Here is a 72,089-nt window from a genome sequence, read left to right as displayed (position 1 = left end):
TCTCAAAGAGTTGGACAGGACTGAAGGGACTTAGCAAGCATGCACACATGTCAGCTAATTGGGTATATTTTCCTTTTGTTACTTCAGCCTCCAATACATGATTTCCCTTGGGGACACCAGGCTGGACACAATGCAGTTATTTTTCTGTTGATTCTCTGTTGCTATGTGATTGCATTATAAGTGGGTGATTCAGTTTTTATCATTCCTTTCCCTTTAATTCTCCTGCTTTCAAAGCACTAAGGCTCCAGAACCCCATCACATCCCTGAGATCTAATTCTTTTTTAAACTATAACACTGAGGATTTGTCTTGATGAGGTCCCTACAGTCTCCAAAGCTTTGATTTGTGGTAGAGTTTAAAAAAAAAAAAAAAAAACCTACTAAAAATTTTAAAACTACTATTTCCCTCTTCAGAATTGGGGATAACCTTGCTCCTTCAGTATAAAAGTGTGGGTATTATACTCCCTGGATTCATACTAGTTTTTCCAAGCCAATTACAAGTTTCTCAGTTATATCAGAAGTCAACAGCTGCCCTTTAGTCTCTCATTATAAAATGTTTATAACTATAAGAAAAATATTTATATGTTGATATGATAAATGAAAATCACTCAGTCGTGTCGGACTCTTTGCCCCACATGGACTATACAGTCCATGAAATTCTGCAGGCAAGAATCCTGGAGTGGGTAGCCATTCCCTTCTCCAGGGCATCTTCCCACCCCAGGGATCAAACACAGCTCTCCCGCATTGCAGGCAGATTATTTACTGGCTGAGACACAAGGGAAGCCCAGAAATACTGGAGTGGGTAACCTATCCCTTATCCAACGGATCTTCCTGACACAGGAATTGAACCAGGGCCTCCTGTGTTGCAGGCAGATTCTTTACTAACTGAGTTATCAGAGAAGCCTGATATGATATTAATATGACCATAAACCAGGTTTCCCAGGTAGCTCAGTGGTAAAGACTATGACTGCTAGTGCAGGAGATGTGAGAGACGCAGGTTTGGTCCCTGGGTCAGGAAGATTCCCTGGAGGAGGAAATAGCAACACACTCCAGTATTCCTCCCTGAAGTATCCCATGGATGGAAGAGCATGGCAAGCCACAGTTCATGGGGTCACAAGCAGTTGGACACAACTGAGTGACTAACAATGACCATCAAATTCTCTTAGCATCTTATAGTGATTGTCAAATGTAATTTTTTAAATAGTGCGTTTTTTGAGGTAGCACTTTTATGGACTCCATTCTCTGTTGTCAGATTGGAACTCAGAAGGATTTAATGTTCTACATAAAAGTACAAACCAAGTAAGGGCTGGAGTCTGGATTGAGGTCTCTTAGTTCTGGAACTCTGTCCCAGTGATTCTCAACCAGACATGATTTTGACACTGGAGATACTTGGCAATATCTGAAGGGATGCTACTAATCTCCTATAAACCACAGAACAGCACCCAATACAAATAATTCTCCTGCCCAAGGCAGCGTAAGAATGTGAGAAATCCTATTCCAGACAAGAATATCTATAAATTCACTGTTCATACAAATCACCAAGGTCTGTGGTTCAAATGCTGATTCAGATTCCTCAGGTCTCTAGTGGTCCAGGGACTGTGTTTCTGATCATTTGAGCCAGAATATCAGATTCCAGTTTAAATTCTTTACACCCTGAAAAGAAGGGAACTTCTTTAACACTAGCACTGATGGTACTTTGATACTGGCTACTGCAAATAATCTTTTCAGAGCCCTGTGTATGTCTTCATATCTTAGACTATAGGTGAAGGGGCTCAGCATGGGTGTGATCACAGTGTACATCACCGAGGTGATTGCACTTGACTCTGAGCAGAAGGGCATGAGTAGCCACAGGGCTGAGGTACACTCAAAGCCCATCCAATGAAACAAGGATACAAGTGAGAGGTGAGATGCACAGGTGGAAAGCACTTGGTACTTCCCCCAAGCTGATGGTATTCCAGATAGAGAGGAAACTCTTAGAGTAAAGGATCCCAGGGAAGACATTTGCTGTTCAGTCACTCAGTTGTATCTGACTCTTTGTGACCCCATGGACTGCAGCATGCCAGGCTTCCCTGTCCCTCACCATATCCTGGAGCTTGCTCAAATTCATGTCCATTGAGTTGGTGGTGCCATCCAACCATCTCATCCTCTGTTGTCCCTTTCTCCTCCTGCCTTCAATCTTTCCCAGCATCAGGGTCTTTTTTAACAAGTCAGCTCTTCACATCAGGTGGTCAAAATATTGGAGCTCGAACTTCAACATCAGTACTTCCTGTGAATATTCAGGATTGGTTTCCTTTAAGATTGACTCGTTTGATCTTGCAGTCCAAGGGACCCTCAAGCATCTTCTCCATCACCACAGTTCAGAAGTATCAATTCTTTGATGCACAGACTTCTTGATGTTCCAACTCTCATATCCATACATGACTACTGGAAAAACCATAGCTTTGACTAGATGGACTTTCTTCAGCAAAGTCCCTGCTTTTTAATACACTATCGAGGTTTGTCAAAGCTTTTCTTCCAAAAAGCAAGTGTCTTTTAATTTCATGATTGCAGTCACCATCTGCAATTATTTTGGAGCCTAAGAAAATAAAGTCTCTCACTGTTTCTGTTGTTTCCCCATCTCTTTCCCTTAAAGTGATGGGATCAGATGCCATGATCTTAGTTTTTTGAATGTTGAGTTTTAAGAATGCTTTTTTTAAAATATAAATTTATTTCTTTTATAATATAAATTTATTTATTTTAATTGGAGGTTAATTAGTTTACAATATTGTATTGGTTTTGCCATTTGACTCTCCTCTTTCACTTTCATCAAGAGGCTCTTTAGTTCCTCTTCACTTTCTCCCATAAGGGTGGTATCATCTACATATCTGAGGTTATTGCTATTTCTCCTGGCAATCTTGATTCCATCTTGTACTTCATGCAACCCAGCATTTTTCATGATGTACTCTGCATATATAAGTTAAAAAAGAAGAATGACAATATGCAGCCTTGGCCTACTCCTTTCCAAATTTGGAACCAGTCCATTACCAACCTGGAATATAACAGTTTCAAATTACATCATCATGTCATTAAGAAAGGTGTCACAATTGACTAGTTGGACTTCTTATTTGCTTTTACAGGAAAAGTACAGAATTCCAAGAAGGTACAGAAGGACAGTTACAACACTGTTAATCTTTGTAACAAAGATTGTAGGGCACTCATGTACCAAACACCAGAACCAGCAATCCACAAAGTGTGTGTGTATGGGGTGGGGGGCGGTGTTCATGGTGACAGGATAGTGCAGAGTTTGACAGATGGCCATGAAGTGGTCATAAGTCTTTGTGGTCAGTACAGTGCTGCCCAAATCTACAAAGAGCAGGTAAAATTATATTCATAGGTTATGGCTTTGCCTGCTTTGGGATGGTGGTGAATGTGAAACATATCTTAAAGGAACAGGTTGGAAAAGAAGAATTACGTGGGTGTGTGGAGTCAGAGATGGTGGCTAGGATAATAAACAGGTTTCTAAGCACAGTGATCTGGTACAAGGAGAGAAAATGTGAAAATATAAGGTGCTGCAGTTCTGTTTTCTCTGATAATTGCAGAAGAAGAAATTTTGAAATTCGTGTATCATTTCCTTGTCTCATGTGGCCCTCATCAACTTGTTGATTTTTTTCTCTTTGATAATAGCCATTCTTACTGTGGAATGTGTACCTCACTGTGATTTTGGCTTCTGTTTCTTTGAAGATTGATGACGTTAAGCCTATTTTCATGTGTCTGTTGGCCATTTGTATATCTTCCTTGGGAGAAAATTTCTAGTGAGGGTCCTCTACTCGTTTTTAATATGGTTGTTTATTTTTTTTAATAGAGTTGACTTAGTCTGATATATATTTTGAGTTTTCTGTTTCTGCCTATCAACTTGATTTTTTGAGTACTTTTGCCTTCTCGTTTGAAGTAGAAGAGAACACTTCAACTTTGCTTATATGACAGTTCTGGGTGCTGAACCCCTCAGGTTTTCTTTATCTGGGAGAGCCTTTATTTCTTCTTCATATCTGAAGGATACCTTTGCTGGATGGAGGATTCTTGGCTAGCAGTTTTTATATCACTATAGTTTCAGGATAATATTCCATTCTCTCTTGGACTGTGGAGTCTGTGCTAAGAAATTTGTTGATAACCCAATGCAGGTATCTTTGCAGGGTGCTCACTTTTTTTCTGGATACTTTTAATGTTCTTTCTCTTTAATAACTTTTTTTGAAATGTAATTGATTTACAATGTCATATTAGTTCCAGGTATACAGCAAAATTATATATATATTAGATTCTTTTTCCAGTATAGAATATTATAAGATATTGAGTTTATTTCCCTGTATTTAATTCCCTAGGTCCTTGTTGATTGCTTAGTATATAAAAACAGCATGCTTTCACTGACATTTGAAAAAATGTTCCTTCATTTATTTGCTGTATTTCTGACTGCACCGAGTCTTCCTCGCTTTGTGGGGGCTTTCTCTGGTTGCTGAGGTGGGGGGCGCTACTCTTCACTTCAGTGACCTCTCTTGCTGCAGAGCACAGGGTCTACAGTATAGGCTCAGTAGTTGTGGTGCCTGGGCTTAGTGACTCTGTGGCGTGTGGAATCTTTCCAGACCAGGCATCACCCCCAGTGCCTGTTTCCACCTTGGCAGGCAGATTCTTGCTTACTGCACCACCAGGGAAGTCTTTTCATTCATTGACTTTTGATAGTTTTAATATGTGTGTGTTGGAGAAGGTCTTTTGCATTGAAACACTTATGTGTCCTATTATACCTCTGTAGATGTGTGCATTCGGTTTCTTCCCCAGACTTGGAAAATTCTCAGCTATTATTTCTGTACATATTTTCTCTGTTCCTTTCTCCCTCTCTTCTGCTTTTGAGACACCCAGTATCCTTCTTACCTATTCTAGTAGAGTCAGAAGTTTCTCAGAGAATATCTTCATTAAAAAAAAAAAAAAAAAGAAAGAAATCTTAGTTCTGTCCTCACATCTACCTGAATCATTCTACCTTTGAACTCACTATCTCTCTACAGCATGTGGTCTCCACTTCCAGTGCTTTGCAATTCATCCTTCGTCTCACTTACTGAGTTCTTCAGCACCAGAATTTCTGCTCAAGAGCTTTCATTATTTTAGAAACTGTTCCTTATGTTCATTATATTTATTCCTCAGCTAACTGAAGTGTCTTTGGGAGTTTTCTTCTAGCTTGTTGAGCTTCTTCATGACACTATCTTGAATTCTCCACTTGCTTGATCACAATCTTACATGACGTTAAATTAGTTCATGGATAACTGTTGTTTTCTTTTTGTGATTTCATGTTACTGTGGTTTTTCATGGTGCTCAATGGGTTGCTCCTCGGTCCATGCATTTGAAGGAGCAAACAGTGTTCTTAAGTAGGTAAAGCCTTGTATACTTTGATTCTAACAATTCAACAGATTGCTAACAGAGGTCCTTCTGCATTTTTCAATTAACTGACTTTGTGGCACAAGTTTTTGGTTTTTTCACAGGAGCCGCTCCTGCCATATTTGAGTAACTACATTTTTTGCATTTCATGGCCTCTTCCAGAGGCATTGTCATTGTCCTTGCCATCAGTGTTTGTGCCTCCAGCATCACTGGTGACCTGGTGTTGTCAGCATCTCTGATGTGGCTGGCATCTTTGCTGGGGAGAGGTCCTAGAGTGGTAGATGCTCTTGCCACATGCACGGTGACCTTGCGTGAGGGCCCCCCACTGATGCCTGGTTCCCTGAGGCTGCAGGTGCTGCTGCACAGGTGCTCTGGGGCTGCAGCCTCAGCTGCCTCAGCCATGGGCTGGGATCAGCATCACCACCTCTGCTGTTTCCCTGGGTCCATCTCCTCCCAGTGAAAAATCTGCTCCCCTTCAGATGTACAGCTGTGTGTATCTCTGGTGTCCTGATGTGTTGAATAGAAAAAATAAAAACAACCAACTTTATTTATGCATGATGTTATCTACAAGTTGTAGATTGAGGGGAGAAAAAAGAGAGTGTCTTCTGCCACCATAATACTGACATCACCAATGATAGACTTTTTCCCACAAGCTATAAGATTAAAACGGGGCTCCCCAGGTGCTGCTGCTGCTGCTTCTAAGTTGATTCAGTTGTGTCCAACTCTGTGCGACACCATAGACGGCAGCCCACCAGGCTCCCATGTCCCTGGGATTCTCCAGGCAAGAACACTGGAGTGGGTTGCCATTTCCTTCTCCAATGCATGAAAGTGAAAAGTGAAACTGAAGTTGCTCAGTCATGTCTGACTCTTAGTGACCCCATGGATGGCAGCCTACAAGGCTCCTCGTTCATGGGATTTTCCAGGCCAGAGTACTGTATTGGGGAGCCATTACGTTCTGCTTTCCCAAGTGGCTCAGGTGACTTTGCGGTTAAGAATCCACCTGCCAATGCAGGAGATGCAGGAGATGCAGGTTTGATCCCAGGGTCAAGAAAATCCCCAGAAGGAAAATGGCAACCCACTCCAGTATTCTTGCCTGGAGAATCCCATGGATAGAGGAGCCTGGTGAGCTACACTCCATGGGGTCACAAAGATCAGACACCACTGAGGACACATGCATAAGCATACGATTAAAATACACAAATAAATGGAGTAGACTATCATATATTAGTGAACAAAGAATTGCTTCATGGCTCCATACAACCTCATGGATGAGCTTTAGAGTTCCAACATATAGAATTACTGAGAAACACAAACTCATGAGAAATCCAGCAGAGATCAGAACAACTCCTAAATATTAAATCTCATTTGATAATAAAGACATCACATTAGAGGAGTTACTGTTAGGATGACTGGTTATGCAGCAACAAGTAAATGAATAAAATAAAAAATGGTATAGGACTGAGATCAACTCCAATAATGTCAATCTATGCATTTACTCTGATCTTTAAAGATAGCATTCACTATTCTGTTTTTTAATTGTATTACAGATAATGATATTAAAATGTTTATTCCCTTGCAGTTTCCTTCCAGGTAAGCAGGATATTGGCAAACATGTTTGCACAAATTGTGACCTGAACCACATGACTGGATAGGTGGTCAAGCTCTCTAGTGAGTCATCTTTGATCATGAGGTGTATACACCAGTGTTCTTGCCTGGAGAATCCCAGGGATGGGGAGCCTGGTAGGCTGCCGTCTATGGGGTCGCACAGAGTCAGACATGACTGAAGCAACTTAGCAGCAGCATACATAAAGAGAAATTTGACCTTTGAGTAATGTAGAGTTTGGAAGCAATGGCACTTGGTGCAATTGAAAATCTGCCTGTAACATTGCAATCAACCCTCCTTATCCGTAGCTCCACACCCTCTGATTCAGTCAATCCTTTTATAAAATTATATAAATTGTCCTGGGTTTCACTTGTACACTTTTTCATATGAGTAATATATCGCATGAAATGTTTATTTCCCTGAAAGCAAGGCAGAAATTACTCGGGATGACATTTGTCATTTAAGAAAGTATTATTCCTCATGTCACTCCACAAAAAATAGGAATGTCCAAATATCTCATATCTAAAGTTTGGAAAATTTTGAAGTAGAAAAAATCACAACTTAAATAAAAAAACACCTAAATAATAGTATGAAAAGAAATTTTAATAAAGTGAGTAACTGAGATTGTATAGAAAAGTTGAAGTTTTATAAAAATGGATATCCAAGGAAATAAGTAGAAGGAGGAAATTTTATTCCACACTGAGGAAAGTGTCACAGTTTCTGATTCTCAGGCTTGAGCAATGCAGTCAAGGGCACTTCATCTGCCCCAGGACAATTGGCCTTTTTATAGCTATTATTCCGTAGACTCTCTTCACAGCCCTCTTTATGTCTTTGTTCCTCAGACTGTAGATGAATGGGTTCAGCATGGGTGTGACCACAGTGTACATTACGGAGGCTGTTGCACTTGAGCGTGAGCTGTGTGTAGTAGCAGAACTAAGGTACACTCCCAGGCTCGTACAATAAAATAATAAGACAACTGAGAGATGAGATGCACAAGTGGAAAATGCTTTAAGCTTTCCCTGAGTTGATGAGATTCTTCGTATGGCAGAGACTATCTTAGAGTAAGAGTAAAGGATACCAGCAAACGGCCCACCAGCTAGTAGCAGTGATGCCACATACATCACCATGTCATTAAGAAAGGTTTTAGAACAGGCAAGTTGGACCATCTGACTGAGTTCACAAAAAAAGTGGGGAATTTCCACCTCTGTACAGAAGGTCAGCTGCAAAGCCAGTAAACTTTGTAACAAGGAATGCATAGCACTCATCATCCAGGACATCAATACCAGCAGTCCACAGAGCCGAGGGTTCATGATGACTGTGTAGTGCAGGGGGTGGCAAATGGCCACAAAGCGGTCATAGGCCATCACTGTCAGGAGGAAGTCATCTATTCCGGCAAAGAATATATAAAAATATACCTGAACGATGCAGCCTTCATAGGTTATGAGTTTGCTCTGGTTCTCGATATTCTGGAGCATCTTTGGGATGGTGGTGGAGGTGAAGCAGATGTCTACAAAGGACAAGTTGGAGAGGAAGAAGTACATGGGGATGTGAAGGTGGGAGTCAGAGATGGTGGCCAGGATGATGAGCAGGTTTCCAAACAAAACAATCAGGTACATGGAGAGGAAAAGTCCAAAGATGAGGGGCTGCAATTCTGGATCTTCTGAGAATCCCAGAAGAAAAAATTCAGAAAATTGTGTATTGTTACCTGGTTCCATGTGGTGGAGGTGACTACCAGGAAAAATGAAAATAACATGAATAATTTTCACACAAATTGGCATAACTCATGTAGTGCAATTTCTATTTTTCTCTCAATAAATTAATTTTAATATCTTGTGTTTAGAAAAGTTATATTTCATGTCTACCTTGGCATTTTTGGCCATTCTCAGCATATTCTCAAAGGAATCATGCATTCTACAGTTGTAATGAGAAATGTAACTTCCCTGGTGGTTCAGAGGGTAAAGCATCTGCCTACAATGCGGGAGACTGGGGTTCAACCCCTGGGTCAGGGAGATCCCCTGGAGAAGGGAATGGCAACCCACTCCAGTATTCTTGCTGCCCCCCAGGCCACCCCACCAAAATAATAATGATAACTGTGGCTGTGTGGGCGCAGGAGGGCCGAGAGGAGCTACTCCACGTTCAAGGTCAGGAGGGGTGGTAGTGAGGAGATATCCCTCGTCCAAGGTGTGGAGCAGCATCTGCACTTTGCTGGAGCCGCTGTGAAGAGATAGCCCACTTCCAAGTTAAGAGAAACCCAAGTAAGAAGGTAGGTGTTGTGAGAGGGCATCAGGGGGCAGACACACTGAAACCATAATCACAGAAAACTAGTCAATCTAATCACATGGACCACAGCCTTGTCTAACTCAATGAAACTAAGCCATGCCATGTGGGGCCACCCAAGATGGGTGGGTCATGGTGGAGAGGTCTGACAGAATGTGGTCCACTGGAGAAGGGAATGGCAAACCACTTCAGTATTCTTGCCTTGAGAACCCCGTGAACAGTATTAAAAGGCAAAATGATAGGATACTGAAAGAGGAACTCCCGAGGTCGGTAGGTGCCCAATATGCTACTGGAGATCAGTGGAGAAATAACTCCAGAAAGAATGAAGGGATGGAGCCAAAGCAAAAACAATACCCAGCTGTGGATGTGACTGGTGATGGAAGCAAGGTCCGATGCTGTAAAGGGCAATATTGCATAGGAACCTGGAATGTTAGGTCCATGAATCAAGGCAAATTGGAAGTGGTCAAACAGGAGATGGCAAGAGTGAACACCGACATTCTAGGAATCAGCAAACTAAGATGGACTGGAATGGATGAATTTAACTCAGATGACCATTATATCTACTACTGCGGGCAGGAATCCCTCCGAAGAAATGGAGTAGCCATTATGGTCAACAAAAGAGTCCGAAATGCAGGACTTGGATGCAATCTCAAAAACGACAGAATGATCTCTGTTTCTCTCCAAGGCAAACCATTCACTATCACAGTAATCCAAGTATATGCCCCAACCAGTAATGCTGAAGAAGCTGAAGTTGAATGGTTCTATGAAGACCTACAAGACCTTTTAGAACTAATACCCCCAAAATATGTCCTTTTCATTATAGGGGGCTGGAATGCAAAAGTAGGAAGTCAAGAAACACCTGGAGTAACAGGAAAAATTGGCCTTGGAGTACAGAATGAAGCAGGGCAAAGGCTAATAGAGTCTTGCCAACAGAATGCACTGGTCATAGCAAACATCCTCTTCCAACAACACAAGAGAAGACTACACATGGACATCACCAGATAGTCAATACTGAAATCAGATTGATTATATTCTTTGCAGCCAAAGATGGAGAAGATCTATACAGTCAGCAAAAACAAGACCAGGAGCTGACTGTGGCTCAGATCATGAACTCCTTATTGCCAAATTCAGACTTAAATTGAAGAAATTAGGGAAAACCACTAGACCATACAGGTATGACCTATATCAAATCCCTTATGATTATACAGTGGAAGTGAGAAATAGATTTAAGGGACTAGACCTGATAGACAGAGTGCCTGATGAACTATGGATAGAGATTCGTGACATTGTACAGGAGACAGAGATCAAGACCATCCCCTTGGAAAAGAAATGCAAAAAATAAAATGGCTGTCTGGGGAGGCCTTACAAATAGCTGTGAAAAGCAGAGAGGCAAAAAGCAAAGGAGAAAAGGAAAGATATAAACATCTGAATGCAGATTTTCAAAGAATAGCAAGGAGAGATAAGAAAGCCTTCCTCAGCAATCAATGCAAAGAAATAGAGGAAAACAACAGAATGGGAAAGACTAGAGATCTCTTCAAGAAAAGTAGAGATACCAAGGGAACATTTCATGCAAAGATGGGCTCGATAAAGGAGAGAAATGGTCTGGACCTAACAGAAGCAGAAGATATTAAGAAGAGGTGGCAGGAATACATGGAAGAACTGTACAAAAAAGATTTTCACGACCAAGATAAATACGATGGTATGATCACTCACCTAGAGCCAGACGTCCTGGAATGTGAAGTCAAGTGGGCCTTAGAAAGCATCACTACAAACAAAGCTAGTGGAGGTGATGGAATTCCAGTTGAGCTATTTCAAATCCTGAAAGATGGCGCTGTGAAAGTACTGCACTCAATATGCCAGCAGCAAATTTGGAAAACTCAGCAGTGGCCACAGGACTAGAAAAGGTTAGTTTTCATTCCAATCCCAAAGAAAGGCAATGCCAAAGAATGCTTAAACTACTGCACAATTGCACTCATTTCACATGCTAGTGAAGTAATGCTCAAAATTCTCCAAGCCAGGCTTAGCAATATGTGAACCATGAACTTACAGATGTTCAAGCTGGTTTTAGAAAAGGCAGAGGAACCAGAGATCAAATTGTCAACATCTGCTCAGTTCAGTTCATTTCAGTTGCTCAGTCGTTTCCGACTCTTTGTGACTCCATGAACTGTAGCACGCCAGGCCTCCCTCTCCAACACCAACTCCCAGAGTTCACTCACAGTCACCTCAATAGAGTGATGATGCCATCCAACCATCTCAATCTGCTAGATCATCGAAAATGCTAGAGTTCCAGAAAAATATCTATTTCTGCTTTATTGACTATGGCAAAGCCTTTGACTGTGTGGATCACAATAAACTCTGGAAAATTCTGAAAGAGATGGGAATACCAGACCACCTGACCTGCCTCTTGAGAAACCTATGTGCAGGTCAGGAAGCATCAGTTAGAACTGGACATGGAACAACAGACTGGTTCCAAATAAAAAAAGGAGTATGTCAAGGCTGTATATTGTCACCCTGCTTATTTAACTTCTATGCAGAGTACATCATGAGAAACTCTGGACTGGAAGAATCACAAGCTGGAATCAAGATTACTGGGAGAAATATCAATAACCTCAGATATGCAGATGACACCACCCTCATGGCAGAAAGTGAAGAGGAACTAAAAAGCCTCTTGAAGAAAGTGAAAGAGGAGAGTGAAAAAGTTGGCTTAAAGCTCGACATTCAGAAAATGAAGATCGTGGCATCTGGTCCCATCACTTCATGGGAAATAGATGGGGAAACAGTAGAAACAGTGTCAGACTTTATTTTTTTAGGCTCCAATATCACTGCAGATGATGATTGCGGCCATGAAATTAAAAGATGCTTACTCCTTGGAAGAAAAGTTATGATCAACCTAGATAGCATATTGAAAATCAGAGACATTAATTTGCCAACAAAGGTCCATCTAGTCAAGGCTATGGTTTTTCCAGTGGCCATGTATGGATGTGAGAGTTGGACTGTGAAGAAAGCTGAACACCGAAGAATTGATGCTTTTGAACTGTGGTGTTGGAGAAGACTCTTGAAAGTCCCATGGACTGAAAGGAGATCCAACCAGTCCATTCTGAAGGAGATCAGTCCTGGGTGTTCTTTGGAAGGAATGATGCTAAGGCTAAAACTCCAGCACTTTGGCCACCTCATGCAAAGAGTTGAGTCATTGGAAAAGACTCTAATACTGGGAGGGATAGGGGGCAGGAGGAGAAGGGGACGACAGAGGGTGAGATGGCTGGATGGCATCACCGACTCAATGGATGTGAGTTTGAGTGAACTCTGGGAGTTTGTGATGGACATGGAGGCCTGGCATGCTGCAATTCATAGGTCGCAAAGAGTCAGACATGACCAAACGACTGAACAGAAATATATTCATACATTTGAAGAATATATATTGAGTGTCAACCATGTTCAAAACACATATTGTTTAGTCGTTAAGCTGGATCTGGCACTTTTGAGACCCCTGGACTCTGTGTAGCCTGCCAGTCTCCTCTGTCCATGGGATTTCCCAGGCAACAATACTGGAATGGGTTGCCATTTCCTTCTCCAGGTGATTGATCTTCTCAACCCAGGGATTGAACCCTCCTCTCCTGCATTGCCAGATAGGTTCTCTACCACTGAGCCACCTGGCAAGTCCCTCCAAACAAATACAGGTAACATATATATGGTGCTGAAAAACAGAAGTTTTCACAATCCAGTGATATTGAAAGATGATGTGCAAATATAATATAATATGTCAAGTCATAAGAGTTTCTATGAAGAAAACAAAACTAGATATCAAAGAGAGTAGTAGGAGGTACGGAGAAGGCAATGGCACCCCACTTCAGTACTGTTGCCTGGAAAATCCCATGGATGGAGGAGCCTGGAAGGCTGCAGTCCATGGGCTCACTGAGGGTCGGACACGACTGAGGGACTTCACTTTCACTCTTCACTTTCATACATTAGAGAAGGAAATGGCAACCCACTCTAGTGTTCTTGCCTGGAGAATTCCAGGGACGGGGGAGCCTGGTGGGCTGCCGTCTATGGGGTTGCACAGAGTCGGACACGACCAAAATGACTTAGCAGCAGCAGCAGTAAGAGGTATTTTCATGTATTGAGTGTTCAGGTAAGGTCAGCAATCAAGGTGATAATTGAACAGATAACTCAAGAAAGGGAGAGAAGGATCTAGTATGATATCAAGAGAAATATGTGCCTGGCAAGGGGCCACTACGAAGGACCTAAGGAAAATGCTTGTTCCTTGCACTTTATGAATTTAGTTGCAAAAGCATCCTGTGAATTAAAACGTCTCCCATCCTTAGTACCTTCTGCTGACTGAGGTCTGGGCTCTGTGATAAGGCACCTTAATAGATGAGTCCAAGTGCCTCTGCTTTAAGGACTGCTCTCAAGGCACAAGCACACACTCATGGACACACACACACATGGTCACACCACGTCCTCCTGGGCTATGTTCCTACTACGCATTTCTCACCCAGAACCACCCTGCTCACACCATATACCATTATAACTCAAGCTGATCACATCAGATCATCTTTCTCCTACAGAATGTATAAATGGTACCCAGAAATTCCAGATCATAGCCTGCCCAGAGACCAATAAAATTGGGGTTCATTTTTATGATCACTTTCAGCCTTATATTTGAAGAAATATAAAAAGTATGTGTGTGTGTGAAAGAGAGGCAGGGGAGACAGAGAAGAGAGGGAAATGAAATAAACATTCGAGGGTAAAAGATTTAATAAGCTCTAATGGTCCAGTATTTTGGCCACCTCATGTGAAGCGTTGACTCATTGGAAAAGACTCTGATGCTGGGAGGGATTGGGGCAGGAGGATAAAGGGACGACAGATGAGATGGCTGGATGGCATCACTGACTCGATGGATGTGAGTCTGAGTGAACTCTGGGAGTTGGTGATGGACAGGGAGGCATGGCATACTGTAGTTCATGGGGTCACAAAGAGTCACACATGACTGAGCAACTGAAATGAACTGAACTGAATAGTCCCAGAGACTATGTGATGAATTAAAGCTTCCTTTGTTTCACATTCCAATTCCAGTTATCTGTACTTGATGCCCAGGAAAAATAATTTTCAAGAAGAAAAATACATGTTTTCCTTGACTGAAACAGTTATACTTTTATAATGAAAGAAACCTGAAATATTTGACTACCCCAAAAGAAAAATGGGCAAAGTAAATAAACCAACAAAAAATGAATATCCAAAGGAAAACAACAAAAGCTAAACATATTTTATATAAAGCAATAGAAGACATTTTCCTCAAATCTTTTCCATTTCTTTGACCAATTTTTTACTGTTCTATAGGGAATGAGGCAAGCTCTTTCCCAGTTTCCTTATGGGGCATCATGTGTTTGTTATTCTTGGAGTTTAAGCACTATCATATATTTAAAATAAATTTGATGAGCATACCCCAATGCTATTCTGGTCTTTGTTCAACATGCAAAAGGCTTTCCAAACTATGCTTTGTAAATTATGCAGACACTATGTCAATCCATCCTTTTGTCCTGAATAAATTTTTTCATACGATTCATGCCTGAAGATGATATATTATAATAGATGTTCATTGTACTATTACTTCACCATGACAATGCAAAATCCTAATCATCAGAGACTTCAACTGCTATGGTCACTATTGTACTTTCAGAAAGATATGTGAATATATGTGCACTTATATAGAAACAGGGGCTTTCCAGGTGGCGCTAGTGGTAAAGAACCTGCCTGCCAATTCAGGAGGCAAAAGAGAGACAGGTTCAATTCCTGGGTCAGGAAGGCCCCCTGGAGGAGGGAATGAAAGCCACTCCAGTATTCTTGCCTGGAGAATCCCAAGGACAGAGGAGCCTGGGGCTACAGTGCATATGGTCGCAAAGATATACAATGGAAGCTGCTTAGCACGCACACAGGCAAACAGAAACGCGTTTAAATGTATGTGAAGTTACAAAATAAAGAGAATTGCAGGAAAATTAATTGAATAAATTAGTTCCAAAGCAATTGTATTTTTAAAAAATTGAATAGAGTTTCACATACTAATTCAAACAATATTTAAAAAGTAATGATTAACTGATATCCGATTAGGAAATGTGTAAACATGAACATAATATACATAATATATAATATAACAGATTTTGTTAAATACATATAAGATTGTACTTCAATTTGGGAAGATTAGATTGTAGAATAAATCAGGATTATCTATCCAGTATAAAAACCAGTCCTTTTCGGTGAATACCTAGAAAACTACACACTAAAATCCACAAATGTGCTGAACTGCCTTAAAACAAGAAATCCAGCATAAGATGATGTATTTAACTAAGTAAAATGAAAAAGGATTTTTATGGCAAAACAGTCCCCAAAAGGTCAACTGAGAAACAACAATTCTTAAAAATCTTTTCAAAAGCTGGTAATGGTAGAATAAGAGTTTTATATTATGTGGGCATATAATAATAAAATCGACACATCAAAATCACAATTCAAGGTATTAATTTTTTATCAATCTCAATAACAGTTAAGGAAAGAACACTTTTCCACAACCATCCATCTGGGGAAATACTTGCAGAGTTGTCACACAGATTACAGTGGTACTTTGAAACAGGGAGCAAAGGTGTGCTATCTGTATTTGCAGACAGAAATTTAAGATGTTACACTGTTGGAAAAGCCATCCGAACAATGGCACAGATATTAAAAGTACAGACGTTCTCTACCTGGAGCCTTCTCAATCTCAATACTGCTGACATTCTCAGACAGGTTGTTCTCTGTGGTGGGGTCTGTCCTGTGTCTTGCAGGATGCCTAGAGCATCCCTGACCTCCACCCACTGTTCCAAGAGTAACAGACAGAAATTTCTACAAGCATTGTTCAGTGTTCCCAGGGAAACAGAGTTCCTCTAGAAACACAGTTTAAATTTAACAATCTCAAATATTTTTGTAGGAATGATATAATAACAACCTGAAGAGGAAGATTAGGAAAGACAGTCTGCAGTGTGAGTAGCACAGCCCCTTATGAAATACTAAACAGCTATTGAAATAATGAACACGTATTGCATTGAATATTAGTTGATTGGAAGAAAATCCCTGGGGCATTATTGACCAGTAAAGGAAAAGGTAGGAAAAAAAAAAAGTGCACTGAATCAAGAGTTTCTGTGATGTGCATAGGATTCTATTCATACATTTGTAGAAAATTGTATGAATAGGTGTTTGTATTAATATAGAAAGAAAAATTTAAAAGAAACCAAGCATATGTGGGACAATGTTACTGAGAATAAAGCTAGGTTGAGTGGTAGTGGTTTTAAAATAACTGAATGTAACAAGATTGAATGAATATCTATAAGTTTCATAAAGACCTGAACAGTAATAATTTAATGATACCAACATTGGCCACTAATTAAATGTTAAATTACCAAAGAATTGGAAGTAAAATAAGAGAAGATATTTTAAATGCAAACAGGAAGCAGTATTCAAGTTCATTTTTTTTCTTAAATAAAGATAGATGGATTCAAATATGTTCATGAAAGGCAAAGGTGACATTTAATCAAATGGTTCAAAAAGTGATTTCTATAAGATGTCCAAAGGAAATACAACTTTTATAAATACATTTAACCTCAAAAGATTAAAAGGAAGAATAAGGAAGAAGAGAGTAAAAGTTAGAAATATGTTTAATAGGTGGTTGTGTGTGTGTGTGTGTGTGTGTGTGTGTGTGTTAAGTTGCTACAGTCATGTCCAACTCTTTGCAACCCTGTGGACCACAGCCCATCAGGCTCCTCTGTCCATGGGAGTCTCCAGGCATGAATATTCGAATGGGTTGCCATGCCCTCCTCCAGGGGATCTTCCAGACCCAGGGATCCAGCTATTTCTCTTACATCTCCTGCATTGACAGGTGTGTTCTTTACCACTAGCATCATCTGGGAACCTCATAATAAGTGATTAATTAGCACTAAAATATATGCAGGAAAACAATCACTGTCATGTTTTTAAAGCAAGTATCGTCAAGTGAAGAATATTACAGTGACGGCTCAATTCTTTCCATAAAAAAATGTAAAAAGCAATGGAGAGAACACCATATGACCAACTGACCACATAAATTTTATAAATTACCAAACATTCTCACAAATATATCTATATATACACAAAATAACTAAATGGCAAGCATTTTTTGGAAAGAAAATAAAGCTTCCAATTCATTTTGAATAATATGAGCAAAGACAGGAATAAAAACACTCCAATTGCAGCATACAAAGGGTTCTCACAGACAGTTTTTGATCAACAGAGTAAATGTGTAACACAGAGATAAATATACGTTTGTGTGTGTGTTTGTGTGTGCTCAGTCATTTCCAACTCTTTCTATGAGAATGCATATAAAAACTTTTCAGCAAAGGTCTTTCCCGATTGCCCAGTGAGTAAAGAATCTGCCTGCAATGCAGGAGACACAGGAAATGTGGATTTGATCCCTGTATGGGAAAATCCCCTGGAGGAGGAAATGGGAACCCACTCCAGTATTCTTGCCTGGAGAATCCCATGGACAGAGGAGATGGTAGGCTAGAGTCCATGGGGTTACAGAGTCAGACACAACTGAGTGACTGAACATTACAACAAAGAGAAGGTACTATCTGTCAAGAATTTTTAAAAATTTATTTATTTTTTATTTTATTTTATTTTACTTTACAATACTGTATTGGTTTTGCCATACATCAACATGAATCTGCCACTGGTGTACACGTTCCCAATCCTGAACCCCCCTCCCACCTCCCTCTCCATACCATCTCTCTGGGTCACCCCAGTGCACCAGCCCCAAGCATCCTGTATCCTGCATCAAACCTAGACTGGCAATTCATTTTTTATATGATATTATACGTGTTTCGATGTCATTCTCCCTAATCATCCCACCCTCGCCCTCTCCCACAGAGACAGTAAATTTATTTATTTTTAATTGAAGGTGAAACTTTACAATATTCTATTGGTTTCTGCCATACGTCAACATGAATCAGTCATCACATGCATGTTTGCAGGGATATATTTTCATGAAGCCCTTGATTCAGATCTTACTCATTAATATGGAAACAGTCAAATATGACCCATCTTTAAAAAAAAAAAAAACAACCCAACTTCACTGTACATCTGTCCACATCTAACAATTTATTTCTCCACTCTTATTACTTTGTATTGTCATTAGGCTTATGTTCAAATTTTATTGGAAACACTTTATGCCTCCCATTCTCTCTTCTACTTGGACTTCCATTTTTATCATTTAATTGGCAACACTGAGCCTTACCTTACTGAGGTCAATCTTTGCTTCTCTTTTGCGTGCCTGCTCAGTTGCTCAGTTGTGTCCAACTCTTTGCAAGCCTGTGGACTGTAGCCCACCAGACTCCTCTGTCCATGGGATTCTCCAGGCAAGAATCCTGAAGTGGGTTGCCATGCCCTCCTCCAGGGGATCTTCCTAACCCAGGGATCAAATCCATCTATCTTATGTCTCTTGCATTGCCAAGCAGGCTCTTTGCCACTAGCACCATCTGCGAAGCCCTTGTTCCTATTTTAGTCCTAAGTAAATGCATTTATTTATGAATTAGGGTTTCCTGAGTGTTGCTAGTGATAAAGAATCCACTCCCAATGCAGAAGATGCAAGGGTTTAATCTCTGGTTTGGGAAGATCCCCTGAAGGAGGAAATGACAACCCACTCCAGTATTCTTGCCTGAAAAAGTCCATGGACAGAGGAGCCTAGCAGGCTACAGTCCATGGGGTTGCAAAGAGTCAAACATGACTGAGTGAATGAGCCTGCACACACAATAATCAGGGTAGCAAACTACCACACTGATCTCTGGTATCTGAGTTAGGCTGGACTCAATCACAGGTGACCTCAGATAAATGTTCAAGGTTGGCATTGTATTTCTCTCCCACAGTGTCTACTGGGCTCTCAGACTCACCTAGATGGGAACTGAAAGAAAGGTCTTTGTGTGGAAGTTCAAATGTCTCCTGGAGGGTTGATAATAGAGACTGAAGCTCTGTGCCCACAAGACAGCTGGAGGGAGTAAAGGACTGGTTTCCCAGCCAGACTCAGGTTTTCAAAGGAAACATGTCCTGTAGTATCTAAGATTTCTCAGGCTGAGGGGACCACAGCAGAGAGATTTTATAGCTCACCTGGCTTCTCAGTAGGCACCTTTCTGCTGTAACAGCCATACTCTGTACCTGGTTTCCCTGGGGGACAGGGGTCTGGACAGAAAGGAAAATTTTCCAGTTCATTCTTTGTTCCTAAGAGACCAGTTTACAAGGCAGGTGAATTCTGTTTTTATTACTTCTTCTCATTAATTGTCCTGTGTCCAGAGGTCTAAACCATCCCAGCATCTTATCCCAGTCTGAGCTAAAGTTCCCTCAAAGTCTAAGGTTAAGAATTCTTACTTAATTTAGTCCCTCAGATCTTTAAAGTTTTCACTAGTGGTGAACACATAACTCCTGATATTTCTAAAAAATATTTTATGAGTGTGACAACTTTGTCCTTTCATATAAATCCTTAGGCATTACACTCCTTGTCTCCCTGACATTATTGCCAGCTCAGTTAGGATTTTTATGCTTATATCAGAAGTTAAGAGCTGTCCTTTAGTACTTCATTATGTTTTTAATTATGAGACAAATATAGATATTTTATACACCATAATCTAACAGCACATTATATGGACTGTCTGCTTTAATTTTTATGGAAGTTCATGCTGTGATATAGTCTTCTTGAATATTATGACTTCATTCTGCATTATAGAAATGAGAAACAGAGCGGTTTAATGTTCTGCCCCAAGGTATGACCATGAAAGGGATGGAGTCTGGATTGGGTGTCTTGATTGTCAGAATGCTTTTAGCTCATAAATTCTATGGAAGTGATTTGCAATCAGAGATGACTTTGCTGCAGGTGATATTTTTCAGAGTCTAAAGGGATCCTACACATGTCATGCATAGGACAGTATCCAATACTTTTAACTGTACTGCCTCAAATACCATCAGTGAAAATATATAAAACTTATTCTAATCCAGCATTTTTCAAAATTGACTGTTCTTAAAAATTACCAAGAACTACAGTTGAAGTGAAAACTATGATTCAGCAGGTCTGATTCAAGGTAGCAGCGACTCTGCATTTCTAACAAGATCCTTCATGTTCTTAATTCTGCATATCCTTGTCTAGGTAGCAAGAAAATTTTTCTGTTATTAAATTCTGCAAATTTAGATATTTCTATACATGCAGTGGCTCAGACAGTAAAGAATCTGCCTTCAATGTGTGAGACCTGGGTTTGATCCCTCGCTTTTGAAGATCCCTGGAAGAGGGCATGGCAACCCACTCCAGTATACACTTGCCTGGAGAATAACCATGGACAGAGGAGCCTGAAAGACTACAGTCCATGGGGTCACAAAGAGTCAGACGTGACTGAGCAACTAAGCACAATACCGCACATACACTATAACCTAACTTAGCACATTGCTAAGTCCACTTTAATTTTTCTACAAGTTCATTCTGTGATGTAGTCTTATGTACTTCCTTTTCCATTACAGACATGAGACACAGGGGGGTTTAATGTTCTGCTCTAAAGTATAAACCAAGAAAGTCTTGACTGGGAGTCTTCATTATTAGAACACTGTTAGCTCACAAGTTCTGTGGCAGTGATTCTCAATCAGAGATGACTTTGCAGCTGGTCATATTTTTCAGTGTCTAAAGGGGTCCTACACATGTAACGCATAGGACAGTATCCAATACAAATGATTATACTGTCTCAAATACAATCAGTGAAAATGAATAAAACTTATTCTAGTCTAGCACTTTCCTAAGTTGACTATTGTTAAAAAGTACCAAGGACTATATTCAAATGCAGATTATGATTCAGCAGGTCTGATTCAAGGTACCAGGGACTCTGTATTTCTGACTGTGTCCTACATGTTCTTGACGCTGCAGGTCCTTCTCTGGGTAGCAAGAAAATGATTCTGTTAGATTCAGATATAAACAGTTTTAGATCTTCACCAAGAATCTTCCATGTATGTAATTTTGAACATCTCACTCACTTTGTAAGCAGTGGTAAATTCTGTTTGATTTTTTTTAGTGGGAGAAGTCAAGGGTGGGATGGTTTGAGAGAATAACACTGAAATATGTACATTACCATAGGTGAAACAGATGACTGGTCTGTTTTACAGATCTTGCACTGACTAGTGCAAGATCAATTCATGAAGCATGGCAACCAAAGCCAGGGCTCTGAGACAGCCCAGAGGGATAGAGCAGGGAGGGAGGTGGGAGGGGGGTTCAGGATGGGGAGGACACATGTATACCTATGGTGGATTCATGTTGATATATGGCAAAAAAAAAAAAAAATCAACAATGCCATATGGTAATTATCCTCCAGTTAAAGTAATCTTTTTAAAAAGAACTTTTGAGTGACATCAAATGATATATATCTGAGAAAAGACACTTTAGTAGGCAGAATAAGATACTCAAAAGATAACCACACCCCATTCTCAAGACCTTTTGAATATCCTATCTAGGTAGCAAGGAAGACACTCGAGTGGGTAGCCTATCCGTTCTTCAGGGGATCTTCCCAACCCAAGAATTAACCAGGATCTCCTGCATTGCAGGCAGATTCTTTACCAGCTGAGATACCAGAGAAGCCTGAGATTATATTAGCAAATGGAATAAAGTGGATAATCATTGATCTTGATATCAAATTAGCATGGATATTCAGCTTGGAATAATGTAATCACGGTGATCCTCTAAATGTGGAAGAGAAAGGAAGAAGAATTAGAGTCAGATAGATTTTTTATTATTTTAATATAAATTTATTTATTATAATTGAGGTTAATTACTTTACAATATTGTATTGGTTTTGCATTACATCAACATGAATCCGCCATAGGTATACACATAGATATTTTTAAATGCTCTGCACCTGGGTTTGAAGATGGAGGAAAGACCATGAACCAAAGAATGCTGGTGGCCACTAAAAGTAAAACAGCAAAGGAAATGCATTGTCTTCTGGAGTGTTCAGGAGGATCCCAGTCCTGCAGACATCATAATTTTAGCTCAGTGAGACTTCAGACTTTTGAAGAGTTTTAAGATACAGATATGTTTTAACCCATTAGCATGGTAATTTGTTATAGAACTTTAAGACAGGTATTTGTTTTAAGCCACTAGTGTGGTAATTTGTTACAAGAGCATACATGCATGCTAAGTCACTTCAGTGGTGTCTGACTCTTTGTGACCCCAAGTACTGTAGCCCTCCAGGTTCCTCTGTCCATGATGATTCTCGAGGCAAGAATACTGGAGTAAGTTGCCATGCCCTCCTCCAAGGAGTCTTCCTAAACCAGGGATGGAACCTGTGTCTCTTGTGGGGGCAATAGGAATCTAATACAGATATATGTCCAATCAGATATTGTTCTTGGAGCTGAGTTTAAACCTTTCGATTCAATCGGTGAGCTTCCCTTATCTACAGGTATTTTGTGGTGAAATCCTACCTTAAACAGAAGGAGACGATTGAGTCCTTTTTGAGGTATTCTGACTTATTAGCTGCTAGAGAGAATTTCTCATTGCCCAAAAGTAAATATGGTTCTAACTGTGAGCTCTTTGAGGATTTAAGATGAGAAATGTAAATCATTATTAATATTACAGGCACACATTCTGCTTAAAAGCTTTCTGTCAAAATTTCTAAATTCTTTCTATTATCTGTTATTTCAAGCATCTGTTCTTTTCACTTCCTTCCCTCTAACTTCCTCTCAAGTTTATTTTCAACTTGGGATGGGATTACAAGTGAGACTGTAGGCATGTGCATACAAGTGTGAGTGTATTTATTTCAGAGAAAGGTGTATACAGATGCAGGCACATATATACATACATATGCATCTAACCTTGAATTTAGGCTGGAAAAGCCAATGACTTTTCTAACAGAAATGACTTTTCTAAAAGAAAGGACTCAGGAAAGTGTTTCTATACATTTCATTCATTCTTCACAGCATCCATGTGAAGTTTGGATTTGTCATCTCAACTTTTCTTCTGAAGTAAGTAAACCTGAGATTCAGGTCAATTACATTATTAACAGTAACTTCTCAAATAAATTAAAACTTGTTGTGCATTTTTGAACTATTAAAAAAATGAACCAAGTAGTATGTACAGCCAATTTTTGAAATTCAGCAAATAGGATACTTTAAAAACTGTCAGTTTATTGTATATAATTACTCTCCAAGGCACAAGAGTTTAAAACTTCTGGTTTTGCATGGTTCAGGGTTAAGGAAAATCCATGTGCTTGAGTCACACATAAAACTGGGAGACATCTCTTTAAACAAGGAAGAAAGCAATGTGTTATATATGGATATAGGAATAGTGAAATTTAAAAAAAGAAATTAACGTTTGATACCATTTGATACTGAAATATCATTTCAGTTTTTTTCTTGTAAACTAAAGACTAACCTATGTATACAAAAAGAAGAAATTGGCATAAAATGGCTCAAAACAGAAGAGCACTATAACTGCACACACCATCATGGAGGAGATTTTAAAACACAGAAATAGAGCCAGACGACTGACAGTAGACACATGAAGAAGAGGCTATCAGAACTCAAATCAAACCCCCATAGTGTATTCCTATTGGACAGTAAAGACATTAAGTTAAACCATTTGCTTTTAGGACAACTTGTTATGCAGCAACAAACTGATAAAATAATCCAAGTGAATAGAACTGAGTGAAATTATAATAATGTATGGCTTCTCATTTAGGCATTTGTTCTGACATTTGAATACCATTAATAACTACTCGCGAAGAACTGACTCATTGGAAAAGACTCTGACGCTGGGAGGGATTAGGGGCAGGAAGAGAAGGGGGCAACAGAGGATGAGATGGCTGGATGGCATCACCGACTCGATAGACATGAGGTTAAGTGAACTCTGGGAGCTGGTGATGGACAGGGAGGCCTGGCTTGCTGCAATTCATGGGGTCGCAAAGAGTCAGACATGACTGAGCAACTGAACTGAACTGAACTGAATAATTACTCAGTTCTTCAAGTCTATTTCATATAACTGAACTAAAAAGTGATTCCATTGAGGTTGTTTTTTTATATAAATTTATTTATTTTAATTGGAGGCTAATTACTTTACAATATTGTAGTGGTTTTGCCATACATTGACATGAGTCCACCGTTGATGTACATGTGTTGCAGGTAACCATACCAGGTTAAAAAGATATGTCTGTTTGTTCAAAAATCTGTGACTGTGAATCACAGGATCGGAAGGAATTTAAGCTCCCTAGTGAGCTGGACTTTGGAAATAAACATATATATACATGATATTTATATTGCTTATTCAACATCTTTCAGTGGTTATGATAAAATTTAGCATTGGGAAGATATTTCACTTAAAAAATGGAAGGAATCATATTAGTAGCTAACAAGGTAAATTTTCAAGTAGAAGAAGAAAGATAATTCAATATAAAATATAATTACACTAAACAATCCTTCACACCAATGGTAAACCCCTTTATATATGGACATTGATCTTACATACACAAGAAAAAATGATTTGCATAGTTAAAATCTGGTATAAACATGTGCTTCATTTTAGTTAGGGTCATCTTAGAGTCTAGACATTACTACATCAAACTTTTTATTGAAATTGGTGTTTCATCTAGACTACCATTGGAGACATGCATTGATGATCAGTTTTTCCAGTGACCCTGATAATGATGGCTCAGCAGGTAAAGAATCTCTCTGCAATGCAGGAGATGCAGAAAATGCGTGTTGGGTCCCTAGGTCGAGAAGATCCCTTGGAGTAGAAAATGGTAACCCCCTCAAGTATTGTTGCCTGAAAAATCCCACAGACAGAGGAGTCTGGTGGGCTACAGTCCATGGGATGGCAAAGAGTCAGACTCTAGTGAGCAACTGAGCATGCACCGGTAACCAATATGCACACTGAGCTGAATAAAGAAGGAGATCCTATAGGGAATAAAATGGAATGCCTTGCTATGAAACACACTATATGTTAAAGTCTACATTTGGGGGAAGATAAATTATGGTAGTGTTGTACAAAAGGAATAATGAACAAAAAGTGTTAAACTGAGATTTCAAAATCATTACCTGAAAACATCTATCTGAAGGCCTGTTTTCTGGGGTTTTCCCAGAGCACAGAGTGCCTTATTTTCTGTCTCCACCCTGAACTCCTTTCAAGGGGATGTTAAAGGTCAGCATCTTGTAGTGGTCATGATTTAATCTTTGTAGAGGCAGCTGGCAAGGGCCTACTTCCAGTCAGCAGATCCCCTTCACAGGCACATATTTGACCATGTTTTGGGGGCATGTCATGGCCATTATGTCCCGCAGTGCTGGGAAGGCTCATTCGCAGGTCTACTGAAGATCCCATCGACAGGCCACTCAGTGTGCTATTACTAGACCAGGCCTTGCAAGCAGAAAAAGTCTCTGGACCATACCTGTCTTATTAGCCTCTTGGTCCAGGAAAATATTTTCTCTTGATGCTTCGTCCCATATCTAGAGTTACATTATTACAATTACTGATCTCATATGGAACTGCATATCAGCATTTCATCATAGGCTTAGTCACATATTTGGTAACATAAGAAATTATCTTCTGAAGCAAGATACATAGAAATAATATAGCTAGCAGTTATTAGTAAGGTCACAAGCAAGAATTTAAGTCAAGGACTTTCCCATAGCCCTGGCTCTTTGATTTTCAGCTGTTGTTTATTGAGTTTTAATCTCCCGATTTAGGAGCAGACTAAAACTATTGCCATGTTTTAAGGACATCAAGATAGCAAATGTCTGACTGTGAGGAGTTATTTTTTGTAGAAGCAGAATGAGCTCTGTCTACATGTACTGTAATCTTAAATAATGTTTATTAACTTTACTAAAGTAACAAAAAGATTGAAAAAAAAACAAATATAAATCACTCAAAGGCAAAGAAATTCATAATTGGTTATCAAAAGCTGCATTCTAAGAAAACTTTGTTCTCTAAACAGATAGAAGACCAAATTCCAGTCTAATACCAGCTTACTATTAATAACAAAATTTGTTTATCTCCTTAACCTTAGAAAGTCTTTTCCATAGATCTTGAAAAACTAGCAGTATTCTTCTAAAGGCATGAGAATAAAACCATAGAAGGCATGCTTAAAAACTGATTCTATTGCAACTGACAAAGAAACCTGGTCACAATACTTCAATATGATAACTAGAATTATAATTGACCATATTTTATCAGGCATATCATATCTATATGCATTTCACATAATTTTAGTATATCTATATTAGTAACATCAACCATACAGTATAACCTGAAAAGACTTATCACCCTTTCAACAATACTTCTCATGTAATTTAACATGTCCAGTGAACCCAGGTAGCTTAATAGCTCTTTGAGATGTCTCAGAGGCCCTCTGAAGCATCCCAAAGTTAGCTAGAAGTCAAGTTATTTAGGAAGTTTTGTCAATAAATCTCAAAAGGGTTTATAACAGTCAGGTAGGATTATATGTCACTTTGAAATAATATTTATTTAGCCAAAGGTAACAAAAGATTTCAAAGGTAAATATAGAACAGATCAATTAAGAGGTAAAGAAACTTAAATCTATTATTAAAAGCAGTTCAATATCTGAAGAAAGTATATGCTCTTAACAGAGAAAAAGGCTGAATTCAAGTTTTGCACCAGCTTACTTTAAACTCATCTAGGTAAACTTCATTTAATTTATTTAAAACTTAGTCAGTCCTAACAATGCATAAAACTGTTTTTCAGGGTCCACTTCCCAAAAGGTTTTTAATTGCTTTCTGTAACAGATACTTGTAAGTCATACCTACTTTCTTTTCCCTTTATAAAATGTAATTTTACTTTTATATCTTTTTTAAAAATGGGGGGAGGGGCGGTACTAAGATGGCAAAGGAATAGGACGGGGAGATCACTTTCTCCCCCACAAATTCATCAAAAGTTCATTTGAAAGCTGAACAAATTCCACATAGCAACTTCTGAACATTGGTGGAGGACAGCAGGCACACAGAAAGGGAACCCATTCTCCTTAAAAGGAGGTAGGACAAAATATAAAAGATAAACAGAGAGACAAAAGAGTTAGGGATGGAGACCCATACCAGAGAGGGAGTCATGAAGGAGAAGTTTCCAAACACCAGAAAACCCTCTCACCAGTGGGTCTGTGGGGAGTTTTGGAATCTCAGAGGGCAACATAACCATGAGGAGCAAACACACACACACACACACACACACACACACACACACACACACACACACACAGATTATGCAAGTAACTGCAATTCCCAGAGGAGAAGTAGCCCAGACGCTCACTTCCACCAGCAGTAAGCAGGGGTCTGAACAGGGAGGCGTGGGGTGCATGCTTAGGGTAAGGACTGGGCCTGAATGCCTTGAAGACAAGCTGAGGGAGCTAACTTGAGATAGCAGCCTAAACTGTGGGATAGCCTGAGAGGTAAAAAGTAAAAAAGAAAAAAAAAAAAAGAGAGAGAGAGAGCTTTTCCCGGGAAAAGCTCTAAGGCACAACTTGGTCCGCTCAAAGAACAAAGCACTGAGTGAATACCAGAGGAGAGCTAGGGAGCTGTGGACCAGCCCCTCCCCCTGCTGGTGGCAAAGAGGCAGGCAGGAGAGAGCCAGAGCTGGAAGGTGAGGGGCAATCTCGGCCCCAGAGACAGCATCCTCCACCAAACTGTGAGCAGGCTCCCAGTTGCTAACCAAGTCTTCCTGGGATCCTGGGCGGTTGACATCCACCAGGAGGGTCACAGTCAGAGATCAGCTCCCCCAAAGAGACACATGGTACACCTGAGAAGTGCACCTGGGAAACTGAGCGGCTGGGACAGGGAAGTGATAAGACACTCTGCCCACCTGGGGAGAGTGCCTTAGCTAAGCATCTGATCTCTTGAGCTGCTCAGACCTGAGAAGGGCACAAAACGCAGCCCCAACCGAATCTATGCCTTTGTAGACTACCTGGGAACTTGAACCTGAGCAGCTAAGAACTGGGAAGTGCACGCAACCCAGGGCTAACTTTAGACAGTTCCCCTGAAGAACCTGGAGCCCGAGCAGTGTAGACTGGGAAAGCACACACACTGTGAGTGGGGGCAAACCCAGTGTAGCCCAGATACTGTGAGCACTCCCCACACACACCAGTGATATTTGTTTACAGTGTTCCTCCCTCTGCACAGCACAATTGAACAAGTGAGCCTAAATAAATGGCCACCTTCACGCCCTTGTGGCAGGGTGGAAATTAGACACTGAAGAGACTTGCAAACAGAGGAAGCCAAAATAAACAAAGAAGAGGGAACTGCTTTGGAAGTGACAGGTGCAACAGATTAAAACTCTGTAGTTAGCACTGACTACATTGGAAGGGGCCTATAGATCTTGAGAAGAAGTATAAGCTGGAACAAGGAACTATCTGAAACTGAACTGACCCCACACTGCCCTCAACAGCTCCAGAGAAATTCCTAGATTTATTTTACTGTTATCATTTAAAAGTTTTTTGAGAATTTATCCGTTATTTTATTACCATAGCACACAAGTATATGTAGAGCCATTTACCTTATGTACACAGACATTCTATAGAGCAATAACTGTAGTGAATATTTTATATTTTGTAAGAATTATTTAGTATCCTGCTTCATAGGTTCTAAAAGTATATTTTAATGTGCCATTTTTTATTCTACTCATTGACTAGGTTGGCTAAAATCTGACTTGGTTACTCATTCTCCAACTCTTAATTCTCTTTTTCAATAACATGCATTTTTACTTTTAAATATAGTAGTAGTTCCTCAATATGAAATTTTAAGGTAATTTTTGTAAGTAAATTTTCTAAATACCTGAGGCATATGCAGTTTAGTACCCACATTTTTTTTTGCATTTTATCTATATTAAAATAGTTTTAAAATGTTCTATGCCCTTTCATGCATTCTCCTTTTTAAAATTAATTAATTTTCTTTAACAATATTGTACTGGTTTTGCCATACATTAACATGAATCTGCCACGGGTGTACACGTGTTCCCCATACTGAACCCCCCTCCAACCTCCCTCCCAATACCATCCCCTCTGGGTCATTCCAGTGCACCAGCCCCAGCACCCTGTATCATGCATTGAACTTGGACAACCGATTAATTTCATACATGATATTACATATGTTTCAATGCCATTCTCCCAAATCTTCCCACCCTCTCCCTCTCCCAGAGTCCAAAAGATTGTTCTATACATCTGTGTCTCTTTTGCTGTCTCGCATACAGGGTTATCATTACCATTTTCTAAATTCCATATATATGTGTTAGTATACTGTATTGGTGTTTTTCTTTCTGGCTTACTTCACTCTGTATATTAGGCTCCAGTTTCATCCACCTCATTAGAACTGATTCAAATGTATCCTTTTTAATGGCTGAGTAATACTCCATTGTGTATATGTACCACAGCTTTCTTATTCATTCATCTGCTGATGGACATCTAGGTTGCTACCATGTCCTGGTTATTATAAAGAGTACTGTGATGAACATTGGGGTACACGTGTCTCTTTTAATTCTGTTTTCCATGGTGTGTATGCACAGCAGTGGTATTGCTGGGTCATAAGGCAGTTCTATTTCCAGCTTTTTAAGGAATCTCCACACTATTCTCCATAGTGGCTGTACTAGTTTGTATTCCCACCAACAGTGTAAGAGGGTATACCTTTTCTCCACACCCTATCCAGCATTTATTGCTTGTAGACTTTTGGATCTCAATCATTCTGACTAGTGTGAAATGGTACCTCGTTGTGGTTTTCATTTACATTTCTCTGATAATGAGTGATGTTGACCATCTTTTCATGTGTTTCTTAGCCATCCATATGTCTTCTCTGGAGAAATGTCTATTTAGTTCTTTGGCCCATTTTTTGATTTGGTCATTTATTTTTCTAGAGTTGAGCTGCAGGAGTTCCTTGTACATTTTTGAGATTAGTTCTTTGTCAGTAGCTTCATTTTCTATTATTTTCTCCCATTCTGAACACTGTATTTTCACCTTGCTTAGAGTTTCCTTTGTTGTGCAGAAGCTTTTAAGTTTAGTTAGGTCCCATTTGTTTATTTTGCTTTTATTTCCAGTATTCTGGGAGGTGGGTCATAGAGGATCCTGCTGTGATGTATGTCAGAGAGTGTTTTGCCTATGTTTTCGTCTGGGAGTTCTATAGTTTCTAGAGTTATGTTTAGATCTTTAATCAATTTTGAGTTTATTTTTGTGTATGGTGTTAGAAAGTCTTCTAGTTTCATTCTTTTTTTTTTTTATTTTTTATTTTTTATTTTTTTTTAATGCTTTTTTATTTTATTTTTATTTTTTTTTTATTTTTTTTAATTTTAAAATCTTTAATTCTTACATGTGTTCCCAAACATGAACCCCCCTCCCACCTCCCTCCCCATAACATCTCTGTGGGTCATCCCCATGCACCAGCCCCAAGCATGCTGTATCCTGCGTCAGACATAGACTAGCGATTCAATTCTTACATGATAGTATACATGATAGAATGCCATTCTCCCATATCATCCCACCCTCTCCCTCTCCCTCTGAGTCCAAAAGTCTGTTATAGACAGCTGCGTCTTTTTCCTGTCTTGCATACAGGGTCGTCATTGCCATCTTTCTAAATTCCGTATATATGTGTTAGTATACTGTATTGGTGTTTTTCTTTCTGGCTTACTTCACTCTGTATAATCGGCTCCAGTTTCGTCCATCTCATCAGAACTGATTCAAATGAATTCTTTTTAACGGCTGAGTAATACTCCATTGTGTATATGTACCACAGCTTTCTTATCCATTCATCTGCTGATGGACATCTAGGTTGTTTCCATGTCCTGGCTATTATAAACAGTGCTGCGATGAACATTGGGGTACATGTGTCTCTTTCAATTCTGGTTTCCTCGGTGTGTATGCCCAACAGTGGGATTGCTGGGTCATAAGGGAGTTCTATTTGCAATTTTTTAAGGAATCTCCACACTGTTCACCATAGTGGCTGTACTAGTTTGCATTCCCACCAACAGTGTAGGAGGGTTCCCTTTTCTCCACACCCTCTCCAGCATTTATTGCTTGCAGATTTTTGGATTGCAGCCATTCTGACTGGTGTGAAGTGGTACCTCATTGTGGTTTTGATTTGCATTTCTCTGATAATGAGTGATGTTGAGCATCTTTTCATGTGTTTGTTAGCCATCCGTATGTCTTCTTTGGAGATGTGTCTATTTAGTTCTTTGGCCCATTTTTTGATTGGGTCATTTATTTTTCTGGAATTGAGCTGCATAAGTTGCTTGTATATTTTTGAGATTAGTTGTTTGTCAGTTGCTTCATTTGCTATTATTTTCTCCCATTCAGAAGGTTGTCTTTTCACCTTGCTGATATTTTCCTTTGTTGTGCAGAAGCTTTTAATTTTAATTAGATCCCATTTGTTTATTTTTGCTTTTATTTCCAGAATTCTGGGGGGTGGATCATAGAGGATCCTGCTGTGATTTATGTCTGAGAGTGTTTTGCCTATGTTCTCCTCTAGGAGTTTTATAGTTTCTGGTCTTACATTTAGATCTTTAATCCATTTTGAGTTTATTTTTGTGTGTGGTGTTAGAAAGTGATCTAGTTTCATTCTTTTACAAGTGGTTGACCAGTTTTCCCAGCACCACTTGTTAAAGAGATTGTCTTTACTCCATTGTATATTCTTGCCTCCTTTGTCAAAGATAAGGTGTCCATATGTGTGTGGATTTATCTCTGGGCTTTCTATTTTGTTCCATTGATCTATATGTCTGTCTTTGTGCCAGTACCATACTGTTTTGATGACTGTGGCTTTGTAGTAGAGCCTGAAGTCAGGCAAGTTGATTCCTCCAGTTCCATTCTTCTTTCTCAAGATTGCTTTGGCAATTCGAGGTTTTTTGTATTTCCATACAAATCTTGAAATTATTTGTTCTAGTTCTGTGAAAAATATGGCTGGTAGCTTGATAGGGATTGCATTGAATTTGTAAATTGCTTTGGGTAGTATACTCATTTTCACTATATTGATTCTTCCGATCCATGAACATGGTATATTTCTCCATCTATTAGTGTCCTCTTTGATTTCTTTCATCAGTGTTTTATAGTTTTCTGTATATAGGTCTTTAGTTTCTTTGGGTAGATATATTCCTAAGTATTTTATTCTTTTCGTTGCAATGGTGAATGGAATTGTTTCCTAAATTGCTTTTTCTACTTTCTCATTATTGGTGTATAGGAATGCAAGGGATTTCTGTGTGTTGATTTTATATCCTGCAACTTTACTATATTCATTGATGAGCTCTAGTAATTTTCTGGTGGAGTCTTTAGGGTTTTCTATGTAGAGGATCATGTCATCTGCAAACAGTGAGAGTTTTACTTCTTCTTTTCCAATTTGGATTCCTTTTATTTCTTTTTCTGCTCTGATTGCTGTGGCCAAAACTTCCAGAACTATGTTGAATAGTAGCGGTGAAAGTGGACACCCTTGCCTTGTTCCTGACTTTAGGGGAAATGCTTTCAATTTTTCACCACTATGGACACCTTACCATTGACAGTGGAGGCAAGAATATACATTGGAGAAAAGCCAATCTCTTTAACAAGTGATACTGGGAAAACTGGTCAACTACTCGTAAAAGAATGAAACTAGACATACCACATTATCTAGTTTCATTCTTTTACGAGTAGTTGACCAGTTTTCCCAGTATCACTTGTTAAAGAGATTGGCTTTTCTCCAATGTATATTCTTGCCTCCACTGTCAATGGTAAGGTGTCCATAGGTGTGTGGATTTATCTCTGGGATTTCTATTTTGTTCCATTGATCTATATTTCTGTCTTTGTGCCAGTACCATACTGTCTTGATGACTGTGGCTTTGTAGTAGAGCTTGAAGTCAGGCAGGTTGATTCCTCCAGTTCCATTCTTCTTTCTCAAGATTGCTTTGGCTATTCGAGGTTTTTTGTATTTTCATACAAATTGTGAAATTATTTGTTCTAGCTCTGTGAAAAATACCGCTGGTAGCTTGATAGGGATTGCATTGAATCTATAAATTGCTTTGGGTAGTATACTCATTTTCACTATATTGATTCTTCTGACCCATGAACATGGAATATTTCTTCATCTGTTTGTGTCCTCTTTGATTTCTTTCACCAGCGTTTTATAGTTTTCTATATATAGGTGTTTAGTTTCTTTAGGTGGATCTATTCTTAAGTATTTTATTATTTTCGTTGCAAAGGTGAATGGAATTGTTTCCTTAATTTCTCTTTCTATTTTCTTATTATTAGTGTATAGGAATGCAAGGGATTTCTGTGTGCTGATTTTATATCCTGCAACTTTACTATATTCATTAATTAGTTCTAGTAATATTTTGGTGGAGTCTTTAGGGTTTTCTATGTAGAGGATCATGGCATCTGCAAGCAGTGAGAATTTTACTTCTTCTTTTCCAATTTGGATTCCTTTTATTTCTTTTTCTGCTCTGATTGCTGTGGCCAAAACTTCCAAAACTATGTTGAATAGTAATGGTGAAAGTGGGCACCCTTGTCTTGCTCCTGACTCTAGGGGAAATGCTTTCAATTTTTCACCATTGAGGATAATGTTTGCTGAGTGTTTGTCATATATAGCTTTTATTATGTTGAGGTACGTTCCTTCTATTCCTGCTTTCTGGAGATTTTTTAAACCTACTATTACCTTGTTAAAAAAAGACCCTATTTTTAAAGCAAATTTCATATAGCTATTTTTATAATTTTTGTGATTTTTTTTATATTGTGTTTTGGAGAGTCGATCCTCTACTCTAGATTTTTAATCTCTGCTTTTGGTGTTTGTTATAAATTTTGTATCTTTCAGAATCCAATCTTCAGTACCCATTTTTACTTAGGAGTGTGATTACTTGCTTCATTGTGCTCTCCCCTTTTGACTTTCCTTTTTCTCTGCCAGGTCACCTCTATCTCCTCCCTCCCCCTTCTCTTCTCTACTTAATTCTGTGAATTTCTTTGGGTGTCCAGGGCTGTGGAGAACACTTAGGGAACTGATTATGGGTAGATTGGTCTCTCCCCTTTTGATTCCACCTCTTCTCCTGGTTACCTCTATCTCCCTCCTCCCTCTTCTCTTCTCAGTGTAACTCTGTGAAACTCTCTGGGTGTCCCTTACTGTGGAGACTCTTTTCACCATTAACCTAGATGTTTTATCATTGGTGCTGTATGGATGGAGAAGTCTTGAGGCTACTGTAAGAATAAGACTGAAAACCAGAGACAGAATGCTTTTTTTTTTTTTTTTTTTTTGAGACAGAATGCTTAAATGCAAAACTTGAGAACCAGAAAACTCCTGACTTCAGGGGACATTAATTGACAAGAGCTCATCCAAAAGCCTCCATACCTACACTGAAACCAAGCTCCATCTAAGATCTAACAAGTTTCAGAGCAAGATATACCAAGCTAATTATCCAACAATGCAGGAACATAAAATACAGGTGGGAAAAAGTCACACCAAATCCATAGACACCTCAAAACTCACTACTGGACACTTCACTGAACTCCAGAGTGAAGACATACAGTTCCACTCACCAGAACACTGACACAAGCTTCCCTAACCAGAAAACCTTGACAAGCCACGTGTCCAACCCCACCCACAGGGAGGAACATCTAAAATAAAGAGGAACCACAAACTTCCAGCATTCAGAAAGGCCACCCCAAACACAACAATCTAAAACAATATGAAAAGCCAGAAAAATATTCAGCAGATAAAGGAACGTGATAAATGCCCACCAAACCAAACAAAAGAGAAGGAGATAGGGAGTCTACCAGAAAAGGAATTCAGACTAATGATAGTAGAAATGATCCAAAATCTTGAAAACAAAATGGAGTTACAGATAAATAATCTAGAGACAAGGACTGAGAAGACACAAGAAAAGTTTAACAAGGACTGAGAAGAAATTAAAGAGTCAATCAATAATGAATAATGGAATAACTGAGATCAAAAGCACTCTGGAGGGAACCAACAGTAGAATAACTGAGGCAGAAGAGAGGATAAGTGAGGTGGAACATAGAATGGTGGAAATAAATAAAGCAGAGAGGAAAAAAGAAAAAATAAAGAATTAAAAGAAGTAAGGACAACCTCAGAGACCTCTGGGACAATGTTATATGCTCCAACCTTCGAATCACAGGAGTCCCAGAAGAAGAAGAAGAAAAGAAAGGCCATGAGAAAATACTCAAGGAGATAATAGTTGAAAACTTCCCTAAAATGGGGAAGGAAATATCCACCCAAGTCCAAGAAAGCCAGAGAGTCCCAAACAGGAAAATCCCAAGGCAAAACACCCCAAGACATATATTAATCAAATTAACAAAGATCAAACACAAAGAACAAATATTAAAAGCATCAAGGGAAAAACAACAAATAACACACAAGGGGATTCCCATGAGGATTACAGCTGATCTTTCAATAGAAACTCTTCAGGCCAGAAGGGAATGGCAGGGCATACTTAAAGTGATGAAAGAGAAAAACCTACAACCCAGATTACTGTATCCAGCAAGGATCTCATTCAAATATGAAAGAGAAATCAAAAGCTTTACAGACAAGCAAAAGCTCAGAGAATTCAGCAACAGCCAACCAGTTCTTCAACAAATGCTGAAGGATCTTCTCTAGACAGGAAACACAGAAAATGTGTATAACCTGGAACCCAAAGCAACAAAGTAAATGGCAATGGGATCATACTTATCAATAATTACCTTAAATGTAAATGGGTTGAATGCCCCAACCAAAAGACAAATACTGGCTGAATGGACATAAAAATAAGACTCCTATATATGCTGTCTACAAGAGGCTCACATCAAAACAAGGGACACATACAGACCGAAAGTGAAGGGCTGGATAAAGATATTTCACACAAATGGAGACCAAAAGAAGGCAGAAGTAGCAATACTCATATCAGATAATATAGACTTTGAAATAGAGGCTGTGAAAAGAGACAAAGAAGGACACTACATAATGATCAAGGGATCAATCCAGGAAGAAGATATAATGATAATAATATATATGCACCCAACATAGGAGCACCTCAATATGTAAGGCAAATGCTAACATTATGACAAGGGAAATTAGTAGTAACCCAATAATACTGGGAGATGTTAATACCCCACTCACACCTATGGATAGATCAAATAAACAGAAAGCTAGCAAGGAAACACAAACTTTAAAGGATACTATGGACCAGTTAGACTTAATTGTATCTATAGGACATTTTACCTCAATACAATGAATTTCACCTTTTTCTCAGGTCCACACAGAACTTGCACATCCTGGACCATAAATCTAGCCTTGGTAAATTTAAAAAAACACAATGAAATAATTTCAAGCAACTTTTCTGATCACAGTGTAGTAACATTAGATGTCAACTACAGGGGGGGGGGGAAGATCTATTAAAATATTAAATGTTAAAAATACAAGCACATGGAGGCTAAATAACACGTTTCTGAATAACCGACCAAAACCAGAAGAAATAAAAAAATGCATAGAAACGAATGAAAATGAAAACACAACAACCCAAAACCTATAGGATTCAGTAAAAGCAGTGCTAAGGGGAAGGTTCATAGCAATACAAGCTTACCTCAAGAAACAAGAGGAAAATCAAATAAATAACCTAACTCTACACTTAAAGGAACTTGAAAAAGAAGAAATTAAGAACTCCAGTGTTAGTAGAAGGAAATAAATCATAAAAATTAGGGCAGAAATAAATGAAAAGGAAACAAAGGAGACCATTAAAAAAAATCAACAAAGCTAAAAGCTGGTTCTTTGAGAAGATAAAGAAAATAGACACACCATTAGCCAGACTCATCAAGAAAACAAGGGAAAATAATCAAATCAACAAAATTAGAAATGAAAATGGAAAAATCACAAGAAACAACACAAAAATACAAAAGATCATAAGAGACTACTATCAGCAAATATATGCCAATAAAATGGACAATTTGGAAGAAATGGACAAATTCCTAGAAAAGTATAACTTTCCAAAACTGAACCAAGAAGAAATAGAAAATCTTAACAGACTGAGCACAAGTAAGGAAATTGAAACTGTAATCAGAAATCTTCCAACAAACAAAAGCCCTGGACCAGATAGCTTCACAGCTTCACAGCTGAATTCTACCAAAAACTCAGAGAAGAGCTAACACCTATCCTACTCAAACTCTTCCAGAAAAGTGCAGAAGGTAAACTTCCAAACTCATTCTATGAAGCCACCATCACCCTAATACCAAAGCCAGACAAAGATGCCACAAGAACCAATACAATATTGAAACGTTAAAAAAAAGAAAGAAAGAAAGAATCAAAACTACATGATTTTATAGATTTTTGGTACATATGTGAAGAATTGTATACAAACTGAAGTGTCTGTATAGTGATCCTCAAAACAACCAATAAAATTTCAATTATATATATAAAAAGAAAACTACAGGCCAATATCACTGATGAACACAGATGCAAAAAATCTTTAACAAAATCCTAGCAAACAGAATCCAAGAACACATTAAAAATATGATACATGATCAAGTGGGCTTTATCACAGGGATACAAGGATTCTTTAATATCCATGAATCAATCAATGTAATGCACCACATTAACAAATTGAAAGATAAAAACCATATGATTATCTCAATAGATGCAGAGAAAGTCTTTGACAAAATTCAACATTCATTTATGATAAAAACCATCTAGAAAGCAGGAATAGAAGGAACATACCTCAACATAATAAAAGCTATATATGACAAACACTCAGCAAACATTATCCTCAATGGTGAAAAATTGAAAGCATTTCCCCTAAAGTCAGGAACAAGACAAGGGTGCCCACTCTCAACACTACTATTCAACATAGATTTGGAAGTTTTGGCCACAGCAATCAGAGCAGTGAAAGAAATAAAAGGAATCCAAATTGGAAAAGAAGAAGTAAAATTCTCACTGCTTACAGATGCCATGATCCTCTATACAGAAAACCCTAAAGACTCCACCAGAAAATTACTAGAGCTAATCAATGAATACAGTAAAGCTGCAGGATATAAAACTAACACAGAAAAATCCCTTGTATTCCTACACACTAACAATGAGAAAACAGAAAGAGAAATCAAGGAAACAATTCCATTCACCATTGCAATGTAAAGAATAAAATACTTAGGAATAAATCTACCTAAACAAACAAAAGAACTACATACAGAAAACTATAAAACACTAATGAAATTAATCAAAGAGGACACAAACAGATGAAGAAATATACAATGCTCATGGATTGGAAGAATCAATATAGTGAAAATGAGTATGCTACTCAAAGTAATTTATAGATTCAATGCATCTACCAACAGTAGCTTGGTACCTATCAAGCTACAAACAGTATTTTTCACAGAACTAGAACAAATAATTTCACAATTTGTCTGGAAATACAGAAAACCTAGAACAGCCAAAGCAATCTTCAGAAAGAAGAATGGAATTGGAGGAATCAACCTGCCTGACTTCTTGCTCTACTGCAAAGCTACAGTCATCAAGACAGTATGGTACTGGCACAAAGATAGAAATATAGATCAATGGAACAAAATAGAAATCCCAGAGATAAATCCACACACCTATGGACACCTCATCTTTGACAAAGGAGGCAAGAATACACAATGGTTAAAGACAATCTCTTTATCAAGTGATACTGGAAAACTGGTCAACCACTCATAAAAGAATGAAACTAGAACACTTTCTAATTCCATACACAAATAAACTCAAAATGGATTAAAGATCTAAATGTAAGACTAGAAACTATAGAACTCCTAGAGGAGAACATAGGCAAAACATTCTCCGACATACATCACAGCAGGATCTCCTGTGACTCACCTCCCAGAGTAATGGAAATAAAAGCAAAAATAAACAAATGGTACCTAGTTAAACTTGAAAGTTTTGCACAACGAAAGAGACTATAAGACAGCCTTCAGAATGGGAAAAATAATAGCAAACAAAGCAACTGACAAAGAATCAATCTCAAAAATATACAAGCAACTCCTGCAGCTCAATTCCAGAAAAATACACGACCCAATCAAAAAATGGGCCAAAGAACTAAACACACATTTCTCCAAAGAAGACACAGAGATGGATAACAAACACATGAAAAGATGTTCAACATCGCTCATTATCAGAGAAATGCAAATCAAAACCACAATAAGGTACCATCTCACGCCAGTCACAATGGCAGCTAGCAAAGTTCACAAAGAGTAAATGCTGGAGAGGGTGTGGAGAAAAGGGAACCCTGTTACACTGTTGGTGGGAATGCAAACTAGTACATCCACTATGGAAAACAGTGTGGAGATTCCTTAAAAAGCTGGAAAAAGAACTGCCTTATGACCCAGAAATCCCACTGCGGGCATACACACCAAAAAACCAGAATTGAAAGAATCACTTGTACCCCAATGTTCATCAAAGTACTGTTTATGATAGCCAGGACATGGAAGCAACCTACATGTCCATCGGCAGATGAATGGATAAGAAAGCTGTGGTACATATACACAATAGAATATTACTCAGCCATTAAAAAGAATACATTTGAATCAGTTCTAATGAGGTGTTTGAAACTGGAGCCTATTATAAAGAGTGAAGTAAGTCAGAAAGAACAACACCAATACAGTATACTAACACATATATATTGAATTTAGAAAGATGGTAACAATGATCCTATATGTGAGATAGCAAAAGAGACACAGATATATAAAACAGTCTTTTGGACTCTGTGGGAGAAGGCGAGGGTGGGATGATTTGAGAGAACTGCACTGAAACATGTATATTATCATATGTGAAACAGATTGCAAGTCCAGGTTCGATGCTGTGAGTGGTTACGGCTCAGCTGGTCAGGTCAAATAATTATTCTTCAAAAGAATATATAATTTTTACTGTGAAATTCCAGTTTATAAACTTCTCATGGAACAAGAAATGTGGGGTTCATTTTGGTAGTCAATTTCTGCTTGGTATTTAGTGAAAAGTAAAATGTATGAGAGTGAAGGAAACAAAGATAAATGAAATGGATATATAGACTTGAGGGAAAATATTATCCAATATACTCAATGACCCTTGGGCCAATGCAATAAACAAGGTCTCCTTGCTCCATCAATATTCTAACTCCAGTGACATCTCCAAGATGTCTGGAAACATAAAAAAGAAAAATATCTTTTGTCCAAGAACGTTTAAAAAAATGATACACGTATGACATGGAACATTTTACAGTTTGAATATCCCAAGAGGAAAAGAAAAAATTGGAATATAAGCTACCAATTTGATATCAGATATAGACAAAATACAACAGAATTGAACATGTTTTATATGAAGAATATAAAGCAGAAGATTTCTTTTTCTTAAGAAGATTTCTTTTGCTTAAGGACCTCCCTCCTATTTCTTTCCTCTTGTTCATAAATAAAATCCTTATACCTATTTTCTACTTTTACTGGAAGCATTTTATGCCTCCTATTCCTTCTAAAGGGATTTTCTTGGTGGCTCAGAAAGTAAAGAATCTGCTTGTCCACGCGGGACACATAGGTTCAACCCCTGGGTCGAGAAGATCCCCTGGAGAAGGAAATGGCAACTCACTCCAGCATTCTTGCCTGGGAAATCCCATGGACAGAGGAGTGGGTGGGTTACAGTCCATGGGGACACAAGAGTTGGAGCAACTTAGCGACTAAACCACTAACATTCCTTCTGAGCTTCTACTATTACCATTTAATTGTCAAGATTGACGCTTGCATTTTCAAGTGCAATGTTCACTTTATTTTTAGACCATAAATAAGTACATTAATATTAGGAAAACCAGAAAATAACCACAATGACCTCTGGCCTCTGGGCTATGCAAGATTGGTCCTCAGGTGACCTCAGGTCCACATTCCGGGCTTCCATCATCACTGACACTTTCCTGCAGGGTCTGTGGCATTCTCAGACTCACCTGCCTGCAGATTGAGAGAGAAGGCTTTTCCTGTAGAAGTCAAAATTCCTCCCTAAATGATTATTGATGCAGACAGAAATTTTGTCCCCAAATAAGAAAACAGGAAGTGATAAAAATCAAGCATTGGTTCCCAGATAGATGCAGAACTTCAAAAGCAAGAACCAGGTCCTTCCCAACCAAAGTGACAGAGGCTGAACGACTGCAGCAGAGGAGATATTTGGAGCCTCCTGTGTCAGCTCATTAGGTGTGTTTCCTCTGGTTACTCCAACCTCTAACTACATGATTTCCCATAAGGACACTTTTCTGGACAGAATGGATATTTTCCCCTGCTAATTCTCTGTCCCTAAGACACTGCATTATGTTAGGTGAATTTATTTTTTATTACTCCTTCCTCTTAATTTTCTTGCTTCTAAATCCCTAAGGTTCTCAGCATGTCATCACATCCCGGAGTAGAAAAATAATAGCAAATGAAGCCACTGACAAAGAATTAATCTCAAAAATTTACAAGCAACTCCTGCAGCTCAATTCCAGATAAATAAACGACCCAATCAAAAAATGGGCCAAAAAGCTAAACAGACATTTCTCCAAAGAAGACATACAGATGGCTAAACATGTGAAAAGATGCTCATCATCACTCATTATCAGAGAAATGCAAATCAAAATCAAATGAGGTACCATTTCATGCCAGTCAGAATGGCTGTGATCCAAAAGTCTACAAGCAACAAATGCTGGAGAGGGTGTAGAGAAAAGGGAACCCTCTTACACTGTTGGAGGGAATGCAAACTAGTACAGCCAGTATGGAGAACTGTGTGCAGATGCCTTAAAAATCTGGAAACAGAACCGCCATACAACCCAGCAATCCCACTACTGGGCACACACACTGAGGAAACCAGAATTGAAAGAGACATGGGTACTGCAATGTCCATCACAGTACTGTTTATAATAGCCAGGACATGGAAGCAACCTAGATGTCCATCAGCAGACGAATGGATAAGAAAGCTGTGATATATATATAAAATGGAATATTACTCAGCCATTAAAAAGAATGCATTTGAATCAGTTCTAATGAGGTGGATGAAACTGGAGCCGATTATACAAAGTGAAGTAAGCCAGAAAGAAAAACACCAATGCAGTATAATAACGCATATATATGGAATTTAGAAAGATGATAACGATAACACTGTATGTGAGACAGCAAGAGATACAGATGTATAGAACAGTCTTTTGGACTCTGTGGGAGAGGGAGAGGGTGGGATGATTGGGAGAATGGCATAGGGATTCAATGCAATCCCTATCAAGCTACCAACAGTATTTTTCATAGAGCTACAACAAATAATTTCTCAATTTGTATGGAAATACAAAAAACCTCGAATAGCCAAAGCAATCTTGAGAAAGAAGAATGGAACTGGAGGAATCAACCTGCCTGACTTCAGGCTCTACTACAAAGCCATAGTCATGCTTGTCTATGTGAAACGAATCTCCAGTCTAGGTTCAATGCATGATATAGGATGCTTGGGGCTGGTGCACTGGGATGACCCAGAGGGATGGTGTGGGGAGGGAGGCGGGAGGGGGTTTCAGGATGGGGAACATGTGTACACCCTTGGCAGATTTATGTTGATGCATAGCAAAACCAATACAATATTGTAAAGTAATTAGCCTCCAAATAATATAAATCAATTTATATTAAAAATATTTTTTTCTTTAAACTGTAACATTTAGGATTTGTCTTGAGTAGGTCCCTTGGGTCTTTATCGCTTTCATATGGGGCAGGGACAGAACCACTGAAATATCCAAACATTACTATTATTCCCTTCAAAAAGGGAGATGACTTTGCTACTTTAGAATAAAACCTTGATCAATATACTCCTTGGATGCATGATAGTTTCACCAAGTCAATTAGAAATTTCCCAGTTATATCAAAGTTAAGAGCTATCCTTTATCCACTCACTACTAAATGTTTGTACTGATAAGAGAGATATTTATATGTTGATATGTACCATGAACTATCTTAGCGTATTATATGTGTGTGCATGTGTGTGTGTGCATGTGTGTGTGTGTGTGTGTGTACTGTGCCCAGTTACATCTGAGTCTATGTGAACCCATGGACTGTAGCCTGTCAGGCTTCCTCTGTCAATAGGATTCGCCAATCACAGCAAACATTATCCTCAATGGTGAAAAATGGAAAGCATTTCCCCTAAAGTCAGGAACAACACAAGGGTGCCCACTTTCACCACGACTGCTCCTGCTGCTGCTGCTAAGTCACTTCAGTCGTGTCTGACTCTGTGCAACCCCATAGACGGTAGCCCACCAGGTTCCCCCATCCCTGGGACTCTCCAGGCCAGAATACTGGAGTGGGTTGCCATTTCTTTCTCCAATGCATGAAAGTGAAAAGTGAAAGTGAAGTTGCTCAGTCATGTCCGACTCTGTGCGACCCCATAGACAGCAGACCACCAGGCTCCTCTGTCCATGGATTTTTCCAGGAAGAGTACTGGAGTGGGGTGCCATTGCCTTCTCCACTACTATTCAACATAATTCTGGAATTGGGGGCATAGCAATCAGAGCAGAAAAAGAAATAAAAGGAATACAAATTGGAAAAGAAGAAGTAAAACTCCCACTGTTTGCAGATGACATGATCCTCTACATAGAAAACCCTAAAGACTCCACCACAAAATTACTAGAGCTAATCAATGAATATAGTAAAGTTTCAGGATGTAAAATCAACACACAGAAATCCCTTTCATTCCTATACACTAATAATGAGAAAATAAAAAAAGAAATTAAGGAAACAATTCCATTCACCATTGCAACGAAAAGAATAAAGTACTTAGGAATAGATCTACCTAAAGAAACTGCTACTGCTACTAAGTCGCTTCAGTTATGTCCGACTCTATGCGACCCCATAGACTGGACTATGCAGCCCACCAGGCTCCGCCGTCCCTGGGATTCTCCAGGCAAGAATACTGGAGTGGGTTGTCATTTCCTTCTCCAATACATGAAAGTTAAAAGTGAAAGTGAAGTTGCTCAGTCGTGTCCAACTCTTAGCGACCCCATTGACTGCAGTGCACCAGGCTCCTCCGTTTATGAGATTTTCCCAGCAGGAGTACTGGAGTGGGGTGCCATTGCCTTCTCAAACCTAAAGAAACTAAAGACCTATGTATAGAAAACAAATATACCAGGTTCATGGATTGGAAGAATCAATATAGTGAAAATGAGTACACTACCCAAAGCAATCTATAGATTCAATGCAATCCCTATCAAGCTACCAACTGTATTTTTCACAGAGCTAGAACAAATAATTTCACAATTTGTATGGAAATACAAAAAACCTTGAATAGCCAAAGCAATCTTGAGAAAGAAGAATGGAACTGGAGGAATCAACCTGCCTGACTTCAGGCTCTACTACAAAGCCACAGTCATCAAGACAGTATGGTACTGGCAGAAAGACAGAAATATAGATCAATGGAACCAAATAGAAAGCTCAGAGATAAACCCACGCACCTATGGACACCTTATCTTTGAAAAAGGAAGCAAGAATATACAATGGAGAAAAGACAATCTCTTTAACAAGTAGTGCTGGGAAAACTGGTCAACCACTTGTAAAAGAAGGAAAATAGATCACTTTCTAACACCATATACAAAAATAAACTCAAAATGGATTAAAGATCTAGATGTAAGACCAGAAACTATAAAACTTCTAGAGGAGAAAACAGGCAAAATGCTTTCTGACATAAATCACAGCAGGATCCTCTATGACCCACCTCTCAGAATACTGGAAATAAAAGCAAAAATAAAGACATGGGACCTAATTAAAATTAAAAGCTTCTGCACATCAAAGGAAACTCGAAGCAAGGTGAAAAGACAGCCTTCAGAATGGGAGAAAAGAATAGAAAAAGAAGCAACTGACAAAGAACTAATCTCAGAAACATACAAGCAACTCATGCAGCTCAAACCAGAAAAATAAACTACCCAATCAAAAAATGAGCCAAAGAACTAAATAGACATTTCTCAAAAGAAGACATATGGATGGCTCACAAACACATGAAAAGATGCTCAACATCACTCATTATCAGAGAAATACAAATCAAAAACACAATGAAGTACCATTTCATGTCAGTCAGAATGGCTGTGATCCAAAAGTCTGCAGGCAATAAATGCTGGAGAGGGTGTAGAGAAAAGGGAACCCTCTTACACTGTTGGTGGGAATGTAAACTAGTACAGCCACTATGGAGAATAGTGTGGAGATTCCTTAAAACACTGGAAATAGAACTGCCTTATGACCTACCAATCTCACTGCTGGGCATACACACCGAGGAAACCAGAACTGAAAGAGACACATGTACCCCAATGTTCATCGCAGCACTGTTTATAATAGCCAGGACGTGGAAGCAACCTAGATGCCCATCAGCAGATGAATGGATAAGAAAGCTGTGGTACATATACACAATGGAGTATTACTCAGCCATTAAAAAGAATTCATTTGAATCAGTTCTAATGAGGTGGATGAAACTGGAGCCGATTATACAGAGTGAAGTAAGCCAGAACGAAAAACACCAATACAGTATACAACGCATATATATGGAATTTAGAAAGATGGTAATGATAACCCTGTATGTGAGACAGCAAAAGAGACACAGATGTATAGAACAGTCTTTTGGTCTCTGCGGGAAAGGGAGAGGGTGGGATGATTTGGGAGAATGGCATTGAAACATGTGTATCATATAAGAAACGAATCGCCAGTCTAGGTTCAATACAGGATACAGGATGCTTGGGGCTGGTGCACTGGGATGACCCAGAGGGATGGTATGGTGCACTGGGATGACCCAGAGGGAGGGAGGTGGGAAAGGGATTCAGAATTCGGAACACGTGTACACCCATGGTGGATTCATGTTGATGTATGGCAAAACGAATACAATATTGTAAAGTAATAATAATAATAACAATAATAATAAAATTTTTTAAAAGAAAGAAAACTAGAGTGGGGTGCCTTTCCATTCCCCTGGGATCTTCCCAATGCAGAGGTCAAACCCACATGTTCTGCATTGCAGACAGATCCACTAGGTAGATCAGGAAGTAAAGAATCTGCCTATATACAGGAGATGCAGTATATATACATGTACATATAATTCCCTGGTGGCTTCCCTGGTGATTCAGACGGTAAAACATCTGCCTGTAATGCAGGAGACCTGGGATCGATCCCTGGGTGGGGAAGATCCCCTGGAGAAGGAAATGGCAACCCGCTCCAGTACTTTTGCCTGGAATATTCCATGGACAGAGGAACATTGTAGGCTACAGTCCATGGGGTCGCAAGGAGTTGGACACGACTGAGCGACTTCACTTCATATACATATATATATATATATATATATATATATATATATATATATATAGTGTGTGTGTGTGTGTGTGTGTGTGTGTGTGTGTGTGTGTGTGTGTGCATGCGCCACAACCTGAGATGAGTGGATGCTTGGGAACCTGGCTGTGAATCACAGCAGAGGCTCAGGCATGAAGCAATGTCTTAACAGGGCCACGACAACTGCCATTACTGGCGCTTACATGGGCTTCACATCAGAAGCAACCCCAATCACTGACTACAACCGTGTGGTAGTCACACCCCTATCCATATGAGAAGTCCATGCAAGTCCCTGCTCCCTGGATTTGCACCCCATACCATAATAAGAACATCAGCCCTACTCTAGTGACAAAAGAGCTTCAGACCCAAAGATGCTTCTGAGCAGGGGAGGGCCAAATGTTGCCAGTGCTTACAAAGACAGTGCATCAGAGGCAGTCTGCATCTCAAACTCTGCCCAGGCCAACAGGTCCATGCCCCACCACATGTAGAGTGCCTCACACTAGCACTTCTTGCTCCAGCACTGCTCCCCTCTGGGTCAACAAAGCTGGTGCGGGAGTGGGGAAGCACACTCTTAGGGGGAACAAAGTCAGCTCAGCCTTGACCCTCAGAGCTTCTGATCTAGCAACTTGAGAGCTGCCTCCCTCCCATTAGGACAGTATTGGCCACAAATCAAAGATGAAGCCATATCTCATACCTGATTCAAGCCCTAAAAAACATGCCTAAAAAACAGCTAATGAAAGAGAAACAACAGTTTACCAGATTTGGAATGATGCATTAGTAAAGATGATATAAAACTCCATTTTCTCAAGCTAAAATGATTCAAGAAATCTTCCAAATGAGATTTTATTTCCAGTATTCACCCTGTGCATTTTGTTAATAAGTGGAAGACCATAAAATATTTAATTCTCTGAAAAAAAAAAAGACAGATGAAACAGTGATCATTTTAATAGGGAACTATAAAATAAATACTAGTTAGAATGGAACACTACAATAAAGGAAATGGCCAACAACTAGAAGTAATCAATAGTATACCAGGTAATACAGAAGAATGCATAGGTTAACTGAAATATAGAATAATGACAATGACTCAGTCAGAAAAGAAAAGAAAAAAAATTAAAAATGAGAATACTTTGAGGGATGTTTGACTACATTAAGAACACCAACATTGGCATAACTGGAGTGTCCAGGAAGGAAAGACAGAAGGAGAGACAGTCAAAAGGTATTTGAAAAAATTATGGGTGAAAACCTTCTCAAAGATGAATAAAAAACCAGAATCAGGTACCAGAAGATAAAAGTGTCCCCCCAAAATGACAGCAACAAGAACCACACCAAGATCCATCCGTGAAAACTGCAATATTAAAGATATGGGTTTCTAAAGGAAGCAAAAGAAAAGAAGCATTATATTAAAAAGGTACCCTAAAAGTCTATCGAAGTATTTCCGTTTTTTTTTTTTCTTTTTTTTTTTTTGTAGAAACATTACATGTCAGATGGGAGAAATCTGATATATTTTAAGTGATGAGTGGGAAAAACCTGCAAACTAGGGCATATTACCCAGCAAGACTATCATTTAGAATTGAAGGAGAGATAAGGAGCTTTTCAGACAAGGAAAGACTGTAACAATTAATCAATTCTAAGCCTCAGTTCAGTTCAGTTCAGTTCAGTCGCTCAGTCGTGTCCGACTCTTTTGCGACCCCATGAATTGCAGCACACCAGGCCTCCCTGTCCATCACCATCTCTCAGAGTTCACTCAGACTCACATCCATCGTGTCCGTGATGCCATCCAGCCATCTCATCCTGGGTCGTCCACTTCTTCTCCTGCCCTCAATCTCTCCCAGCATCAGAGTCTTTTCCAATGAGTCAACTCTTCGCATGAGGTGGCCAAAGTACTGGAGCTTCAGCTTGAGCATCATTCCTTCCAAAGAAATCCAGGGTTGGTCTCCTTCAGAATGGATTGGCTGAATCTCCTTGCAGTCCAGGGGACCCTCAAGAGTCTTCTCCAACACCACAGTTCAAAAGCATCAATACTTCGGCACTCAGCCTTCTTCACAGTCCAACTATCACATCCATACATGACCACTGGAAAAACCACAGCCTTGACTAGGCAGACCTTAGTCGGCAAAGTAATGTCTCTGGTTTTGAATATACTATATAGGTTGGTCATAATTTTTCTTCCAAGGAGTAAGCGTCTCTTAATTTCATGGCTGCAGTCACCATCTGCAGTGATTTGGAGCAAAAAAAAAAAATAAAGTCTGACACTGTTTCCACTGTTTCCCCATCTATTTCCCATGAAGCGATGGGACCAGATGCCATGATCTTTGTTTTCTGAATGTTGAGCTTTAAGCCAACTTTTTCACTCTCCTCTTTCACTTTCATCAAGAGGCTTTTGAGTTCCTCTTCACTTTCTGCCAAAAGGGCGGTGTCATCTGCATATCTGAGGTGATTGATATTTCTCCCAGCAATCTTGATTCCAGCTTGTGTTTCTTCCAGTCCGGCGTTTCTCATGATGTACTCTGCATAGAAGTTAAATAAGCAGGGTGACAATATACAGCCTTGACGTACTCCTTTTCCTATTTGGAACCAGTCTGTTGTTCCATGTTCAGTTCGAGCTGTTGCTTCCTGACCTGCATACAGATTTCTCAAGAGGCACGTTAGGTGGTCTGGTATTCCCATCTCTTTCAGAATTTTCCACAATTTATTGTGATCCACACAGTCAAAGGCTTTGGCATAGTCAATAAAGCAGAAATAGATGTTTTTTCTGGAACTCTCTTGCTTTTTCCATGATCCAGCAGATGTTGGCAATTTGATCTCTGGTTCCTCTGCCTTTTCTAAAACCAGCTTGAACATCAGGGAGTTCACGGTTCATGTATCGCTGAAGTCTGGCTTGGAGAATTTTGAGCATTACTTTACTAGCATGTGAGGTGAGTGCAATTGTGCAGTAGTTTGAGCATTCTTTGGCATTGCCTTTCTTTGGAATTGGAATGAAAACTGACCTTTTCCAGTCTTGTGGCCACTCTGAGTTTTCCAAACTTGCTGGCATATTGAGTGCAGCACTTCCACAGCATCATCTTTCAGGATTTGAAACAGCTCAACTGGAATTCCATCTTCCACTAGCTTTGTTCATAGTGATGCTTTCTAAGGCCCACTTGACTTCACATTCCAAGATGTCTGGCTCTAGATTAGTGATCACATCATGATTATCTGGGTTGTGAAGATCTATTTTGTACAGTTCTTCCGTGTATTCTTGCCACCTCTTCTTAATATTTTCTGCTTCTGTTAGATCCAGACCATTTCTGTCCTTTATCGAGCCCATCTTTGCATGAAATGTTCTCGATAAGAAATCATGTAGAATCTTCTCTAAGGAAAGAAAAAGGTATAACAAGTGGGAAGAAACTATACAAAAGGCAAAATCCCACTAATTAAGGCAAACGTGTAGAAAGAACTGCAAATCAAATCACTTAGGCTATAATGAAAATTTAATAGACAAAAATAATTTCTAAAGTCAAGTATAGCTACAATAAGAATTAAAGGGATAAATAGTGAAGTGTTAAATACGGCAACAAACACAAAAGTAGCTCAGGAAGTGAAAATATAGTGAATATTTGAAAGTGCAGGAACTTAAATGACAGCCTGTTTTAAAAAGAAAATACAGCTGTAAGCCATCATATAAAAACCCATTGTTTAACATACATCAAAAAAAACTACACTAGATACACAAAAACTAGAGAGAAAGAAACACAAGCATTATTATTTTGCTTTCCAGTCTCTCAGTCGTCATGGACTGCAGCATACTAGGCTTCCCTGTCCTTCAACATCTCCCGGAGCTTGCTCAAACCATACCACTAAATAAAACATCAAATCTAAAGAAACACAAAGAAGGAAAAAATAGGAACTACAAACAAGAAACAAAGAACACACTGGCAGTAAGCAATACCTATGGATAATCTCTATCAGTGTCTGCAAACTAAATATTCTATTTAAAAACATGATTCTTAACAAATTATTCATAAATCTATGATACCCCACCAAAGAAATGAAATTTCCAAACATTTTTTTCTTCAAAGGTATGTAAATTATGGAGTAGGAAAAAATAAAAATTTCCCGTTTATAACACTGAGAATAAAGCTTAATAAAGAAAGTGCCAAAACTGTATAAATATGCTGAATCCAAAGAAGGAAAGAAAAATGGAAATTTCAGAAAATACATACAAGGAGCAAATTTTATTCCACAATGATCAAAGAATCACAATGTCTGGTTCTGAGGCTTTGAGTTATGCAATCCTGGGAAATATTATAATTGGTGTTTTATACTTGGTGTCAAATATAAACTCTTCAGAGACCGCTTTATATCTTGATTTCTCAGACTGTAGATGAAGGGGTTCAGCAGGGGTGTGACCACAGTGTACATCACCGAGGCAACTGTACTTGAATGTGAGGTGTGGTAGCACCAGAGCTAAGGGAAACTCCTAAGGTTGTAAAATAAAATAGGAAGACAACCAAGAGGTAGGACACACAGGTGGAAAATGCTTTGTATTTCCCTTGAGCTGAGGTGATTTTACATATGCAGGAAACTATTTTAGAGTAAGAGTAAAGGATACCAGCAAAAGGACCACCACCCATCAGGACAGCTGAAAAATGCATCACTATGTTATTAACAAAGTTGTCAGAACTGGCATGTTGTATCACCTGACTGAGTTCACAGAAAAAGTGGGGGATTTGCACAACTGTACAGAAGGACAATCGAACAACATTAAGCTGTGTAGCAAGGAATACAAGGTAGTCAACATACAGGATATCAGAACAAGCAGTCCACAGAGCTGGAGGCTCATGATGACCATATAGTGCAGGGGGTGGCAGATGGCCACATACTGATCATAGGCCATCACATTCAGGAGAATGTCGTCTAATCCTGCAAACAGTATACAAAAATACATCTGGGTGATGCAGCCTTCATAGGTGATACCTTTGATCTGTGTCTGGATGTTCCACAGCATCTTTGGGATGGTAGTGGAAATGAAACAGAGGTCTACAAAGGACAGGTTGGAGAGAAAGTCATGGGGGTGTGAATGTGGGAGTTTCAGCTGACAGTGAAGATGATGATTAGGTTCCCAAGCACAGTGACCAGGTATATGGAGAGGAAAAGCCCAAGTATGAGGGGCTGTAGTTGGCTTCCTTTGAAATTCCCAAAAGAAGAAATTCTGAAATCTGTGTATTGTTACTTGGTTCCATGGGGTGTAGTTGACTACCAGGAAAAAGGAAATAATGACAATTTTCACTCCTACTGGTATAATTCATATAGCTGAAATATTGTAGTTTATATTTAGCCCTCAAGGAGTTGGTGTAATATTTTATTTTCAGATAAGTTCTCTTTGAGCATATGTGTGTATATTTAGCAGTTTCAGTCTTGTCCAACTTTGTGCGACCCCAAAGACCATAGCACAGCAGCCTCCACTGTCCATAGGATTTCCCAAGAAAGAGTTCTGGAATGGGTTGCCTTGCTCTCCTCCAGGGGTTCTTCCCAAACCTGGGATTGAACCCATGTCTCTTCAATGGCAGCTGCATTGAAGGCAGATTTTAAATCGCTGAGTCAAAAAGCCCCTTTGAGGGTATATTTCATTTCATTTTTGATTAGGAATTTTTGTCCCGTTCTCATCACAGTTGCTAAGAGGTCATATATTCTAGAGTTTTAATGTGATATTCCTTCATTCATTTGAGAAATATTTAGTGCTAATCATGATTCAAGCACATGGAGGAAAGACATATAAAGTGCTCTAAAGTAAATTTCTCTCAATCCAAGGATAGTGAATGAAGATATTAAATAAAATATATGTCAGAAAGAAGAATATGTCATATGCTATATCTCATACCTGACTCAAGCCCAAGCCCTCCATACCTCCTAACAAGATGGTTGTAATTAGTACACCCCAAAGAAAGGCATGAATTGTGATAACATCAGATCTAGCTCTTCCAGTAAAGCCATTGGGCACACGTCAACTGTATATGACTGTTCCCACAGAAAGACACCATTCTAAGACATTGAGAGATCACTGTGGCAAATAATTTCAGAAAACAGACAAAGGTAAGTAAAATGAAAATACAGAGGAATTTGTCCCAACTTAAATGTCAAGATATCATGCCTAAAAAACAGCTAATGAGAGAGAAAAAAACAGTTTACCAGATTTGGAATCAATGCATTAGTAAAGATGTAAAACTCCATTTTCTCAAGCTAAAATGATTCAAGAAATCTTCCAAAAGAAGTTTTATTTCCAGTATTCACCCTCTGCATTTTGTTAATAAGTGGAAGACCATGAAATATTTAATTTTGTGTAAAAATGACTGTTGAATCAGTTATAATTTTAATAGGAAACTATAAAATAAAAGTTAGCTTGAACTGAACATTACATTAAATGAAATGAACAACTAGAAGTAATTAATAGTTATCCAGGTGATACAGAAGAATGCATAAGCTAAATGAGATATAAAACCATGGAAATGATTCAGTCAGAAAAGGAAAAAAAAAAAAAAAAACAAATTAAAAATGAGAATAATTTGAGAGATGTTTGACTACCTTAAGAACACCAACAGTAGCACAATTGCAGTGTCCAGGAAGGAAAAAACAGATAAAAAGGTAATCAAAACATATCTGATAAACTTATGTTTGAAAAGTTCCCAAAACCTGAGTAAAAAAGCAAATTCAGGTACCAGAAGAAAAAAGAGTTCCCCCAAAATGACAGCAATAAAACCTGCACCAAGATACAGCAATTAAAACCACAAAATTAAAGATATGATTTTCTAAAGCCAGCAAAATATTAGTGTCATGTAAGATGGAAGCGCCTAAATCTATCTGCTGATTCATTTTATTCATTTATTTTATTTATTTATTTTTTTTGCAGAAACTTTGTACGATATAATGGGGAGGTGTTATATATTTCTTTTTTTTTCTTTTTTAATATAAATGTATTTATTTTAATTGGAGGCTATTTACTTTACAATATTGTATTGGTTTTGCCATACATCAACATGAATCCGCCACAGGTGTACACCTGTTCCCCATCCTGAACCCCCCTCCCACCTCCCTCCCTGTACCATCCCTCTGGGTCATCCCAGTGAACCAGCCCTAAGCATCCTGTATCATGCCTCAAACCTGGACTGGCGATTTGTTTCACATATGATATTATATATGTTTCAATGCCATTTTCACAAATCATCCCACCCTCGCCCTCACCCACAGAGTCCAAAAGACTCAAAACTTAATAGACAAAATAATTCTAAAATCAAGTATAGCTACAATAAGAATTAAAGGGGTAAATAGGGAGGTATCAAATGTGACTTCAAAGAGACAAAATGTGGGGCAGGAAGCGAAAATTTAGTGCTATTAATATGTGTATGAACTTAAAAGACAACTTGTTTATAAAAGTAGACATCATTGTACATCATCATATGAAGACCCTTTGTTTATCATACATCAAAAATCTATATAAGATAAAATCTAGAGAGAAAGGAACACAAGCATATCACTAAATAAATCATCAAATCATAAGAAACACAAAAAAGAAAAAGAATGACACTACAGAAAACAAATTAACAAATTGGAAAGAAGTAATACTTACCAAAAAACTTCTTTAACTGCCAGTAAATTAAATGATCTCCTGAAGAGCCAACTTAGGACTAAATATTAAAACAAGTAAGATAATAGCATCTGGCCCCATTACTGCATGGCAAATAGAAGGGGGAAAGGTGGAAACAGTGATAGATTTCTTCTTCTTGGGCTCCAAAATCACTGTGGACGGTGACTGCAGCCATGGAATCAGAAGATGATTGCTTCTTGGCAGGAAACAGATGGAAAACCTAGACATTGTGTTGAAAAGTAGAAACATTATTACTCTGCCAACAAAGGTCCTTATAGTCAAAGCTATGATTTTCCCAGTGGTCACATACAGTTGTGAGAGCTGGACCATAAAGAAGGCAGAATGTGGAATAATTGATGCCTTTGAACGAACTATGCTGCTTCAGAAGACTCCTGATAGTCCCTTGGACAGGAAGGAGGTCAAACCAGTCCATCTTAGTAAGATTAACCCTGACTATTCACTGAATGGCCTGATGCTGAAGGTGGAGTTCCAGTATTTTGGTCACCTGATGCAAACAGATGACTCATTGGAAAAGTCCCTGCTGCTGGGGAAGATCTAGGACAGAAGGAGAAGAGGACATGAGAGGATGAGATGGCTGGATGGTGTCACCAATGCAATGAACATGAACTTCAGCAAGCTCTAGGAATTGTTGAGGGACAGGCAGGCCTGCCATGCTGCAATCCATGGGGTCACAAAGAGGTGGGAACAACTGGGTCACTGGACAACAACAGACTAAATATTCTAATGAAAAGGCATTACTCCTATTAAGTTCTTCATAATTCTATGATATTCCATCAGAGAAATGAAATTTCTAAATATTTTTGATTAAAAGGTTGGAAAATTCTGGGTAGGAAAAAATTAAAAATGTCTATATATAAGACTGAGAATAAAGCTTAAAAAGAGAGATTCCAAAAATTCTATAAAGATACTGAATTCAAAAAAGGAAAGAAAAGTGGAAATCCCAGGAAATAAGTGCAAGGAGAGAATTTTATTTCACATTGAACAAAGAACAATTTCTGGTTTTGATACTTTGAGTTATGCAATCCAGAGCACTAGTATAATTGGTCTTTTACACTTGGCATCAAATACAATCTCTTTAGACCCTCTTTTATATCTCGGTTTCTCAGACTGTAGATGAAAGGATTCAGCATGGGTGTGACCACAGTGTACATCACCGAGGTGACTGTACTTGAATGTGAGCTGTGGGAAGCAGCAGAGCTAAAGTAAACTCCTAAGGTTGTAAAATAAAACAGGAAGACAACTGAGAGGTGGGACACACAGGTGGAAAATGCTTTATACTTCCCCTGAGCTGATGTGATTTTACATATGCAAGAAACTATTTTAGAATATGAGTAAAGGATACCAGCAAAAGGACCAACACCGATCAGGACAGCTGCAAAATAAATCACTATGTTATTAAGAAAGTTGTCAGAAGTAGCAAGTTTTACCACCTGACTGAGTTCACAGAAAAACTGGGGGATTTGTACAACTGGACAGAAGGACAATTGCAACACCATTAAGCTGTGCAGCAAGGAATACAAGGCATTCTGCACCCAGGTATCAGAACCAGCAGTCCGCAGAGCCGGGGGCTCATGATGACCATGTAGTGCAGGGGGTGGCAGACGGCCACATACCGATCATAGGCCATCACTGTCAGGAGAATGTCAAATAATCCTGCAAACAGCATGTAAAAATACATCTGGGTGATGCAGCCTTCATAGGTGATACCTTTGCTCTCTGTCTGGATGTTCCACAGCATCTTTGGGACGGTGGTGGAAATGAAATAGACGTCTACAAAGGACAGGTTGGAGAGGAAGAAGTACATGGGGGTGTGGAGGTGGGAGTCTGAGCTGATGGCCAGGATGATGAGTAGGTTTCCAAACACAGTGATTAGGTACATGGAGAGGAAGAGCCCAAATATGAGAGGCTGCAGTTCTTGTTCTTCTGAAAGTCCCAGAAGAAGAAATTCTGAAATTTGTGTATTATTCTCTGATTTCATGGGGTGGAGGTGACTACCAGGAAAAAGGAAGACAACATGATTAGTTTGCACACAAACTGGCATAATTCACATAGCTGAAATACTGCAATTTCTATTTAGCCCTCAAGTAATTGATCTTAATACCTTATTTATAGTAAAGTTCTCTTCCAAAGATTTTTTGTCCCATTCTCATCACATTGGCAAAGAGCTCATATATTCTAGAGTTCTAATGAGGTATTCCTTCATTTATTTGAGAAATACATATTTAGTGCTGACCAGTAGAAAGTGCTGAAAAATAAACCTCTCCCAATCCAAGAATGGTGAATGAGGATATTCAAATGAAACATGATAGAATATGTCAGAATGTCACAGATGCTATGAAGAAAACAAAACCAGGTATAGAGGAGAGAGTGGTAGGAGGTGTTATTTTGTCCTGAGTGTTCAGGGAAGAGCTTCAAACTAGGTGATGTTTGAAGATTCCTGAAGAGAGAGAGAAGAAGCCTTTGTGATGTCAGAAGAAGTGTGTGCCTGGCAGAGGGAGCTGCCACTGCTAAGAACCTGACAAAGATGCTTGTTCCACATGTTCAAGTGCAAACAGGAAGCCAGGGGGCAAAGGAATAAGTAGGAGCAGGAGTGATTAGAGATGTTGTCAACGATGCTGAAGAACAAGGTGGCCTTCCTGCTACAGCTGAACCTTCAGCGCATAGAGAATCCCTCCTTCCACGTGGTTCCTGGCACTTTATGAATTTAGTTTAAAACCATCCTGTGAATTATATCAGTTTCCCTACTTAGTTCCATCTATTAACCAACTTCTGACCTCTGTATTATAAGTCATCTTAACATATGAGTACAGATGCCTCTGCTTTAAGAACTGGTCTCTCTTCACAAGGCACAGGCAAACACACACACACACACACACACACACACACGATGTTTCTGGCTTGTGTTACTATCATAAACTGGTCACCCAGATCCATCCTCGTTAGGCAATGAGTGTTTAACACATCGAGCTTGTCAGATCAAATTATTATTCTCCAAAAGAATGTATAACTTTTACTCAGAAGTTCCAAGATTTTTTAAAATTTATGTGTTTTTTAAAACAACAAAATTTTGTTGTTTTCTGTCAAACCTCAACATGAATTGGCCATAGGCATACATATATCCCCTCCCTTCTGAACCTCCCTCCTGTCTCCTTATGCATCCCATCCCCAAATTCCATTTTATAAAATTCCTATAGAACAATAAATTTGGGATCAACGTTGGTAAGGCCAATTTCTTCTTGGTATTTAGAGAAGAATGAAAAGCATGAGAGAGAAAGAAAAAAGAGAAATGAAATAGACATAGGCAAATTGAGAGAAAATATGCAATAAACACAAGTGACCCTTGAGACAATGCATCAATGAAAAGTTTCTTTGCTTCACCAATATTCCAATTCCAGTGTCATCTCCTTGATGCCCAAGAAATAATAATAAAGAAAAATATATTTTTCCAAGGACATAAACAGGGATATATTCATGATGTGATACATTTTACAGTTTAAATATCTCAAGACAATAAGCAAATGGATCATAAACTACCAATTCAAAATCAGAAATAGATGAAATACAACAAAAGTTGGATATATTTTATATGAAGAAGCAGAATACTGCTTTTTCTAGAGGGGTTTTCCTATTTGCTTACTTCAGTTCATAAATAAGATTATTAGACTGTCTACTTTTACTGAAAGCCTTTTATGCCTCCCATTCCTTCTCACGGGGCTTCCTTGGTGGCTCATTAGTAAAAAATCTGCCTGCAATCCAGGAGGCCAAGGTTCAATCCCTTGGCCAGGAAGATTCCCTGGAGAAGGATATTGCAACCCACTCCAGTATTCCGGCCTGGGAAATTCCATGGACAGAGGAGCTGGGTGGGCTACAGTCCATGGGGTCGCAAAAGGATCAGACACAACTTAGCAACTAAACCACCACCACCATTCCTTCTAACTGAACTTCCTCTATTACCATTTTTCAACATTGACAAGTGAAGGGTTCACTTTATTTTTAGACCTAAATAGATGCATTCATATTAGGAAAGCCAGAAAATAACCAAAGTGACCTCTGGCCTCTGGACTATGCTAGATTGGTCCTCAGGGGACCTCAGGTACATGCTCCTGGCTTCCGTCTCTCTGACCCTCTCCTGAAATGTGTGCAGAGCTCTCACCTGACTGCAGATTGAGAGAAAAGGCTTTTCCTGTAGAGGTCCAAGTTTCTTTCTAAATGATTAATGATGCAGACCGAATTTTTGTACTTAACAAGACAACAGGAAGGGATAAAATCAAGCATTGGCTCCCAGACAGATTCAGGAATCTAAATTAAGGACTAGGTCCTCACCAACCAAAATGGTACAGGCTGAGGGGCTGCAGCAGAGGAGATATTTCCAGCTTCTTGGGTCAGCTCACAGGGCTTCTCCGGCGGCTCAGTGATAAAGAATCCACCTGCAGTGCAGGAGTCGCAGGAGATGGGGGCTTGATCCCTGAGTCAGGAAAATCCCCTGGAGGACTGCACGGCAACACACTCCAGTGTTCTTGCCTGGAGAATCCCATGGACAGAGTTGCCTACAGAGCTACATTCCGTGGGGTCTCAAAGAGTTGGACTGAATTGACTTAGCAAGCATAGACACATGTCAGCTAATTGGGTATATTTTCCTTTTGTTACTCCAGGCTCCAATACATGATTTCCCTTGGGGACACTGGGCTGGGCACAATGCAATTATTTTTCTGTTGATTCTCTGTTACTAGGTGATTGCATTATAAGTTGGGTGATTCAGTTTTTATCATTCCTTCCCCTTTAATTATCCTGCTTTCAAAGAACTAAGTCTCCCAGAACATCATCACATCCCTAAGATCCAATTCTTTTTTAACTATAACACTGAGGATTTAGACACAGCTGTGTATAACGGACTTTTGGACTCAGAGGGAGAGGGAGAGGGTGGGATGATTTGGGAGAATGGCATTCTATCATGTATACTATCATGTAAGAATTGAATCGCCAGTCTATGTCTGACGCAGGATACAGCATGCTTGGGGCTGGTGCATGGGGATGACCCACAGAGATGTTATGGGGAGGGAGGTGGGAGGTGGGGTTCATGTTTGGGAACACATGTAAAAACTAAAGATTTTAAAATTAAAAAAAAAAAAAAGAGAAATGTCAAAAAAAAAAAAAAAAAAAAAAAAAACCCAACACAGGATTTGTCTTGAAGAGGTCCCTTGGGTTTCCAAAGCTTTGATTTGTGGTAGATTAAAAAAAAAAAAAAAAAAAAAAACCTACTGAAATCTTTTTTTATTTTTTTATTAAAATTTTTTTTCATTTAAATTTATTTATTTTTTTTGTCAATTTGCTATAAATTATACTTTTCTTTTTTTTCTTTTCTTTTTTTTTTTTACTTTATTTTACTTTACAATACTGTATTGGTTTTGCCATACATGAACATGAATCCACCACGGGTGTACATGAGTTCCCAAACATGAACCCCTCTCCCACGTCCCACCCCATATCATCTCTCTGGATCAGCCCCGTGCACCAGCCCCAAGCATCCTGCATCCTGTATTGAACCTAGACTGGCGATTGGTTTCTTACATGATAGTATACATGTTTCAATGCCATTCTCCCAAATCATCCCACCCTCTCCCTCTCCCTCAGAGTCCAAAAGTCCATTCTACACATCTGTGTCTCTTTTGCTGTCTTACACACAGGGTTATCATTACCATCTTTCTAAATTTCATATATATGTGTTAGTATACTGTATTGGTGTTTTTCTTTCTGGCTTACTTCACTCTGTATAATCGGCTCCAGTTTCATCCATCTCATTAGAACGGATTCAAATTTATTCTTTTTAATGGCTGAGTAATACTCCATTGTGTATATCTACCACAGCTTTCTTATCCATTCATCTGCTGATGGAATCTAGGTTATTTCCATGTCCTGGCTATTATAAACAGTGCTGCAATGAACATTGGGGTACACGTGTCTCTTTCAATTCTGGTTTCCTCAGTGTGTATGCCCAGCAGTGGGATTGCTGGGTCATAAGGCAGTTCTATTTCCAGTTTTTTTAAGGAATCTCTCCACTGTTCTCCATAGTGGCTGTACTAGTTTGCATTCCCACCAACAGTGTAGGAGGGTTCCCTTTTCTCCACACCCTCTCCAGCATTTATTGCTTGCAGACTTTTGGATTGCAGCCATTCTGACTGGTGTGAAGAGGTACCTCATTGTGGTCTTGATTTGCATTTCTCTAATAATGAGTGATGTTGAGCATCTTTTCATGTGTTTGTTAGCCATCCGTATGTCTTCTTTGGAGAAATGTGTATTTAGTTCTTTGGCCAGTTTTTGATTGGGTCATTTATTTTTCTGGAATTGAGCTGCAAAAGTTGCTTGTATATTTTTGAGATTAGTTGTTCGTCAGGTGCTTCATTTGCTATTATTTTCTCCCATTCCAAAGGCTGTCTTTTCGCCTTGCTTATAGTTTCCTTTGTTGTGCAGAAGCTTTTAATTTTAATTAGATCCCATTTGTTTATTTTTGCTTTTATTTCCAGAATTCTGGGAGGAGGATCATAGAGGATCCTGCTGAGATTTATGTCGGAGAGTGTTTTGCCTCTGTTCTCCTCTAGGAGTTTTTATTTCCCTCTTCAGAACTGTGGATAACACTGCTCCTTCAGTATTAAAGTGTGGGTATTATACTGCCTGGATTCATGCCAGTTTTTCCAAGCCAATTACAAGTTTTTCAGTTATTTCAGAAGTCAACAGCTGCCTTTTAGTCTCTCATTATAAAATGTGTATAACTATAAGAAAAAGATTTATATGTTGATATGATAAATGAAAATAGCTCAGTCGTGTCTGACTCTTTGCCCCTCATGGACTATACGGTCCATGAATTCTCCAGGCAAGAGTCCTGAAGTGGGTAGCTATTCCCTGCACCAGGGAATCTTCCCAACCCAGGGATCAAACACAGGTCTCCCGCATTGCAGCCACAAGGGAAGCCCAGGAATACTGCAGTGGATAGCCTATCCCTTCGTGACATAGGAACTGAACCAGGGTCTCCTGTGTTGCAGGTGGATTCTTTACTAACTGAGTTTTCAGAGAAGCCTGATATGATATATGATTTATGACCATAAACCAGGCTTCCCAGGTAGCTCAGTGGTAAAGAATATGCCTGCCAAAGCAGGAGATGTGAGAGACGCAGGTTTGATCCCTGGGTCGGGAAGATTCCCTGGAGGAGGAAATAGCAACCCACTCCAGTATTCCTCCCTAGAGTATCCCATGGATGGAAGAGCCTGGCAGGCCACAGTTCATGGGGTCGCAAGCAGCTGGACACAACTGAGTGACTAACAATGGCCATTAAACTCTCTTAGCATCTTATAGTGATTGTCAGATGTAATTTTTTAAATAGTGCATTTTTTGAGGTAGCACTTTTATGGACTCCATTCTCTGTTGTCAGATTGGAACACAGAGGGATTTAATGTTCTACTTAAAAGTACAAACCGTTAGAGCATTTAAACCTTTTGGAATCTTGTTCTTATAATCTCATTTATTTCTTTTTCTTTTTAAATATAAATTTATTTATTTTAATTGGAGGTTAATTACTTTACTATATTGTATCAGTTAAATGCTCTAATGGAACTTTGAAAGTCATCTGGAAACAAACAAACACAAAGGAACACATTAAGCTATTAAACTATGACTGGTTATGTTTTGAGAATTGTTGGATTTTTGTTGAAATAGCAAAAACACTTGAAGGAACGGGTCCTAATAAACTTTCTCAGTAGGTGTAGTATAAACTGATGACAGTAGGGGCATTGAGATGGGAAAGGAGCAGATAAATGGCAGATGCTTTCAGTTAGAAAATAACCGTGACATAGTTTATCCACTTAAAAGGTACTCAAAACTGTATGAATGGTACTGTATATTTGACGTCAATATTTAATAATGAACATTTGTCATTTTTATCAGACTTTTTCATAGTAAATCTATTACAAATAAAATTGAAAAAAAGAAAAAAAAAGTACAAACCAAGTAAGACTGGAGTCTGGCTTGAGGTCTCTTAGTTCTGGAATTCTGTCCCAGTGATTCTCAACCAGTGATTTTGACACTGGAGATACTTGGCAATAGCTGAAGGGATGCTACTAATCTCCTATAAACCACTGAACAGCACCCAATACAAATAATTTCCCTGCCCAAGGCAGCGTAAGAATGTGAGAAATCCGAGGACGGGATAAAGATGGCGGAGGAATAGGATGGGAAGACCACTTTCTCCCTCACAAATTCCTCAAAAGAACATTTCAACGCCGAGCAAACTCCACAAAACAACTTCTGTAGGCTGGCAGAGGTCATCAGGCAACCAGAAAAGCAGACCATTGTCTTCAAAAACAGGTAGGAAAAAATATAAAAGACGAAAAAGGAGACAAAGGAGGTGGGGAGGGAGCTCCGTCCCGGGAAGGGAAGCCCATCCCGGGAAGGGAACTTTAAGAAGAGAGGTTTCCAAACACCAGGAAACACTCTCCCTGCCGAGTCTGTGGCGAGTCTTGGAAACACAGAGGGCAACATAACAGGAAGGAAAAATAAAGAAATAATTAAAACCAAGAGATTACAAGCCCAACAGTAACTCCCCCAGCGGAAAAGCAGCACAGACGCCTGCATCCGCCATTGGGAAGAGGGGGCAGGGCAGGGACGTGCGGGAGACGCGGGCTGCAGTGCTTTGTAAGAATCGGGCAGGAACGCCCCACGCGCAACCAGAACGATCTAACTTGTGCTAGCAAACCAGACTGTGGGATAGCTACCGCATGAAAAGCTCGAACATAAGACACCACCAGGACCGAGCACAGAACAAAGGACGGAAGGAAAAAGCCGGCTGCAGACCATCCCCCGCCGGGGACAGGCAGCCAGAGCCGTAAGGACTGGAAAGGGGCAGTTGCAGCCCCGGAGAGACTTTACTTACCTAACTGCAAGCAGGCCTCTTTGCTAAGACTTCTGGGGGTGCTGGACACTCACAATCTGCCTCACGGGGGACACCAGCGGTCCACCCAGAAAGCTGAGCAGCAGCGGCAGAAAAGGTGACACGCCACGGCGATCGCGATCGCCAAACTCCTGAGCTACTCGGACCTGGGAAGGGCACGAAACGCAGTCCCAGCCGAATCTGTGCCTCTGAGGGCGGCCTGAGCGCTGAACCTGAGCGGCTTAGACCAGGGAAGTGCACGCAGCCTAGGGCCGGCCCCAGACGGTTCCCGGCTGAGCATCGTAGAGCCGGAGCGGTTTGTGCACCGCCAGAAGGGACAGGTCAGGCGGGGCTGAGACACTGTGCACACGACAGTGCTATTTGTTTGCAGCATCCCCCCTCCCCACAGCGCGACTGAACTAGTGAGCCTAAAAAACCAGCAAACAGAAGAAGTTAAACAGAGGGAACCACCTTGGAAGTGATCCCACACGGCCCAAAACATCAGAGAAGGGCCAGATATATTTTTAATAATTTTAAAATCATTCCTTTTTTTTTTCTTCTTTTTTTTCTAACTTTTTTTTAATTGTTAAGTCTTCTATTTCTCCTCTAATTTTTATTTCTATAACCTACTATTATAGGTTATAGAAAAAAGTCTTTTTTTTTTTTTTTTTTAAGTCAAACACCATATATAGCCTTTGGATGGTTGTTGGTGGTTTTTTGTTTTTTTTTTTTTTTTTGTTTTTGTTTGTTTGTTTGTTTGTTTTTTAAATAATTCTTGTTTTTTTTTTCTTTCTTCCTTTTTCCTTCTGCTTCTTTTCTTTAAAATTGTATTTTTTAAAATCCAACCTCTACTCCAGATTTTTAATCTTTGCTCTTAGGTTTCTGTTGTCAATTTTGTACATTTAAAAACCCAAACTTCACTACCCAATTTTACCTGAGAGCGAGATTACTGGCTTGACCACTCTCTCCTCCTTTGGACTCTCCTTTTTCTCCACCAGGTGGCCTCTGTCTCTTTTCTCCCCCATCTCTTCTCTATCCAACTCTGTGAATCTCTGTGTGTTCCAGACGGTGGAGAACACCTAAGGAACTGGTTACTGGCAGGATTTGTCTCTCTCCTTCTCATTCCTCTCTCTTATCCTCCTGGTCACCTCTGTCTACTTCCTCCCTCTCCTCTTCCCCATATAACTCCGTAAATACCTCTGAGCGGTCCAGACTATAGAGCACACATAAGGAAGTGACTACTGGCTAGCTTGTTCTCTCCTCTTTTGATCTCACCGCATCTAATTCCAGTCACCTCTAACTACCCCCTCCCTCTTCTCTTCTCCTTGTAACTCAGTGAACCTCTCTGAGTGTCCCTCAATGTGGAGAAACTTTTCATCTTTAACCTAGATGTTTCATCATCGGTGCTGTATAGATGGAGAAGTCTAGAGGCTACTGTAAAAATAAAACTGAAAACCAGAAGCAGGAGGCTTAAATCCAAAGTCCAAAAACATTAGAGAACTCTTGAATTCAGGGAACATTAAGCAATAGGAGCTCATCAAATGCCTTCATACCTACACTGAAACCAAGCTCCACCCAAGGGCCAACAAGTTCCAAAACAAGACATACCACTCAAATTCTCCAGCAACACAGGAACACTCCCCTGAGCTTCAATATACAGGCAGCTCAAAATTATTCCAAAACCCTTGATGTCTCATAACCCATTACTGGTCACTCCACTGCACTCCAGAGAGAAGAAACCCAGCTCCACCCACCAGAACTCCAACACAAGCCTCCCTAACCAGGAAACCTTGACAAGCCACTGATAGAACCCCACCCACAGTGAGGAAGCTCCATAATAAAGAGAACTCCACAAACTACCAGAATATAAAAAGGCCACCCAAATGCAGCAATATAACCAAGATGAAGAGACAGAGGAATACTCAGCAGGTAAAAGAACAGGAGAGTTGCCCACCAAACCAAACAAAAGAGGAAGAAGTAGGGAATCTACCTGAGAAGGAATTCCAAATATTGATAGTGAAAATGATCCAAAATCTTGAAATCAAAATAGAATCACAGATAAATAGTCTAGAGACAAGGATTGAGAAGATGCAAGAAAGGTTTAACAAGGACCTAGAAGAAATAAAAAAGAGTCAAAATATAATGAATAACGCAATAAATGAGATCAGAAACACTCTGGAGGCAACAAATAGTAGAATAATGGAGGCAGAAGATAGGATTAGTGAAATAGAAGATAGAATGGTAGAAATAAATGAATCAGAGAGGAAACAAGAAAAACGAATTAAAAGAAACGAGGACAACCTCAGAGACCTCCAGGACAATATGAAACGCTCCAACATTTGAATTATAGGAGTCCCAGAAGAAGAAGACAGAAAGAAAGATCATGAGAAAATCCTTGAGGAGATAATAGTTGAAAATTTCCCTAAAATGGGGAAGGAAATAATCACCCAAGTCCAAGAAACACAGAGAGTTCCAAATAGGATAAACCCAAGGTGAAACACCCCAAGACACATATTAATCAAATTAACAAAGATCAAACACAAAGAACAAATATTAAAAGCAGCAAGGGAAAAACAACAAATAACACACAAGGGGATTCCCATAAGGATAACAGCTGATCTTTCAATAGAAACTCTTCAGGCCAGGAGGGAATGGCAAGACATACTTAAAGTGATGAAAGACAATAACCTACGTCCCAGATTACTGTACCCAGCAAGGATCTCATTCAAATACGGAGGAGAAATCAAAAGCTTTACAGACAAGCAAAAGCTGAGAGAATTCAGCACCACCAAACCAGCTCTCCAACAAATTCTAAAGGATATTCTCTAGACAGGAAACATGAAAAGGGTGTATAAACCCAAACCCAAAACAATAAAGTAAATGATAACAGGATTATACTTATCAATAATTACCTTAAACGTAAATGGGTTGAATGCCCCAACCAAAAGGCAAAGACTGGCCGAATGGATACAAAAACAAGACCCCTCTTTATGCTGCTTACAAGAGACCCACCTCAAAACAAGAGAAACATACAGACTGAAAGTGAAGGGCTGGAAAAAGATATACCACACAAATAGAGACCAAAAGAAAGCAGGAGTGGCAATACTCATATCTGATAAAATAGACTTTAAAACAAAGGCTGTGAAAAGAGACAAAGAAGGCCACTACATAATGATCATAGGATCAATCCAGAAAGAAGATATAACAATCATAAATATATATGCACCCAATATAGGAGCACCGCAATATGTAAGACAAATGCTAACAAGTAGAAAGGGGAAATTAACAATAATACAATAATAGTGGGAGACTTTAATACCCCACTCACACCTATGGACAGATCAACTAAACAGAAAATTAACAAAGAAATGCAAACTTTAAATGACACATTAGATCAATTAGACCTAATTGATATCTATAGGACATTTCACCCCAAAACAATGAATTTCACCTTTTTTTCAAGTGCTCATGGAACCTTCTCCAGGATAGATCACATCCTGGGCCATAAATCTAAACTTGAAAAATTCAAAAAAATTGAAATCATTCCAAGCATCTTTTCTGACCATAATGCATTAAGATTAGATCTCAATTACAGGAGAAAAACTACTAGAAATTCCAACATATGGAGGTTGAACAACACACTTCTGAATAACCAACAAATCACAGAAGAAATCAAAAAAGAAATCAAAATATGCATAGAAATGAATGAAAATGAAAACACAACAACCCAAAACCTGTGGGACACTATAAAAGCAGTGCTAAGAGGAAAGTTCATAGCAATACAAGCATACCTCAAGAAACAAGAAAAAAGTCAAATAAATAACCTAACTCTACAACTAAAGCAACTAGAAAAGGAAGAATTGGAGAACCCCAGAGTTAGTAGAAGGAAAGAAATCTTAAAAATTAGGGCAGAAATAAATGCAAAAGAAACAAAAGAGACCATAGCAAAAATCAACAAAGCCAAAAGCTGGTTCTTTGAAAGGATAAATAAAATTGACAAACCACTAGCCAGACTCATCAAGAAGCAAAGAGAGAAAAATCAAATCAATAAAATTAGAAATGAAAATGGAGAGATCACAACAGACAACACAGAAATACAAAGGATCATAAGAGACTACTATCAGCAGTTGTATGCCAATAAAATGGACAACGTGGAAGAAATGGACAAATTCTTAGAAAAGTACAATTTTCCAAAACTGAACCAGGAAGAAATAGAAAATCTTAACAGACCCATCACAAGCACGGAAATTGAAACTGTAATCAGAAATCTTCCAGCAAACAAAAGCCCAGGTCCAGATGGCTTCACAGCTGAATTCTACCAAAAATTTCAAGAAGAGCTAACACCTATCCTACTCAAACTCTTCCAGAAAATTGCAGAGGAAGGTAAACTTCCAAACTCATTCTATGAGGCCACCATCACCCTAATACCAAAACCTGACAAAGATGTCACAAAAAAAGAAAACTACAGGCCAATATCACTGATGAACATAGATGCAAAAATCCTCAACAAAATTCTAGCAATCAGAATCCAACAACACATTAAAAAGATCATACACCATGACCAAGTGGGCTTTATCCCAGGGATGCAAGGATTCTTCAATATCCGCAAATCAATCAATGTAATTCACCACATTAACAAATTGAAAAATAAAAACCATATGATTATCTCAATGGATGCAGAGAAGGCCTTTGACAAAATTCAACATCCATTTATGATAAAAACTCTCCAGAAAGCAGTAATAGAACGAACATACCTCAACATAATAAAAGCTATATATGACAAACCCACTGCAAACATTATCCTCAATGGTGGAAAAATTGAAAGGATTTCCCCTAAAGTCAGGAACAAGACAAGGGTGTCCACTTTCACCGCTACTATTCAACATAGTTCTGGAAGTTTTGGCCACAGCAATCAGAGCAGAAAAAGAAATAAAAGGAATCCAAATTGGAAAAGAAGAAGTAAAACTCTCACTGTTTGCAGATGACATGATCCTCTACATGGAAAACCCTAAAGACTCCACCAGAAAATTACTAGAGCTCATCAATGAATATAGTAAAGTTGCAGGATATAAAATCAACACACAGAAATCCCTTGCATTCCTATACACCAATAATGAGAAAGTAGAAAAAGAAATTAAGGAAACAATTCCATTCACCATTGCAACGAAAAGAATAAAATACTTAGGAATATATCTACCCAAAGAAACTAAAGACCTATATATAGAAAACTATGAAACACTGATGAAAGAAATCAAAGAGGACACTAATAGATGGAGAAATATACCATGTTCATGGATTGGAAGAATCAATATAGTGAAAATGAGTATACTACCCAAAGCAATTTACAAATTCAATGCAATCCCTATCAAGCTACCAGCCATATTTTTCACAGAACTAGAACAAATAATTTCAAGATTTGTATGGAAATACAAAAAACCTCGAATAGCCAAAGCAATCTTGAGAAAGAAGAATGGAACTGGAGGAATCAACTTGCCTGACTTCAGGCTCTACTACAAAGCCACAGTCATCAAAACAGTATGGTACTGGCACAAAGACAGACATATAGATCAATGGAACAAAATAGAAAGCCCAGAGATAAATCCACACACATATGGACACCTTATCTTTGACAAAGGAGGCAAGAATATACAATGGAGTAAAGACAATCTCTTTAACAAGTGGTGCTGGGAAAACTGGTCAACCACTTGTAAAAGAATGAAACTAGATCACTTTCTAACACCACACACAAAAATAAACTCAAAATGGATTAAAGATCTAAATGTAAGACCAGAAACTATAAAACTCCTAGAGGAGAACATAGGCAAAACACTCTCAGACATAAATCACAGCAGGATCCTCTATGATCCACCTCCCAGAATTCTGGAAATAAAAGCAAAAATAAACAAATGGGATCTAATTAAAATTAAAAGCTTCTGCACAACAAAGGAAAATATCAGCAAGGTGAAAAGACAGCCTTCTGAATGGGAGAAAATAATAGCAAATGAAACAACTGACAAACAACTAATCTCAAAAATATACAAGCAACTTATGCAGCTCAATTCCAGAAAAATAAATGACCCAATCAAAAAATGGGCCAAAGAACTAAATAGACATTTCTCCAAAGAAGACATACGGATGGCTAACAAACACATGAAAAGATGCTCAACATCACTCATTATCAGAGAAATGCAAATCAAAACCACAATGAGGTACCACTTCACACCAGTCAGAATGTCTGCGATCCAAAAATCTGCAAGCAATAAATGCTGGAGAGGGTGTGGAGAAAAGGGAACCCTCCTACACTGTTGGTGGGAATGCAAACTAGTACAGCCACTATGGAGAACAGTGTGGAGATTGCTTAAAAAATTGCAAATAGAACTCCCTTATGACCCAGCAATCCCACTGCTGGGCATACACACCGAGGAAACCAGAATTGAAAGAGACACATGTACCCCAATGTTCATCGGAGCACTGTTTATAATAGCCAGGACATGGAAACAACCTAGATGTCCATCAGCAGATGAATGGATAAGAAAGCTGTGGTACATATACACAATGGAGTATTACTCAGCCGTTAAAAAGAATTCATTTGAATCAGTTCTGATGAGATGGCTGAAACTGGAGCCAATTTTACAGAGTGAAGTAAGCCAGAAAGAAAAACACCAGTACAGTATACTAACACATATATATGGAATTTAGAAAGATGGCAATGACGACCCTGTATGCAAGACAGGAAAGGAGACGCAGCTGTGTATAACGGACTTTTGGACTCAGAGGGAGAGGGAGAGGTTGGGATGATATGGGAGAATGGCATTCTATCATGTATACTATCATGTAAGAATTGAATCGCTAGTCTATGTCTGACGCAGGATAGAGCATGCTTGGGGCTGGTGCATGGGGATGACCCACAGAGATGCTATGGGGAGGGAGGTGGGAGGGGGGGTTCATGTTTGGGAACACATGTAAGAATTAAAGATTTTAAAATTAAAAAATAAAAATTTAAAAAAAAGAATTAAAGATTTTAAAATTAAAAAAATAAATAAATAAACAACAAAAAAAGTTAAACAAAAACAAAAAAAAAACACAAAATAATTTCTCTTTTATCTACATTAATTTCTACCTCTTGCTCCCTATTGTTTATTGTTTTTCTTATCCAGTTTCTTGTACTTAGTATTTAACTTAGTTTTGTCTTATATTAAGAATAAAATCATTTAAAGATAAAAAAAAAAATGTGAGAAATCCTATTCCAGACAAGAATATCTATAAATTCACTGTTCATACAATTTGTTCATACAAATCACCAAGGTCTGTGGTTCAAATGCAGATTCGGATTCCTCAGGTCTCTAGTAGTCCAGGGACTGTGTTTCTGATCCTTTGAGCCAGAATATCATATTCCAGTTCAAATTCTTTACACTCTGAAAAGAAGGGAACTTCTTTAACACTACCACTGGTGGTACTTTGATACTGGCCACTCCAAATAATTTTTTCAGAACCCTGTGTATGTCTTCATACCTTAGTCTATAGATCAAGGGCCTCAGGATAGGGGTGATCACAGTGTACATCACCGAGGTGATTGCACTTGACTCTAAGCAGAAAGGCATGAGTAGCCACAGAGCTGAGGTACACTCAAAGCCCATCCTGTGAAACAAGGATACAAGTGAGAGGTGAGATGCACAGGTGGAAAGCACTTGGTACTTCCCCCAAGCTGATGGTATTCCAGATTGGGAGGAAACTATCTTAGAGGAAAGGATCTCAGGGAAGACATTTGTTGTTCAGTCACTCAGTTGTATCTGACTCTTTGTGACCCCATGGACTGCAGCACGCCAGGTTTCCCTATCCCTCACCATATCCTGGAGCTTGCTCAAATTCATGTCCATTGAGTCGGTGATGCCATCCAACCATCTCATCCTCTGTTGTCCCCTTCTCCTCCTGCCTTCAATCTTTCCCAGCATCAGGGTCTTTTTTAACAAGTCAGCTCTTCACATCAGGTGGCCAAAATATTGGAGCTCGAACTTCAGCATCAGTACTTCCTGTGAATATTCAGGATTGGTTTCCTTTAGGATTGACTCGTTTGATCTCCTTGAAATCCAAGGGATTCTCAAGTGTCTTCTCCAACACCACAGTTCAGAAGTATCAGTTCTTCGGTGCACAGACTTCTTGATGTTCCAACTCTCACATCCATACATGACTACTGGAAAAACCACAGCTTTGACTAGATGGACTTTCTTCAGCAAAGTCTCTGCTTTTTAGTACACTGTCGAGGTTTGTCAATACTTTTCTTTCAAAGAGAAAGTGTCTTTTAATTTCGTGACTGCTGTCACCATCTGCAGTGACTTTGGAGCCTAAGAAAATAAAGTCTCTCACTGTTTCTTGTTTCCCCATCTCTTTCCTTTAAAGTGATGGGACCAGATGCCATGATCTTAGTTTTTTTTAATGTTCTGTTTTAAGAATGCTTTTTCACTTTCCTCTTTCACTTGCATCAAGAGGCTCTTTAGTTCCTCTTCACTTTCTGCCATAAGGGTGGTGTCATCTGCATATCTGAGGTTATTGCTATTTCTCCTGGCAATCTTGATTCCAGCTTGTGCTTCATCCAACCCAGCATTTCTCATGATGTACTCTGCATATAAGTTAAATAAGCAGAGTGACAATATACAGCTTTGACATACTCCTTTCCCAATTTGGAACCAGTCCATTACCAACCTGGAATATAACAGTTTCAAATTACATCATCATGTCATTAAGAAAGGTGTCATAATTGACTAGTTGGACCTCTTATTTGCTTTTACAGGAAAAGTACAGAATTCCAAGAAGGTACAGAAGGACAGTTGCAACACTGTTAATCTTTGTAACAAAGAAGGTAGGGCACTTAGGAACCAAACACCAGAACCAGCAATCCACAAAGTGTGTGGGGCAGGGGGGTGTTCATGGCGACAGGATAGTGCAGAGTTTGACAGATGGCCATGAAATGGTCATAGGTCTTTGTGGTCA

The 72,089-nt window shown here is 39.1% G+C and overlaps 1 protein-coding gene and 2 pseudogenes across 1 annotated transcript; all 3 read right to left on the bottom strand.

Moving 5' to 3' along the window:
* Nucleotides 1-7,743: 7,743 nt before the first annotated feature.
* LOC128051525 (olfactory receptor 7A17-like) lies at nt 7,744-8,742 on the bottom strand. Its single transcript, XM_052644151.1, has one exon. It carries the CDS (start codon nt 8,710-8,712, stop codon nt 7,744-7,746), a length of 969 nt encoding a protein of 322 aa, XP_052500111.1. The 5' UTR covers nt 8,713-8,742.
* A 42,084-nt stretch (nt 8,743-50,826) lies between these two features.
* Nucleotides 50,827-51,764, bottom strand: LOC128050449 (olfactory receptor 7A5-like; annotated as a pseudogene).
* A 3,451-nt stretch (nt 51,765-55,215) lies between these two features.
* LOC128051243 (olfactory receptor 7A10-like) lies at nt 55,216-59,433 on the bottom strand (annotated as a pseudogene).
* Between the last annotated feature and the right edge of the window lie 12,656 nt (nt 59,434-72,089).

Source organism: Budorcas taxicolor, chromosome 7, assembly GCF_023091745.1.
Source record: "Budorcas taxicolor isolate Tak-1 chromosome 7, Takin1.1, whole genome shotgun sequence".
Lineage (NCBI taxonomy): Eukaryota > Metazoa > Chordata > Mammalia > Artiodactyla > Bovidae > Budorcas > Budorcas taxicolor.
The sequence above is the reverse complement of the archived record's forward strand: the minus strand, read 5'-3'. Positions and strand labels throughout refer to the sequence as shown.

Bases quoted from the DNA above. Each gene is read 5' to 3' on its own strand.
- LOC128051525 (XM_052644151.1), bottom strand. From the start codon at position 8,712: ATGGAACCAGGTAACAATACACAATTTTCTGAATTTTTTCTTCTGGGA.